Raw genomic sequence first — 60,948 nt, forward strand, 5'->3', positions numbered from 1 at the left:
CCAGGATAAATATTTATAATCTATTTAGGATGTTTGAAAGGAAATAGGGGATATGGTGGGTCTGGCCAAATAACTTATTTTTCACTTTAGTTTCCTCAGATTTTAGCAGATGATAACCATTCTACCTACACTCAAAACACAATGCTATATGAAATTGAAAATTATAAAACCACTAAAATTTAATGTTCCAAACATATTATTATCTGTTAGAATAATAATTTATTGAGTTCATGAAATAACTGCTTGGAGTTTCTTTGATTTTCAGCACATTGTTTTGCACACAGTACGTGTTCATTTAAAATATCTTTGATACTAGGATTTTCTTCATCAGAGTTCACGTTGCTCACCAGCATATAATGGTGTTTCCCTCCATGCTGCAAAAGAATAAAATAGAAAACACTTAAGTTTTTTCTTTGCATGTCTTATTTCATTGTCTTTTTTATTTATCCCTGTATTTGTTATATTTCTTCTGCTGAATCCTTTGGACTTCCTCTTTCTATCCTATATCCTCATATTCCTTTTTCAAATATGGTAATAAAAATGATCAGGTGGAGGATAAATAGAAATACAGAAAAAACAAAAGGTGGCAGGGATAAGAGCATGAAGGAAGGAGCATAAAAGGAAGGAAGGACGGAAAGAAGGAAGGAAGGAAGGAGGGAAGGAAGGAAAAGGGCGAGGAAGAATTACACGCTGCGTCATTAGTGGTTTGCACTTCAGAGAGAATTTTTTGAAAGTATTAGTATTTATAAAGATAATGCTTCCAAAGCTGCTTGCTTACACTAAACATTTTTGTTATATTTCTGCATTCTATTCCACTGGCATACGGGTAGAATCTAAGAGAAACAGAACAATGAAGTTTTATGAGAGATAAGCATTACTCACGGGGCTTGAATTGAGCCTTCTTCCTATCTGAAACAAAACACACAATCATGTATGTATATATAAACAGGTTTTCTTAACATAATAAAGAAGTTGCAAGTAATGCCATACATCTATCAATATTTGTGTCTAAAAGTTGCTAAGTAATGTTCATTTCAAAAGCAATAAAAGAAATGCCTAACGTTCATTCCATCTGAAAATTTCACTATAATTTGAAGAATATAATCTGATACAGGGACATGAGGATTTAATAATTCTTGTAGTAGGATACTAAAATTAATGGAGAATTATCTTAGAAAATAGCATAGAATTTAGAGATATATTATCAATGAAGTTTATTTGAGTGAGTGAAAAATGTATGTATCAAGACCCTAAAGGAAATTTGTTGATCTAATAATTAAGTGGACTAAAGTAAAAATGAAAGAACAGTAATAATTATTGTTGGAAAGAGAAAAAAATCATGGAAAGTCATGTAAAAATGTTTATATTCCTTAGATCACTTGAGATTATGGTCAAGCGAAGTGGATAGTTAGTATCAAGATTACACTTGACATCAGTATATACAAAGTGTTTAAAAGGTCAACAAAGGAGGAACTTATCTCACTCAGCAGCTTTGAAGTCTGAACCCGGTTCTTAAATTGGAACAATATAATATATAAAAAATAGGGACTCCATCTCAAAGCAAATGTTGGAGAACAGAAGTTAAAGGAAGCTTTCTATTGAACGGAAATAACCACATTCTTCTTAGCCTAATCCCTTTCATCTCACCAACCTTAAAATGAAGTTATGGCAATCGCCAGGAAGATAGAAGAAAAGGGAAAGAATAAAAGCTAGAGGAGAGGATGGGAAGGAGACTTAGTATGGGAGGAGTTCAAGAAGCCAAAAAGAAAATGGATAAGGTAATTTGAAATCCACAAGACGGTAAAGGAAAGACAGGAGTATGTAAGAGGTGAATGTCAGGAAATAATAGGAAAAAATATTTCTAGGAAATACATCAGTTAAAAAATATCATAAAACTTACCAATTTCTTTCTGGAGTTGTTCTGTAAAATATAATGGAAAATCTCATGTAAATGTCAAGGAAAACCAATACAGAAAATGAAAGTGAAAATAAAATTTCCACTGCACAGTAAATAGACAGATGAATGTAATTAGAAAAAAAAACCAAAGAGAGACTTCCCTGGTAGTACAGTGGCTAAGACTCCACACTCCCAATGCAGGGGGCCTGGGTTCGATCCCTGGTCAGGGAACTAGATCCCACATGCAGCAACTAGGAGTTCACATGCTGCAACTAAAGATCCCACATGCTGCAACTAAAGATTCCACATGCTGCAACTAAAAAAAAAAAAAAAAAGATCCCGCATGCCACAACTAAGACCTAGAGCAGCTAAATAAATAAATACTTTAAAAAAGGAAAAAAAACCAAAGAAGCGAAACCAAAAATTTCTGAAAAATACCAAGGAAGCACATTTTTATCTTGGAAAAATGGTGAAGATTTGGACTTGTGGACAAAAAAATGTTGCCTGCCATTTCAGTAAACAATAAATGTTGCCCACCATCAAGCCATCAGTCCCCCATGGTGAGCCCTGAGGGGATTCAGGATGGAGAAAAATAGGATACTGGCCCTAGCAACTATGATACATATCAAAGGAATAGTTTCAATGAGCCCAGACTTTTGTATCTTATCATACATAGAAAGGCATTGACATCATTAACTTGAGATGTCTGTTTTTTAATTAGCAGTAATCTTTTGATGTTCTACTACATGTGTTTTGTTTTTGTTTTTCAGTAAAAACTCTTAGATATCATGACTCCTTCCTTACTTCTTTTGGAAGAGTTCCTTAGAACTCTCTGAGAGGCTGTCTCCCAGGTTATAGTCCTGAGTAAGTTCCATGAATAAAACATAACTTGAAACTGTTAGCTTGTGCATGTTTTTTCAGTCAAAAATTTTGGTTTGGTGACCAAAAAAGGGACCAAAAATAGACTTCTCTCCTTCACCTGAACTCCACGGGGATCCCTAGCTTTGGTACTAGTAGAGATCCCCTTGTGCCCATCTGCATCCTCAGAGAGTCCAGGTGAATTTGAGTGGGTCTTGGATCTCCCATTATTGACTGATGAGCCTGAGTTTTATTTGGTGGTGTTAAATCCCTGTCTGGAGGAGTACATTTTCCTTGAAATTTAGTTTCAAGAAGAGATACATCCTTTTGTGTCTTATTGGTTTGAGTTGCTATTAAGATACTACTCATCAATGGCCAGACAATGGATCCTTTAAATTGGAGAAACTTCTAAATTGGTAAATTTTTAGAGAGCTCTCACTATAAACAGCTATTTTATTGGAACCTATGAAAAAAACACATTAGAAAGTGTAATATATATATATGGTAACCTAAAAACTCCCTTAGTTTAAAACAAACAAACAAAAAAGGTTTGGGAAACCTTATTTGTGGTCTCAGCTTCCCATCAATTACAACTGTTAATAAAACATTAGATCAATTGTTAATTAGTTTGATTAACAAGGGAATAAGAGGAAGCTGAAGGAAGTCTAGAGACTCCTTCCCAAAGAGGTGGAGATTCTAAAGTGACTCATCCCAAAAGAATAAAGAACTCTTTCCATGGTTGTTAAGAAATAGGCTAAATAAAATGGACATTAATGGGATTAAAGCAAAAGTTTGATACAACACTACCTAAGGTTGTATAGGCCAAAGGGACTGTCTGTTGGTCCTTAACATTAAAGGGCCCCAAACACATCCACTCTATTTACCCCTAGAAGAAAATTACAGAGATACTTGACCAGCAATTGATTGCTTGGGGCAACAGTTAGGTCAATTAATCAGGTTAAAAGATTGACAAAAGAGCCTGAGTCCCTTGGCTCAACCTCTCACTGGGGAGCCCGGAGTCTCTATACAAAAATTGATAATATGGCTGGTGGATAAAAAGAAAAACTTCTGGTGCTTCTTGAAGGCCAAGGCTTGTTAATGGAGTCCTAATGAAAACTAAAGTTAAAGATATAAAAATTGATATAATTGAGATAAAAGTTTATAAAAATTGCTATATTTAAATTATAATAAAAATATAAAATGGTTACATCTCTTTTGCCCAATTATATTGTGGGACAGACATTATGTCTCACTGGGGAATGCTTCCCCTGCCTGGTATTACAAGACAAGGCATATAAATCTGTCTCTCAGGCAATATTAATTAAACATACTAAAGGAAACCAATAGGGTTGCCTGAGCCCATACCATACAATATGAAATAAAAACTGAGAGCTAATATTTAGGGGTTAATAAGAACACTAATAGAGATTATTTACTCTGTGTTTGATTTGCACACTCAGAATGAGAGCCTTTGTTGAATGCCTAGTGCAAATTTTTGAGGGAATATAAATTGCACCCTAAACTTCCAGAACATAGAACTCTTCATTTGCAGTATAGTTGGAAATCTTATCACTGATATAAAAAAGAAAATTAAAGAAAATATATTTGGGTAAATCGATCTTTTAATACCATTTAGGTGACAGATGAGTTAATTGGGGAATTAAAAGAAGCAACTGTCTTTGTCTTGCAAATCCCAATGAATCAGAAAAGTAAATATAACCTACAATGACCTGAGACTGAGCCTAATTAGCTCAAAAAGATAGAACCTCAAACCAAAGTTGTGGCGAGGAAGGCAGTGAGAGGGAGGTCTTTTTAAACACAAAGTGTGAGAAATCTAATTCACCCAAAATCTAATTCACAGCTTCCTAAAGGATTTATCAAGAACAAATACAAATCTTAAAAGTCTTTTCCAGAAAAAGTAAAGCCTTAATCATCTGAGCAAATAAGTTTAATTTATTCCAACTTATTTATAAACTAGTTAAGTTTATATTGTAATACTTGATTCATGACTGAGTTTTAAAGTGAAGCTATGAGATCTATAGTTATGTCTGTTTATATGTCTGTGTGTGCATTATACATATGACATCTCTACCTTCAGATAGTATTATCAAAATTAAATTATAAAAGAGCTCTATTTAATTGACTTAAAAGTAGGTGCTTACAAATTAAATATTTCTAAACATAAAGTAACCTGGCCTGAATGAATTTCAGGTTCTTGTGATCAGTATTAATTTAATATCTGGTATTAAAGTTACTTTAGTCTTGCTTGTTTAATTGACATGGACATGTCTTTGGAGTCATCAACATTGAGTATGGTACCTTTATTGTACCTAGGCTTACTGAAAGTAATTAAATTCATGTTATTTCTGTTGCAAAGTTTGTCAGCAAGAAAAAATAACTTGGTATGATGATATTTTCATAAGTTATACAATAAAGGTAAGTGAGATTAGAATTTTCAGGTGAACTCTTTCGGAATAATTATGTTTTGGGTATGTCTAAAATAGTTTTTCCAGATAAAACTTTAGTTTTGCTAAATTAAGCTAAATGATGGAAAATCACTGAATATCCAGATGATTTCAAATAAGATAAAATAATGGAACACGGAGTGCTAAACAATTTTAGGTTTATCTACTTTGTCTTCTTATGAGAGGAAAACTAAAGATGATTGGGTTTATTAGACACATGGTTCGTACCACACTGAGGAAAGAAATTACGCTATGAGAAAATGTATGTTTCTAGAGGTTATGGAATGCTCTTAACCTTGTCATCAGGAAATGCTGGTATGGCAAACAGTTCACAGTTACTTACTTGTTGGTTTTCACTAGAAATTAAAGTTTTTAAGGGTTAAAATTATAATATATGTAATTAAAGTTACTTGGATGACAAGGGAAACATTTCAGTATGTAAGAAAAATAGGATGTGTATTTTCATCAAAAGAAGGAATGAGGAATGGAGATGCATTTTTTTTTTAAGGGGAAAAACATGATTTTGTCCTAAAGCTGGTTATTCCTAAATGGGAAAAAGGGGGATTAACCAATATAGGTACAGAAAGTTGTGGAAAGTTTGTGGAAATGGATTCCTGAGAAAAGAGGTTTGTACATGGTAAGACTGGGATTGAATTGCATTTTATTAGGCAAATGAATTTTGTTATTGAGGTTGGGGTGGATCAGAATTGGAGTTTGGCTTTCTCTCTCTGTTAAGAGAACAAAGATTTTTGGAACGTTGAGCTACATTTGATAGCAGATTGTGAATTTCTTTGTCTTCTAAATGATCTGTATTTGCCTTAAAGTATTTTATTCTCACTTTGATTGGATGAATAAATATTGCTTCACAGTGACCTATGATCCTATTTGACCAAATGTTTTAAAACCTTACTTACCCAAGGAAAAGACAGAAAAATTACTATGGTAAGAATGAAAATGAACCAAGGAAATAGTATGTGAAATATCTGTACACCTGAGAAAAGACTCTAGTAAATGGTTAAGGGCATCATAAGTGTAAGCCTAAAGCCCACACTGGACCAATCAATTACATCTGACTCTACACAGTCTTTAAAGGACAAGAGTTGGAGAAACTTCACTCAGCAAATTTGGAGTCTTCTTTTACCTCCTAAGGTTTGGGGAGTTATCTTCATGACCCCTTGAACTTTGAATACATGACAGAGGTTCCAAGTCAATGAAAGTGTTCCTGAAAATAAACATAGAATGTAAACCACGTTCCCATCAGTCTCATCCCCTTCATCTCACAAAATTCATAATGAAGCTGGCAAGACTGGATGATAGACTAGGACAGTGTTTCTAGGGAAGGAACATAGGAAATGAAAAAGGAAGCATTGCGAAAGGATCAGTTGTAGGGCAACAAAAGTGGAGAGAATTTAATATTGGTGAAGTTCATAAACAAAGACTTTGGGAAGGTAGAGTAGACAGGCAGGAAAAAGGTAAGCCAACAGACAGCCTAGGGTTAAAAAGACAGGGAATATTAAAAGTACTGAGAAAGGGTAATTTAGTGTGTGTGTGGAATATCAAGGCTGTCAGAGATATTTACCAGGTTTTTTATGAAGGTCATCTGAAAAATAAAAAGGAAACACCATTGTAAATATCATGCCACAGAAACACAAAGAATTTTAGTAGAAAATTCACATACAATGTTAAATCTAACAGGTTATAGACAAACACAGATACATACACACATGTGTGCAGGCACACACACATGTACCAGTGTGGCTGAAAGCTTACTTTTGTCTTGAGAATGTTGGTTAAAAATTAAAAAGAGGAAAAGCAGTGATCTTACTGACTTGAGGAAAAATTTCAGGAATATTACTAGTAGTGGTTATCCTTTAAATAAGTTCTTGATTTACTGGACCACACTTGGGCTGTTCTTATTTGGTTGGTTACTTTTAATAAATTCTTTGGCTGCTACTAAATATAAATCATCAAGTCTCATATTTGTTGTAGCTCTGTTGTATAAAGTATCCACAAACAATGAATTAGAGAATACTGAACTGCTTCTAGAGAAAATTCAGGGTTTGGTTCTTAGGAACCTCTATTCACATTTTGTTAAGCAATGATGACATAACTATGTTTTTGGTGAATTGCTATTTTAGCTCATGCCAAAATGAAGCTCATCTTATCTCGATCACCTTTTCAGAAAAAAATGTAAACATGCACTCATGTAAACAGAATTAGTTAAAAAAGAGATGAGGAACCAAAGAGAAAAAAAAAGTTACCCATTTGTTCAAAACAGTATCTGTAGCAGTGGCTACATGAAGCCTGCTACATGCATTAAAGAGATAAATTTGATTTCCTATGAAAATAAGAGTATACTGAAAAATGTCATTAGAAACATAGGATATTAAAATTTTAATGAATAATTTTGTGTTTTATGGAAAAAATCTTTTGGAAACATTGCAGGACAATAGTTTCTGGTGTCATTCACATAAAATATTCAGGCTTGAGATATGTATTATTTTTTAACTTTCCTAACAATATAAAATCTTTCCACAAATATTTGAAGTAATTGCAGTTGGCCAGATTGACAGTTGTGTCAATCAAAGCGAGTAAGAATGAATTAAAATTACTCTCTTTGGCTATAAAAAAAGGTTGCTATAGGCAAGAACTCAGAAACAACCCACCTTTCATTCGTTGGGTCACTTGCATTCAGTTTAATTTCTTAGGTTATAAACTAAATTCTAGGGATCATTATCTGAGTATACTAGATACATCTTATTTCCTTGGATTTGATCCCTGACCCTCATGGCTGTCAAGTCCCCACACTAACGTCAGCATCATGCATTTCTTTGGCCTTGGACTTATTCATTCCATGTTTAAGAATGTGCTACATGATTCCTGCTCTCAGATGGACAATATGGGTGACTAAATGCATCAATTTCCCAAACCTACCCCTTCCTCCCTTCAGACAGACTAGTGAAAATATGCATCCAGAACACTTTGCAGTTGAAAAATGCAGAACTGTGCTATTTGGAGTATGTATTTTGAGAATAACAGAAAGGATTAAAAACAGATTTTTAATGATCTTGTATGCACAAGGGACAGATGAGCAAGCTCCTCCAAATACTTCTCCCTTGTTTTGTAGAATTTCAAGAACTTGAAGAAAATTGTGGCCATACTTTTGCGAATGCATAGATATCAGGATAGCAAGGTGGTGGCTTTTCACATTCCTCTTAACATTTGAGCCTAATAATTGCTATTCACTCTTACTACCGGCGAAACTGCTGTTCCATATCAATGCAAAAAAAAGTCAAATAGGAAAAAATTAAGCCCCAAATAACACCCAAGTCCTACCATAAAAATTCCACTGAAAGTATCAGGAATTTCTGCCAAGTAAACGTACTTGGCTTTCTAGGCTACTCAGGTGAGAGACTTCGACCTATCACTGACTGGAAGACTGGGAGACGGTTTCTCAACAGTAAACTCACTATGAAGGCCAGATAAAAAGTTAATAACGATGAAGGCATTTCTGGGGACTCATTCAGAAATCCTTCACTTCAAATCCTAAACTTATTCGTAAAAACAACTGGTTCAGCTTCCCTAGTTTGAGACTAGGCTGTGTGTCCCTCAGGTATATCAATCCTCTGTGTAACTTCCCTTCCATTTCAGTTTTTGGCACTTCTGAGTTACAATTTTTTTTCACGTTTTTGATTTTGTGCTGTGTTGCCTTAAGTGCAAACTTCATGGCCCAATCTGTTGGTGTCAGAATGGGAATTGAGCCAAGTACACCTCTTACAGGGGCAGATGAGGAAATGCCATGATATGCACTCCCCCAAAGAAATAGATTTAGATTTAGATTTAGATTTAGATAGAAATAGATTTCTCTCAAAATATATTTTCAACAATGGAATTAAGTCACATAACAAATAAAAGGATAATCATTTATTTTTCCCTCCTAACTTTTGATATTATTTTATCACTCTATTACAACCTACATTTTTGAAGTAATTCATGTGAAATAATTCATACATCTTCTTCTTCCAAAGTTTGCTGCCTTTACCATCTCCATTTGCTCTCCATGAATTCTCTACTGAGTGTAATCAGGAGCCTGTCTCTCTGTCATTCTCTTTCTCCTCTCTCACTTGGAATGTTGTTGATCTTTGAACATAGAACTTTAGAAAATATGAGAAAGTCATACATATGTTTTTATTGCCCAGATAAGAATGACTGCAGAAATAAATCAGCCGGAACTAATGACTTAGCAAAGATATCTCTCTGGGCTATAAATATGTTCGCCTTTGTAACTTAGTCCATGAGGTTGGGGAGAGGTAGAATTGTTCTTACTGCCAGGAGAGTAACTTGGTGTAGAAACTTTTCATGTGCTTTAGTGTTGAAAACTTAGAGAATCTTCTCGGGTTCATAAAAAGATACTAAAATATTGGTACAGTTCAGAGGCAAAGGTCATGACAAAACTGGGCACAAGAGCAATTAGAAGAAAGATTTGAAAAGGACCTAACAAACAAATATACAGGTCAGAGGGACTTTCAGAAAGAGTGGAGAGAAAATATCTGCAAGGACCCCACAGAATGTTGGAAGACTATTTCTGCACGGAGATACACAACATTGGCTATAAAGGTCATTATTAACCGGTTGCTAGTAACAGGGGCATGAATATGGGCTAAGTCTGGGGTTGTGATAATTAGATGCAAACATTATGGGACATGGTAACCTGTGAGCTCCCCTCTCAAAAAAGACCAAATGGTGACAAATCCAGACCATAATTAGCTGAGAAGCAAAATTGCAACTGGAACAATTTCTATGATTTATCTGCACAAACAACCATGGTTTCTTGCACTTTCTCATCATCTCAGGCACTCAGAGATGTCCCTCTTCTCCAGAGCCTACTATTGCCTTTGTTTCTCCCAGTTTTGTAGGGTCTTGGCCTCCAGTGGCATTATCTCTCCACTGGATCCATTACTTACGCAGTTTATTTTAGTCATCTCTTAAATGCAGCCAGAGAGTATTTGGTAGCGATATTCTTCTCCCTTAAAGATCTTCTCCACCATGTGTTCTTGTATGCAGCCTTCAGTAGTGGGCTTAATACTGAGCAGGACCCTTTGGGGCTCCTGGGCACAAAAACCTTCCTGTGTACCCCATTTCTTTGATTACAGGAAATAGGCTTCTTTCAAGCCTCCACGACCTCCCCTGAATTCCAATGGGTAGGTTCAGACAGTTGTTAATTAGGGAAGGGAGGGGATGCCAGACAAAAGAGAAACAAACAGTCAAGAGAAACAATAGTGCAGCCCTGGGGCAAAATCCTGGTTCCCCATCAAGGGATACACACAATATCTTTGAGCTGTTGTGCAGAGACTGCAACCTCCACCAGGTGGGAGAAGTTAACTATATGCTGCCCACCAGCATGTAGACCCCAGACCAGTTGGAACCAGAAGGTTGATGATGCTGACTCCCACTTACCTCACCACCAACCAATCCGAAGAATGTCCATGAGCTGATCACACCCTCTTTGAACCATTACTATAAGATTTCTCACTACCCCGTCCAGGTTGGGGCACACAGTTTTGAGGTCATTAGCCCACTGTGGCCCCCTTAGCCTGGCAAAGCAATAAAGCTATTCTTTTCTACTTTACCCAAAACTCTGTCTCTGAGATTTAAATTGGTGTCAGGGTACAGAGGCTGATTCGGCTTCAGGCTCAAATATCACCACCTCTATTCTTTCCCAGGCACAATCACTTCAAGTAGTACCTTCTCTCCAATCACTTCCATTCTCTCACTCTCTGCTCTCTTTTCTACATAAACATATATTTTATCTCCCATTTAAAAGCAGAACATAATTAAGGAAAGCTATTCAAAACAAGCACAAACTAAGTTCCTTCCTTCTAACCTGCATTCTGTTATAGATTCTGCCATATCTTTCTTCCTTTTACAGCCAGTGTTTCTTTGAAAGAGTGGTCTACACTCAGCTCTTTCACTTACCTGATACCCACTCACTCTTCAAATTCCATCAATCTGCTGAAAGTGCCATAGCCAGTCCCTCGTACTCTGCTTAGACTTTTTTCAGCCTTGAACTAACTTGACCTTCCATGGCATTGGACATGAATGGTCACTAAGCTTATGACACTCAAGTTTTGTTTGATTTCTTTGAAATAGCACCCTTTATTGTTTCTATGGGTCTCTGTAGGCTAATTACAGGGTCTTTCTCTTCAACCCAGCCCTTAACCTCTTCTCTATACCCCAGTTATATATGTTAGACATTTATCTTGAGCTCCTGAGAGGTATTTAATGACCTCCAGAACATCTCCTTTTGGTCATATTACTTGTACTTCGAATTCAGCACATGCAAACATGAATTCACCATTTGCTCCTCAAATTTTGTCCTGTGGTCTGTAATCTCATTTCAAAGAATGCCAAATCATCCTCTCATATTATATTTAGCACGTTCAACATTTTCTGATCATTGTTCTTTAGAAAAAAATACACTTTTGAAAGATATAATATTTTCTTTCTATTTTTAATTTTCAGTATTTCAGTAGATTTTAATCTTTTTGCCATAATTTCAGAGGATTATTGCTGGGAGTATGGGTATCTCTGTTTGATATTTTAATGCTGTCTACCCAATCTGATATTTAAGCAGTCATATAAGTGCAAATGGTCATGTTCCTACATGTCTAAAGTCCTGCTATCTTTGAAAACATGATTCAAAACCTGGCAAACATCTGTTTGTTGAGGGAAGGAAAACTTTTTCTTCCAAGGACCTCAAAATTGCAGGAAATTTTACACTGCCCTCCTCTTTTCCGTTGCTACCCTTGTCAACCTCCAGCACTACCCCAGCACTTAATAAATGTCCCATGGGAAAAAAATAACCCTCAGTGTGGGAGCCTCTAGTTTCTAATTCATTGCTCCAGATTCACCTAACTGTCAAAGGCTCCACCAATGTCCCTTTGCTCAAGCCAAGCCTTTTCCTGAATTAGCAAATGACCCCCAGGAACTAAAATGTCCAGTGAATCAGCTCATTTGTTCAAGTCAATATTTCTTCCTCAGCTTTTGACTTCTTTAAATCTATGATTCAATTTTCAATTTACTCATTTCATTCATTCTCATTTTATTGGATTAGGAATATTATCCTGCTGTTACCCACCACATTCTACTCAGAAACACAAGTTACGCATTAGCTACATTTTAAAGTGGAATAAATTTTAATATGAATTTCCCTGCTCAACTTGATTTAATTTCACATGAAATAGGAGACAAACTCCACCTATCATGATCATTCTTTCTATATAAAATTTGAAATAAAAAGAATTAGAGAAACTTGTCTTCAAAGTTTGTAATTTTAATATATATAATATTAATTTAAATGCCAAATCGAGAAAATAGATTTCTTTATTAAAAACAAACACACAAAAACCTTCCTTGCTATAATTACTTTAAAATGAAGGAAGTCAGGATTTATGAATTGTTAAGTATTTACAGCAGACCATGTAGGTCATAGAGAAGTTAAATCCTCCAAGTACTCAGTTGTCTCTTTTAAGAATTGCTTTTTTGGCTTCCTGGTATTCATGCTCCCTACTCCCTTGGAGGTAGCTTTGCTCTTTTGCCTGGCTTTCCTTCAAGTAATCCCTGTGCAGTCCATTTTCAAACCTTAATGCTCTTTTCACCTTCCTCTACACTGATTCACATAAATTTCAAAGTGGTTAAACAAACATTCAGATAGATGATCAGTTTTGCCTTATAAAATTTTAAAATATCAGCACTGAAAAAGATAATATATCAAAGAATATTGGAAGAAAAGTCTGAAAGGAAATCTAATACCAAAATATCTATATCTATATCTATATATATATGTATAGATATAGATAGATAGACAGGGTAAGATAATAGTAATTGGATGCCAGTGGAGAGTAACAAGAAAAGATTGAAAGCCCTAAACTGCCTGATCATAGCTTGTATTAGGAGGTCTTGAAAAGTCTACATCTCAAAGGCTCCCTGTAAACAACCAACAGGGATAAGGCAAAAGATGCCTCCTCAGTCAAGAATAGCACTCCCACCACCGCCCCAGACCTGCCCTCATAGGTTCACTACACCCCACAGCATCTGGGACATGGAACACATACACATTCAAACTAGAAAATCTAGCTGTTGGCTCACCTCTTTAGAAAGTGAGGTACTGCTCTCACCTTCTTCAGGTAATTGGCAGTTCCTAGGTGCTGGCTCCACCTTTGGGAAGTAAAGCCACTGCCAAATAATTTGACTTTAGCTATTTCAAAGAATTTCTAATACCATTATTACAGCTTAAAAAACAAAAGAGGGTCTTCATAACAATTCTTATAGTACCCATTCAACAGGTTAAGCTTTAAATAGACACTGGAAGAAAAATATCCTCCACATAAATTAGAGACACAAGATTAATACATTTTGTATGCTAAAAATCTGGGAGAAAAAAATAGTGTTATGGACTCAATGTTTGTGTTCCCAGTATCACATGTTGGCAAGGATATGGAGCAACAGAAACTCTTTCATTGCTGGTAGTCTTATAATAGGATCCAAATGAGTTGAAAACTATGTCCACACAATGACCTGCATGTGAGTGTTTATAGTAGCTTTATTCATAATTGCCGAAAATGGAAAGGAACAAGTATATCCTTCACCAGGAGAATGGATAAACAAATTGTGGTACACACTTAAGATGGAATGTTACTCAGCAATTAGAAGAAATGCACTATCAAGCTACAAAAAGGCATGGAGGAAACGTAAATGCATTTCTCCAAGTGAAAAAAGCCAGTCTGAAAAAAGCTACAATACTATATGATTTTAACTATATGACATATAGGAAAAGGCAAAACTATAGACATATTAAAAAGCTCAGTGCTTGCCAGGAGGGGAGTAGGAATGAGCAGGTGGAGGACAGGACATTGGTTCATCAATAATAACAAATGAGCCACACTAATGCAAGCTGTTACCAGGTGGAACTGTGTGCAGGGAATAAGGGGCGTAGGTAAACTTTCTGTACTTTCTGCACAATTTTTCTGCAAACCTAAAGATGCTCTTAAAATAAAGTCTATTATAATGTTTATAAAATGGACTAAAGATTTGAACAGACACTTCACAGAGGACACACAAATGGTAAATAAGCATGGGAAAAGATGTTCAACATTATAACGATTAGATAGATTCAAATAAAAACACAGTGAAATACCACTACATGCTTATTATAATGGATAAAATTAAATAATAAAAGAAAAGTGAAACAAAAAACCAAAACTGACGATACCAGGTGCTGGTAGCGGTGTGGAGCAACTGGAACTCTCAATCCTTTCTAGTGGGAAGGCAGAATGGTATAGACACTCTAGAAAGAGTTTGGCAGTTTCTTATAAAGTTGTAATTGCTCTAGTCATATGACCCAGTCATTTCATTTTTAGATATTTACCATAGAAAAGTGAAAACTGATGTTCACACAAAAATGTTTACATGAATATTTATAGCATCTTAATTTATAATCACCCTAGCTGGAAACACCATAAATGTTCTTTTGTGATTGAATGGTCAAATTGCTGTACATTCATGCAATGGAATACTCCTCAGCAAATAACGGGAATAAAGTATTAATACCTCTATTACAGTGGTTGAATATCAGAAGCCTTATTCTGAGGGAAAGAAGCCAATCTCAAAATGTGAAATATAATATTATTCTATTTATATGAGCTTCTGGTAAAATACAAAAATATAGAAACACTAATCTGATCAATTGTTGCCAGGTTAGGTATTAATGAAAGGTTTGACTACAAAGTCTACTGTAAAAGAGTTTATTGGGACAATGGAACTGTCTTGTATCCTGAATGTAGTAGTGGCTACATGAGTCTATACAAGTGTTAAAACCCACAGGACTGTACTAAAAAAATCATTTTTACTGCATGTACATTAAGAAAATGTCTTCCCAAGCGATAAATAGTAGTAAGAAAAGGTAGGGATAAACCAATATCTCATAAGGGAATGAGAGGGTAAAAAGTGTAAGGATGTAATATAGATGAAGTTCACGCAGAGGAAGTGAAGAGTAAACTTGAAAACATCCGTTTCCCTCTGAATGTCACTAAGTTAGACAACTAAGAACAATTCAATGATTTCTTTATTTGAAAGTTTTATTCTTCTGCATATCACTTTACAAATGTAGTACAAAACCCAAAGGTATGCTGACTTTAAAAAAACGCACAACATGAGAGTTGCGAGTTAAGTTTTATTTGGGTCTAAATGAGGACTGCAGCCCAGGAGGCAGCGTTTCAGATAACTCTGAGAAACTGCTCCAAGGAGGCAAGGTGGGGAGCCAGGATATACAGGAGTTTTGCAACAAAGGGCAGGTAGTCGGGAAGTCAAAAGATTATTGTTAATTAAAGAAAACCAGATATCTCAAGTCAAGGAATTTAGCTCTTTTCTATGTATGGGAAGATGCATACATAGATGAGTTTGGGCTCACTGAAATCATTCCTTTGATATGCACCTCAGCTATCTGGGGCCAGTATCCTGTATTTTCACACCCTGAGTTTCCTCAGCGCTCACCGCAGGGAGTGGCTGCAGTCTGACAGCTGCTAGATGGCAGGTATTCTTTTCCACCCTGAGTTTCCTCAGGGCTCACCGGCTCACGTTGGAGGGCTGCAATCGTTGACGACTGTGACATCCTTTGTTTATTGATATGGCAAGAAATATTCCATTTATAAATATTCCATTCCATTTATAAATTTTCCCTTTATCAGATACAAAACAGTATAAAATAAAAAGTTATTCTTCCCTTATTTCTACCTTTGTCATTTTAAATTTGTAATCTTAAAGAAATTACAACACTGTATGGGCAATCACATGCACTAGTTTCTTATGTATATTTATAGTGATAATATGATTATATTATATGAGCATATATATATATATATATAATATTGTTTTCATTACACATACCATAAGCAACACAGTTTTTTACCCTGCACCATGCTTTGGGGGAGCTGTTTATGAAGAAGATAAAAGGATAGGGACAACCATAAAAATGGATAAGAAAAAATAATTTGCTTCTGGTCTAGAAGTCACGTCATGATCAGATGCTTCAATTCACACTGACCTGCAGCTTATATGATGCTCCTAGTACAGGGGATTCTGTGCTGCTTCAGGCACTGGACAGATGGTCAAATGCCCTGAATCACTGGACCAAAGCCTGAAAAAAGGCTTTAAGGGCCCATCAAAGGAGCCTTGAGACAAGGTGTGAATATGGGATTTATCTATCATATTATAAAATGAGATACGCCCCTCCTCATATTCTAGGAAAATACACACTCTGGCAGGGTGCTCCTTTAGAGTAAGTTGCGTTTCTGGAGAGGTGAGTGCCCAGTACTCATCCTTATAAAACCTGATGGCCCAGAAACCATCCTCAGGTTTGATGCAAATCCTCCCCTTCCTCATTACATGAGGCCTACAAATTCCCAGGTCCCAGGCTCCATGGTCTCCGACTTCTACTTCCCAGTAGCACCTCCTGGAGGTGATGACCTGATGACCCAGCACACAGGGAAGGGAATAAAATCTCTGTGGGTCCTCAGGTAGATCTTGAGACTTCGCTCCCCAGGTTACACATTTGTTCCCTTCTGACAAGGTGAGGGAAGGATGTGCTGTGGCTGGATCCAGAGTAACATTCACTGCAAAGACAATAACCCTTTTAATCTCTGAAAAAGAGGGATCCTGGAAGCCGAGAAACTATATGTATTAGCCTGAGATATCTTTGAGCTTGTGGGACATGCATATACTCCCACGTGGACTCTTTCATCCACAAATCCTGAGACTGATCCTGAGAGTAAGGAGTAGAGTCCCTCTTCGGCCATCAGGGAATGGACTCACCAGCCTGGAAAAATTCTTTCCTCCAGTCTGAAAAGAAAATAAATATGTATTATCAGATCTAGTGCCTGAATTTCCTGGTACAAGAGGTAATTTCTTTCTTTCTTTTTTTAAAAATTTATTTATTATTTTATTTATTTATTTTTGGCTGTGTTGGGTCTCCGTTGTTGCATGCGGGCTTTCTCTAGTTGTGGTGAGCAGGGGATTCTCTTGTTGCGGAGCATGGGCTGTAGGCGCACGGGCTTCAGTAGTTGTGGCTCGCGGGCTCTAGAGCGCAGGCTCAGTAGCTGTGGCACACGGGCTTAGTTGCTCTGCGGCATGTGAGATCTTCCTGGACCAGGGCTCGAACCCGTGTCCCCTGCATTGGCAGGCGGATTCCCAACCACTGTGCCACCAGGGAAGCCCCAAGAGGTAATTTCTTCTATTTGATACTTCTTTTGCTAAGGATCCAAATTTATTCTATAACTTTTGCTTGAACTAAAGTTTCCACTGCTTTTCTGATTAAATATTCTTATAAGAATTAATTCCTCTAACTTATACTTTATGTGGTGCAGACTATAGGCATTCCCAACTCACAGTTACCCTCTTCTTAAACAAATACCAAAATTACATGTCTGCCCCTCACCACCTTCACTGCATTTAGGTGAGACTATGTGACTGAGTTGTGACCGATAAAATGTGCTCAGCAGGGAACCATATCATTTCTAGGCTTGACAATAAAATTGTTCATGTGATTTTTTTTGTTCTCCTTCTCACTGTAACACTTTCCCACCCAATTCCAGAGCTAAAAGGCCCTTAAAATGGAGAGGACAGAAGACTGGGGAAAAAAACTTGTTCTCAGAGTTACTATTTTGAAGAGAATTGCCCAGGAGAGCCACTGACCCAGGTATATTCATAAAATTTGTATGAGTGTGGTTAAACCACAGAGATATGGGAATTGCTTTTGGTAAAAATCAAAGTTAATTACACTGCTCAATGCAGAAAGTGCTGTTGTTCTTGCAGCAAAAATAGAAATGAAGTTTTCCCTCCCCTGAGAACAAGGAAAATAAAGGGAACAGCGAACAGGCTAAAGAAACGTAACCTGGTCTGAAAAAGTTAATCACTCCTTGGTTTACTTTAACTGTCACTAATTTGTACTAACTAGATTTGTACTTTACAAAGCTAACCTCACTCCCTGACACTATGTAATTTACATTCTGTACCTATCACCCCTAGCTCTGTGTGAGTTACATCCTGTGCCCCTTACTCCTAAACTTATTAGGTCCCAGCACTTACATTCCATACACCCCTCATAACAAATCACCCCCTATAGCTTTTGCATTTCAGAAACAAGGTCACGGGCCGATAAACCAGAGGCAAACGGACACAATTACCAGACTGCCGGACCCCAATTACCGAGCGGCCTGACACCAGCTATGACTGTTTTGAAATAATGCAAAGGAAAGGAAGAAGGCAAGACCTTCACTACTTTGATCCTTATCATATACCCTGGACTTCGAGCCCCACATATAAAATCTTCCCTGATTCCCAAGGCGGGGGGTGGGGGGGGGCGCGCAGTTCTTGAGGCGCTAGCCTGCTGGGTCTTTCCTGCTGCCTGGCAGAAAAATAAAACCATCTCTCTCTTCCTCCAAAATCCCTGTTTCCGTATTTCTGTTCAGCCTCGGTGCACAGGGAAGCTGGTATTTCGGCAACATTGTAAAATGAAAGCAAAATATCATAACCAACACTTAAAAAGCATGTGGTCTTGGTTTAATGCTTAGGCAATAGGAGTCACAAAACAGATAAAACTGACAGCATGTAGAGACATCCATGATAAGAAGAGACAAAACAGTTGCTAAAACTGTTTCCTATGATCATTTAGGAAACATATCTTGTGCCCTAAACAGGACTAAACGAGTTAATTTGAAAGAGAGTGTTCTTGGATCTGTTATTGACATCCTATTAAAAAAAAACTATTCATTTAAAAAATAATTATTCACCTTTTTTTTCAAACATAAATCAGAATAAATGAAAAACTCCCCAAATGGGTAAATTTTCAAGTTTAAAAGGTGATTTTTTTCTAGACCAAGAGTCAACAAACTATGGTCCAGGAGCCAAATCCAGCCCACCCCATGTTTGTGTAAATACAGTTTTATTGTTACACAGTGATGCTAACTCTTTATGTATTACCTGTGGCTGCTTTTGTGCTAAAAGGGCACAGTTGAGTAATTGTGACAGAGACCATATAGCTCACAAACCTTAAAGTATTTACAATCTTGGCCTTTACAGAACAAGTATGGCAATCACTTTTGTAGGCCACCTAAAATAAGAGATGAAATTAAAAGTGCACTCAGCTCAAGGGAATAGTGCACTGAACAGAGTGTCTTAGGAAAATCAAGAATGAGCAAAAATCAAGATGATGGACTCTTTTCAGTTTTACCGGGTAGCTTCAAGTGAGCAACCATAAAGGGAGACATATAAGAAAAAAAATGAGATTGACAAATATGTCTAAAGTTGTATTTTGGATATGATTATTAACACATGAAAGTAACTGTCAGGAAATGTATGAGAAGCCTACTAAATTTGGAGAAAAATGTTGTCAAAAATAACATGAAGGGTACTCCTGGAATGGCTGAGTAAATAGCTCAGCAAAGCCTCTCACCAAAAGCAACAATTAAGACTGGAAAAATTGTCAGAAATGATCACTTTACATGGAAAGTAACAAAGGCACACATCAAATTGGGACACACTCATTCATGAAAAAATATTTCAAATGATTAATAAAAGAATGCCCATAAAAGGATGATCTCTTGTTACAATAAAATTAAATTAGGAATAAAAAACAGAAGCAAATTTTAGATATAAACCACATTTGGATATTAGTCAATATATTTATAAATAATCTGTGGATCAAAAAGAAAATCAAAAGAAAATTTTGAAAATATTTTGAATTGAATAAAAATGAAAACACTACCTACCAAACTTTATTGGATGCAGCTAAAAGTAGTTCCTAGAGGGAAATTTAGAGCTTTAAATGTCTGAAGTAGAAAAGGAGTATTCTCCCTGAAAGGACTAAAAAAGAGAAGAGTAAACTAAATTAGAGCAACAGAACAGAATTTTGAGTCCAGAAGTCAGTTTATGATCAATTGATTTTTTTCAAAAGGGGCCAATGCAATTCAATGAGGAAAAGTATACTCTTTTCAAGAGTTGGTGCTAACACAATTGGATATCCACATACAAAAAGACATATTTAGATCTTTCCCTCAACCCACACAAAACAATTAACTCAAAATGTGTTATAGACCTAAAGGTAACAGCTAAAACTATAAAATTTTCAGTAGAAAAATTAGAGAAAAAAATTCATAACCTTGAGTTATGCAAGGAGTACTGACGTTGTAATATAGTAAGAATAAATAAAAATCACAGAAGAGAAAATTATACTCTGCTTTCATTTCTTGGTATCTGCTTTAATTAACTTGTGTCTTGTGAGATGGAGGTGAGAAAGAGATGAGAAGAAAAATACTTTAAAAATTATCATTTTTGCTATGTTTGCTATGGACCACAAGTTGTGCTCTATATATTTTTCTCTGTCATGTGGTAGTTAGCATGATGTTTCATAGAATTTAGGAGCTTAATTATATATCTTAGAATCATCTTCAGGCCAATGTACTCACCGGGGTACAATGATGTCTTCTGCCAGCCTGCAAGTGAACAAAATGAGAAAATGTTATTACCCTTCCCTGGTCCTTCTCGTATCTTTTCCTCTCTCATCACTGGCATTCTCTAAGTATTCAGTTACTTATTTATCTCTCTGTCCCTTTCCTTCCTCACCATGGTGTGACCATCCCTTTAACTTGAAAATGGTTGGGTTTGTGTATATGTACAGAAAAAAGGTAAAGTTAGAAGAAAAATCAAGCTACAAGCAAGAGAAGGAAGAAAAGGGAAAAAGAGAACATAGAAAATAAAGAAATGATGGAAAGAAAGGTGGATAGTTTGAGAAATGAAGACAGAAAGAAAGAATAATGGACTAAATGGAAGGAATGCAAGGCAGAAAGGAGAAAGGTAAGGAATTAGGAAAAACAGAGGTGAAAGAATAAAGAATTGAAAAGAGTGAGACAAAGACTAAAGATGTGAAAGAATAAAGAATTGAAAAGAGTGAGGCAAAGACTGAAACAGGAAAGAAAAGAGTGGTGAGGGAAGTGAAGAGAAAGGAAGGAAAGCTTGGGAAATATCCATCAAAACAATTACATTTTTTTTCTTTTCTATCTCAGTAAAAAAGATACTCTAAGAATGAAAATGAGTTAACTCACTTTTACAGATTCTCTTCCATTTATGCTTCTACACAATGAGCACATGCAATGATATATTATGCCTGACTCTTTCTGGGAAGGAGGTTTAGAAAAGGGTTAGGTGTCTTACTATTTGTGGAATTTGATCCCATGAAAGAACTTCTGAGTTACTTACCATTCCTAAATTGAGCTTTCCTCTCATCTGAAAGGAGATGCACATGTAAGATGGGGACTCTCAAAGAGATGAAGATACAGAAAAAAAGACATGCATTCTTCTGAGGAGTTTATCATAATCATTGCTATCATTAGTCAAGCCATTGCTCCCTTCCGAAATTATTTTCATGGATAAAATAAAGTTGAATCACATGATTTTAAGGACTTAATCAAGGTAAGCAGGTAAATTATTCCTAACATGATAGTTGCAATATACAGAGGCAAAAGGGGAATGCAAAAGATACCTAAAATAAGGAGTTAAGGGGAAAGAATGAAGTGAAGCAAGGGAACACCAGAGGAGGACATAATCTTGCAAATATTTAACTATTAGAATACAATTACCAATTTCCTTTTGCAATTTTTCTGAAAAACAAAAGTAAAAACTTCATTTTAATGTTACAGAGAAAAGAAAAATTAAACTCACTTGGAAGGATGATATACTGTTTTCTCCAACACATTTCAAAAAAAAAGAAAGAAAATATATTATGTGTTAATATAGATAATTTTACAGTTAAAATTCAAGAGGGAAATTATCAAATTCCTCCATGAATTATTCTTTTTAATCTAGTTTAGAATACTGAGAGTCATGATTATCATCACCTGCAATGTTGTCATGCAATACAAGCTATTCAATTTTCCAGTGACTTAAATATTTGCTAAAGGCTTTATGTAATTAATTAATACTAGCAAAATAATTGTGAAGTAGTGCTCCTCTGTTCAAAAAAGAAAGATCTGAGGATCAAAGGGGTGAATAATATGAAGAAGTTTCTGTTGGTAAATGGACAGATCAATGATTTGAACCCAGGTCTGTTTAAATGCAAAATGAAGACTCCGTAACACTATGCCATAAATCTCCACCCCTGGTCCAGCCAGTTGAGGTTTCAATCACAAGGTAGAAAACAGTAGTGTTCTCTACAAGGAACAATCTACTGTACTTTTTAAAAAGTGTCCTGCATAGAAGAGCTTTTGTATTTTTCTTAGAATCAGACTGTGGGTACAGTAAGCACCACAAGAGCTCTTTCAGATATATTCTCATTAACATTTTGCTCATCTCAGAGCCATGAGAAGGAGTTATTGTTGGCATGGAGAAAATCAAAAAATAATACATTAGATAAAGAGAAGAATGGGAAAAGTAAGTTAACTGACGAGGGAAGAACAAAGAGAGAAACAGGTAACGGAAGTTGTAATACAGTAAGAATGAATAAAAATCACAAAAGAGAAAATTATACAGAGGAAGTAGGAGGAATGGAAAAGGGAGGAAGCAAAAAAAATCACTATAGAAAGATCACATCTTATAAATTGTCATTAAAGTTTACCATTTTCTGAGCTTCCCTGGTGGTTCAGTGGTTAAGAATTTGCCTGCCAATGCAGGGGACACGGGTTCAAGCCCTGGTCGGGGAAGATCCCACATGCCGCGGAGCAACTAAGCCCATGCGCCACAACTACTGAGCCCGCGTGCCACAGCTACTGAAGCTCACGCACCTAGAGCCCATGCTCTGCAACAAAAGAAGCCACTGCAATGATAAGTCCGTGCACCACAGTGAAGAGTAGCCCCCCTCGCCACAACTAGAGAAAGCCCACGCACAGCAATGAAGACCTAACACAGCCAAAAATAAATAAATTAAAAAAAAAAGTTTACCGTTTTCTTTCCTAAGTTGATCTGAAAAAAAAAAAGAGAGTAATATAAGAATTCTTATGAAACAGCTAATAGGAAGATCGTATTTTGTAAAGAATCATTAAAGTTTACAATGTTCTTTCCTAAGTTGATCTGAAAAAATAAAAACAGTAATATAAGAATTCTTATGAAACAGCTAATATGAAGATCATATTTTGTAAAAAATCATTAAAGTTTACCGTTTTCTTTCTTAATTTGATCTGAAAAATAAAAAAGAGTAATGTAAAAATCACTATGAAACAGAAACAAAACAAACACAAAAATCTTCCCCAAAATCTCTTCACCTATTCTATATATAATAGGTTAGCCACTTTAGAGAGAAAAAACATATTTATTTTCTGGGTGTTTTACTGTAAAATATATAGGGGTCAACATTGCTCTTTGCCAAGTGGTAAAGTAGATAAAGAATTTTTAATTTATCATGACTGAACTTAAAATCCCACAAAATGATTTCCTAAAGTCCTTATTAAGACTTAATAACATCATTGCTATCATCACCATCATCACCACCATCATGACAATTACCATTGACATTCATTGAGTGCTTTCCCCATACTAGACTCTGTGATACATGCTTTAGAAGTAGCATTACATTTGATCATCAAAAGTGCTCCGGGTAAGTTATTACACTTACGCAGAAGTGTAAACTGAGGTTACAGCAAGGATACATTACTTGCTGAGTTCCCCACAGTTGCTTATTTCAGAGTCAGAACTTTATCCAAAGTCTGTCTGACATCAAAATTAACTATTTTATCCAATAAAATAATCTGTTCTGTTCTCTGTATTATCTCTAGGCAGCTCAGCATCATTTTTAAATAATTTATTTATTTACATTTTATTTTTGGCTGCGTTGGGTCTTCGTTGCTGCATGCGGGCTTTCTCTAGTTGCGGCAAGCGAGGGCTACTCTTCGTTGCGGTGTGCGGGCTTCTCATTGCAGTGGCTTCTCTTATTGGGGAGCATGGGCTCTAGGTGCGCAGGCTTCAGTAGTTGTGGCTCGTGGGCTCTAGAGCACAGGCTCAGTAGTTGTGGCGCAGTGCTTAGTTGCTCCATGGCATGTGGGATATTCCCAGACCAGGGCTCGAACCCATGTCCCCTGCATTGGCAGGTGGATTCCCAACCACTGCACCACCAGGGGAGTCCTCAGCATCATTTTTAAATATAGCTTTTCATCTTCTTTGTTGAACAACATGTCAAATGATGGGTGAGGCTTAGTAATGAATTCATATTTAAAAGTAAGGCCATTTAAAAGCAAACTGGACATCCTTTGTCTCTGGAAATAGCTCGATAAAAGGTGAATTCCTCCTTAGGATCATAAGAGGTAGAGCCAGCCATATTTTGGAGCCCTTCTAAGTAACAGATAGTTTAAGAAATTTTTTTCTTTAGAGAAATTCAATTTTTATAAAGATGAAGTATTAGTTGTCTTTTGTTTGTGTGATGAGCAAGTTCCTAGATTATTGAGTATATGGCAGTAAAATTCATACTGGGAAAATTCATAAAAGTTGTTTCCATGTACACCCTATTTTCAACTCCATGATGCATTCTAATTCTTCATTGCCTTTGACATTGATACGTCTGGAAATCGTTAAAGGTTAATACAGGAGGGTAGGCCTCCTCTTCTGTTTTATGATCACTGTTGCTCTGTTATGTACTAATAATACACATTTTCTATTTTCTATATATAAAATGTAAAACTGTTCCGTCTGCATATGGCGCCTCTCTCATTCTCTTTGTTGTTACTTGCTTTGACTTTCATTATAATATAATTCTCCCATTACCAGGTCTCTCCAGTAGAAAGTTTTAAGCATATAATTGCTAGTTATTTTTAACCAACCTACTCCAATGATTCATAAATAATTTATTTTCTTTTAATTTAACTTAATATGTGATAAAAGAGAAAAAATGGGGCATGCATTTGCCTGTGTATTTTGTTTTTAGAGAAAGAAATTTTCAGTAGAACGAAGCATTAGAGTACAGCAGCACTCTCAAATCCTGATACTATGTTGTGCTATGTAATACTGTGTAATACGTAGCAAGACTATGGAAAGAGTTTGGCTGACCCTCAAAAAGTTAAACAGAGTATACTACATATATATATATTTTTTTTCAACCACATTATTTGAAAATCCAATTAGTCATTTAACATCATGAAAAACCTCTGACTATTAATTCATGTAATTAATTCACTCTCTTATTCACTGTTTTATGTTCTACTACATTCATAATATGTACTCAAAATGAATCAGACTTAAATGCAAGAGCTTAAAACTGTAAAACTCTAAAAAGAAAACATGAAGTTACATTTTCATGACCTTGGGTTTGAGAACGGATTCTTAGAAATGACACCAGTGCACAAGCAACAAAAGAAAAAACAACAGAGAAATTGGACTTAATAAAAAACTTGAAAACTTCTGTGCATCAAAAGATGAAAAAGTGAAGAGACAAGGTACAGAATGGGAGAAAATATCTGCAAATTATATATTTTAAGGGCCCAGTATCAGAAATATACGTAGAAAAAAGCTCTTACTGCTCAACGACAAAAAGAAAAAGAACCCAGTTTAAAAATGGCAGAGGACTTGAATAGATACTTCTCCAAGGAATGCCAACTAGCATATGAAAAGATGCTCAACTTCTTTTGTCTTTAGGGAGATGCAAATCAAAACCACGATGAGATACCACTTTACGGGCACTAGTATGGCTATAATTTTAAATATTGAAAAATAACAAGTGTTATTGAGATTGGAGAGAAACTGGAACTCTAATACATTGCTGATTATAATGTAAAATGGTGTCATCTCTATGGGAAACAGTTTAGCAGATCCTCAAAAAGTAAAAAAAATGTATACCATATAACCCAGCAGTTGATAAGTATATAAACCCCCAATTCTTGAAAACAGGCATTCAAGCAAATACATGTATAGAAATATCCAAAGCAACACCATTCACAATAATCAAAAGGTATAAAAAGCCCAAATGCCCATCAACAACTTATGGATAAGCAAAATGTGGTATACCCATACAACGAACTGTTACTCAGCCTTAAAAAGAGATGAAGTACAGATACACGTTACAACATGACTGAACCTCAAAAACTTTATGCAAGTGAAAGAAGGCAGACAGAAAAGGTGGCATATTGTATAATCTCATGCATATGAGATCACAGAGACAGAAAGCAGACCAGTGGTTGCCAGAGACTAAGGAGTAAGGGAATGAGAAGTGACTTCTTAACGAGTACGGAATTTACTTTTAGGGTGATAAAATTATTTTGGAACTAGATGGAAGTGATAGTTACTCAATATTGTGAATGTACCAAATGCCACTGAATTGTACACTTCAAAATTGTTAATTTAATGTTATATAAATTTTACCTCAATAGAAGTAAAAAATAAATCAGTAGAAGAAATCTACAAATGAAATAACAGAGGGTCTAATCAATTCATTTACTCATGAACAAAGCCCTTGGTTCTAACAAAATGCCAAAATACCCATAGAGTTACTCTCATAGAGTCAAGGGCTGACATTGCTTTAGTTACATAATTTATATTTATGTGAAGATAAAAGGCCTACCTTGCTCTGGCTTATTTTCTTCCTTCATTGTCTCTGAAAAAAAATATTAGATAAAAATGTTGACAATTTGGAAAAACAAATAGGAACAAACTTATTACAGATTAAATTGAAGCAAATTGCAAATAGAACAGAGTTTCAAATAGATTGGTATACCGGGGGAAGTTTTTTCTTATACAGTGTGAAGATACTGGAACCTTTTCCTTACTATTGTCTAAAACTGGGTTTGCTGCAATGATATCTTTGTAAGTGGATCAAAATTTGAAACTCACCATTTTCTTTTATTTTCTCTGCAAAACAAGTAAGATAAATATTGATTAAAATAACTGAAGTAATTCACAAATAAAATTACAGAGGATCAAATATTAATTCTTTTGTGGGCAAAACTCTATTTTACATAATGCCAAGGTACTAAACATTGCTTTTATACAATCCAGGTTTGATTTTTCTTCAGTTATATATTTTCCACTTGGGTGGAGATAAATTCTCCTTTTCCTTCCTTCCTTTCTCTGAATAAACAGATTAGATAAATTCATTTGTTTCCAATAAATTGATACAATTTACAAATGAATTAAGAAGTTTAAATTGATTAGGTTATTAATTAATCAAATCCTTTGTACATAGATGAAGATAAAATACCTTTCTCTTTCTTCATGTCTTCTAAAAAAAATAGAAGAAATTTTTTATTTTCAGAATGAAAACTGAAATAGACAAACTCTTCATCTTATTTCTATCCACCATGTCCTTCCTTTCCTCTCTATTACTCCCTCTGGTGTCATTTCCCTTAAGCTTGCAGAAATTCCTTTACAGTTTCTTATTAAACAAATATTCTGATAAATTCCTTGACTTTCCTTCCTTCCATACATGATTGTCTTAATTTTGTCTTTATCACTGAAGTCTATTTTCACTGGATATATAGACTACTGGGTTGACAGTCTTCTCATTCAGCATTTGAATGCTATTGATGCACTGTATTCTTACTCCTATGATTTCTGATGTGAAACCACCTGATCTTAAGTAATTTCTTCTCTGCTGTTTTCCTTTAGAAACTTTCAGGAGTTATTTCTTTATCTTTGGTTTTCAAGAATTATGATTGTGATATATCTAGGCATGTAGCTATTCTTGAAGTTTATTCTTCTTGTATATTGCCAAGCATTTTGCAACCTTAAGTGTAAATCATCACCAAGTTTGAGAAATTTTTGACATTCTTTTTCAGGTACATTTTATGCCTCAATCTTGCTCTCTCCTCTGGGAATCTCATGATTTTTGTGTTAGAACTTTTGGTATTACCTTATAGTTTCTCCACAGCTCTCTTCATTGTTTATTTTCCTTTTTATTCTTCAGATAAAAAAAAAATTCTATAGATTTGTCTTCCAGTTTCTGATCTTTTACTTTGTCACCTACATTCTGCTATTGTGTCAATTCAGTAATATTTACATTTCAGATATATTTTTCAGCTCTAAAATTTTGATTTGGTTGGGTTTTTTAGTTCGTTTTTCTCTGTTGTGAATTTCTTTTTCTTTCATTTCTAGTTTCTTCTACTTTATCTGATATAGCATGGCAATCATAGTCTTCTTTTCCTTCCTTTTTTTTTACATATAAAGCCCTGTGTGTCCTTTATCCATATTCCACTAATGATAGATAACATCTTTATAGCAAAATATCAAAGCCAATAAATTAACATGGGTACAATATTATTAACTATACAACATGTATCATTCAGCTTTCACCGTTTTGCCATGCATTGATGTGTATGTGTGTCTGGGTGTGTATGTATGTCTGTGTTTATATAATGTTTCACCCTATACAGTGTCAAGTAACTACCACCACAGTAAAGATACAGAAATATTCCATAACACAAAGAAAATATCTCATACAATCTCTTTATATTCCTACTCCACAACCCTGTTCAGCTCTTGTACCCTGTCAACCACTAATCTATACTCCATCTTTATAGTTATGTAATTTTTCAGATGTTATACAAATAGAATGATATAATATATAATCTTTTGAAATAGACTTTTTTTTCACAAAGAACAGTGTAAGTCCAAAAGGTTTGCTGTATGAATCAATAGTCTGCTCCACTTTACTGCTGAATACTATTCCATTGTATGGATGTACAACAGTTTATTTAACCTTTCAAGTGTTGAAAGGTATTTGCTTCGTGTACAATTTTCTGCTAATATAAATAAAGTTACTATGAATATTTGTTTCTCTTCCAACACTCAGAACAGAGAGTTAATATTTATGCAGATGTCACAGGAATAGGCTCTGGGGACAGATGGGCAAGCTGGTCTCCATTGCAGGCCCTCTCACTGCACACATGAGAACCTCCTCCTCTTTCCCACAGCTACAGCCACTGATGTCACTTCTGTTGCTGTTGCCACTGCTGCTGTCACAAATCTGGACCCAGGTCAAAACCCCATTGGAGGATTTTAGGGGTTCCATATCCATCTCTTTTATCAGCCTAAGAGAGTAGAACAGTAGCTTTCCTGTTGCCTGTTCTATAATAGTCCTCAGTGAAATATTTGCAATTAGCCCTTACATAGCTATGATGTTTGAATTCCTTCAGTTGGATTGTGTGGCTCTATCCTTTGAAGTAGATTCTAATACTGTATTGATTGCTTTAATCTATTATTAGGAATTTTAAAAGATATTTGTTCAAATTTTGCTTCCTGTATTGTGCCAATATCCATTTTTCTGTTGTGTTGACTATGTTCATTTAAATTGAGCTTTTAAAAATTTTGTCTTGATTTTATTTAAGAACATTTATTTAAATCCAGTGTGTTTGTTTTTAGAATAAAATATTTTTGTGGGATTTCATTCATTAATACTCATTGATTCCTAATGCCATCTAAGAATCTATACTGAAAACATTCCCAGTGTGTTTCTTTGAATATTTCTGCATATTCAGCATTTTTGAATTTGTAAAATATTGCACATTTTATTTTTCTAAGGAGATAATTTTTTTCTTACAGCAACTTTAAAAATTGTGAAAACTCTGTGGTAAAAGTTTTCTTAACATCACCCTACAAACCGTGCTTGAGAATATAGGATTTCTTCTTTACACTTGCACATTCTTTATGATAAAATATAATTCAATCCTCCATCTGATTTAGAAATCTACTCTTTAATATAAGAAAAACAATTCTGTGTATGACCATTAAGATTTCAATTAAATGGTATCAGTGGTTAGTCAACTCATGACCTTTTTTTCAGGTATATTAAATAATGAAAAAGGTCTCACCATTAAAATATTTCCTTATATATAGAGCTCAAATATGACTCTTTACAACTTCAAGCAGTTATTTCTTATGCTAACAGTTGAAATAACTCTGAAGAGAGAGAGAGAGAGAGAAACTGAGAGACTGAAAGAATCTACTCTCAATGAAGGGTTATCAAAATAGTTGAGAAATTTCAACTATTTATTTATTTACTCTGTTAATTTAAAAGAAGTGTTTTTAGAAGCTTTGCAATTTGGGGGAATGGTACACTTGATGACTTGCAGTTTGTCAGACTCTTAAACTGTGTTGTCCAGAACAAAATGAATGAGCTCCCATCAAAAGCAAAAAGTAAACAATGGAATGAGACTGCCACATCTCTTGGCTCCAATTCTGCTTTTATAATGGGAAGTTCATACTCTGCTCCTCTCTGTTATCATCACCACTCAGGAACCACGTCAAAGTCTGTCAGAGTAGTGGACAGTTCTCTTAAGATGTCATGACTTTAATTATTTAAATATTTAGTAACTTACCATTTTTGCGATATTCCTCCCAGGATACATTAATAATAAAGAACATCACTAAGAGGTAGAGAAGGCAAGTTGCAGGGAAAGTGTCTACGTCATCTACTTTGGGGTGAGATTCTGAAAAAGGTATGCCAGAGAATTTTCTTATTACCATTCAGCCCAATCTTATTGCTGTTTCTACAATAGAAGTTTTATTCTATACTTCAAGTAACCTGTAGGTCTATGACCAAGTTTCAATCTTCATAGATAGACTTGAGGGATCTCATTACTTCTAAGTATCACAGGGGTGGATTGCAGCAGCCACTCAGAAAACAGTGTGGGATTGAATATCTCAGGGTAGACCAGGGGTTAGAGAAGTGCTTCTCCCATGGGTTGTGAAGGATTGCTGAGTGTGGACACTTCACAATAAATGAGGGGATCTCTGCCAAATTCCAGATATGCCCTCATCACTTTGCTGTATCCTATGAAGCTAAACGTGATCTACGGCAGGGATTGGCCAACTCAAGTCTGACATACATTTTTGGAAGGCTTGTGATTTCAGAATGGATCTCACATTTTTATATCATTGGAAAAATGAAAAGAATAGTACTTGTGACACAAAAATAAAAAATTCAAATTTTGCTGTCCACTGAACTCAGCTGTGCTTATTCATATACATATGGTCTATAGCTGCTTTTTCACTACAGTAACAGAGATGAGTAGTTGCATCAAGACGAAGTGCAGTGACACAGTTATAACTCCACATCATTTTGAGTGGCTGGACTGTCACAGCACTACAACACTTTATTTTATATCTTTGTTTTATTACCAGGGAACCATAATCATGTCAAAACAAGCAAAGGAGAAAAAAAGTAGACTTTGAATAAAACATTTTAAGGTACATTAGAGTGTGGATTATTTTATTATTGAATTATATATATTTATTATGCAAAGATACTGTAGCTTTGCTAAAAGATAACAATATACACTGGCATTACCAGACTAGCACTCATTATAATATTTTCAAATTATCATAAAGCAACTGTGGGAAAAATTATAAAATTTAAAAATAAATATCTCCTTATAGAAAATATTTTTTCATGAAAATATGAAAGGAAAAATGATGCTGCAACCAAAGAAAGTTTTTAATAACTCAGTTTTTAGTCAAGTAAGAGACACCATCAACCAAAGGTGAGTGAGATAAATTGTGTTTGATTGAAGAAGCCAAAGAAATGTGTCCAGAGAAAATAAACTCAAGTCTATTAGTTGTTTGGTGAGAACGTTTGTTCAAATGGTTGAAGACATTAGAAACAATATCATCAGTCAATTAAGAAACCAAGGGATTACCTAGTTCTGGGACAAAATGGAATAGACACACTTTTCCCTATACCTCATAATAACTGAAGCCTGAAACTGTACATATATATACATATATATAAAACAAATACAAGAAGACTCTGAAAGGTGTCAAAAATGACACGTAGTGAGTTCTCCGGTTTTTTTTTTTTGCCCCTAATATATCCCTGGCTGGGTGCTGGAGAAGCCAACAACCCAGAAATGCCAATGGGCGAAGATAAACTAATCCCCAGGGAAAGCCTGCTCTTTGTGATCACAGGACCAGGAATAGGCAATCTAACAAAATGAAAACTTTTAGACAATAACTCCCCTACTCCAACCAAACACCACAGAGAAAACTGTAGCCCCACTTCCGCTATTCAGCAAAGACTGAGGAGCCTAGAGGTTCACCTTCACTCAGCTAACAATGTACCCCTTCTCGTCCTGGCTGTTGTCAGTGAAGGCAAAGTGGAGAGCTGGAACTTTCATTCCCATCCAGCAGCCGTGAGGCCAGTCCCGCTGCCTTGCCACCAAGTCAATGGAGATCACACAGAGAACAATAATGAGGTGGCCCTCACTCTACCAGGTGAGGTCGTGTCAGCAGAGGACCAGAGGGGAGCCTGAGCCTTCAGCCCTACACAGCAGTAACAAAGTGCCTCTCTCCTTCCACAGTGTTAATGCTGAGTGGGGAATCTGTAGTTCCACCTTCACTTAGCAATATGAGATATCTTCTTTTTCTCATACATTTGGTGCCATTTGAGCCTTGATAAAATAGATGATGTAAATAAAATCCATAGTCTCGTAATGTAAGACCCAAAATGTCCAGGATACAATAGAAAATTACAATTCATACCTGGGAGAACCAAGAAAATATCATCTCAAATTAAAAAAAGACAATCAATACACATCAACATCAAAATGACAAAGACATTTGAATGATCTGTCAAGGATTTCATGGTGGTCATCGTAAAAATAAGCAATTATGAACACACTTTTAACAAATCAAAAAACATAGAAAGTCTCAGTAAATAAATAGAAAGGAGAACAAAATAGAAATTTAAGAAAATACAATGTCCAAAATAAAATACTCACTGGATAGGCTTAGCAGAGAATAGAGATGGCAGAAGAATTAGTCGGTGAACTTGAAGATAGTACTATACTAATTATCCAATCTGAACAACAAAGAGACTGAAATAAATGAATAAAGACTCAGGGTCCTGTGGAGCTATAACAAAAGATCTAATGTATACGTCATTGGGGTCCCAGGAGAGGAGAAAGACTGTGGAGCTGAAAAAGTATTTGAAGAAATGATGGCTGAAAATTTCCCAAATTTGACAAAGGACATTAACTTATATATCCAATAAGCTGAAAAAACCACAAATAGGATAAACCTGAATAAATCCATGCTGAGACACGTCATAATCCAACTTCTGAAAATTAATGAGAAAAAAATCTTGAAGGTAGAGGAATGATTCTTTAACTTTATGGGAAAAATTATTTGAATTACAGTAGATTTCTAATCAGAAACCACGGAAATCAGAGGAAGTGGCAGAATATTTTTAAAGTGCTGAAAAAAAAATAACTCAATCAGAATTCTCTACTCAGTGAAAACACCCTTTAGGAATGAAAGGGAAATAAAGACATTTTCAGATTAAGGTTAACTAAGAGAATTTCTTGCCAGCAGACCTGTCCTAAAGGAATGGCTAAATAAAGTCTTGAAATTGAAAGGGAATGATAAAACAAGGAATCTTGGAACATCAGTAAGGAAGACAGAACAAGGAAGGAGAACAAATATGGACAAATATGATAGATTTTCCTTTTCCTTTTGAGTTTTCTGGAATACATTTGATGGTTGAAGCAAAAGTTATAACATTATGTGATGTGCTTCTCAATGTATATAGAGGCTATATTTAATATAATTATGAATGAGGGAAAGTAAATGGATCTAAAAGGAGCTCAAGTTTCAAAAATGTATTCAAGCTAGTGAAATGTCAACAGCAGTAGTCTGTGGTAAAGTATTCATGCAGCATACTACCAGATTAGTCTCCTATTTGTCTACTCGGAGAACCCTTAGTTTTTGCTTTCATTGTCAGATTAGCTACATACTCAGCCTCCTAATATTGTTTCAGAATCTTATGACACATTTGGACCTTCTTTTTGCTTTTTCACAACCATCTCTCTTTTTTCTTTTTACTCTTTGGCTCTCACTTTGACTCTTAACCATTCATCCTACCATGAAGCTACCTTCCCATATAAGACTCCATATCACATTCCAGCTCAGCCAGAACCAGACATCTTTCAGGCCTTGCTCCCTGCTTTGTGAGGGGCCTCAGACACACCCAGGAGTCCTAAGCCTTGAATGTGGTAAAGAGGGTCATATTCTTGGTGCTGCAAAGGAAGGAGTATGATTATATTAAAGAGTTATCATTTGTTATCATTCTCCTCCCCTTTTGAAATTAAACAAATAAATTTGTACATTAGGCACTGAATCAACCAGAAGAGCAAAATAAAATGTTAATGTGTTTTCTAGGCAGTTGTGTAAGAAATTCCATCTTCTACATATTTTTTTATTTTGAAATTTTTTTCATATATCTATGGAATATATATATGGAATATTACTCAACCATAAAAAAGGAATGAAATTTTGCCATTTGCAATAACATGGATGGACCTGGGTGGTATTATGCTCAGTGAAATAAGTCAGACAGAGAAATAAAAATACTGTATATTTTCCCTTATATGTTGAATCTAAAAAAACAAAACAATTCAACAAAAGAGAAACCGCCACAGATACAGAGAACAAACTAGTGGTCACAAGTGGGAAGAAATTTGGGGAAGGAGGTAGATAAGAGAAGGGGATTAAAAGTATAAACTACTAGATATAAATACATACGATATCAGAATGTAACATGCAGCACAGGGTATATAGCCAATATTATATAATAATTTAAATGGAGTATAATATATAAAAACATCAAATCAATAAGTTGTACACTTGAAACTAATATATTGTAAATCAACTATACTTCAATAAAAAGAGACACAGTAAAAAATGATACACTTAAATATTTCAATTATGTGTGTTTCAATTCTATATTTAAAACATCTAACTGCAAACTAATAGAGGTAAGGAGATGAGTTACCTGAAGATTTAAATTTGACTAAAAATCCAACACAATTTTGAATAAAGAGTAATAAAAGAACTCACCTAGCTTTTCCAATTGATTTCCTGGAAATTAAAATTTGAGTACATGTCAGTACTTTAAAATAATATATAAAAGATGAAATCTGAAATTTTATTTGGTGAGGTAAATGCATCACTACGTGGAGACAATCACATCGAAGAGAATCAAATTTTATGACAAAAAGCAAGAATCTGAGAAATGAGCAATAAACAGGGAAAATCCTTTTTCATCTTTGAATCTGATCTTTACTTTGAAAGCCTGTATGAAAAAACTCATTCATTCTTTTTTTATAAACAATTTTAAAGGAGGGAGGGGCAATATAGGGGTGGGGGAGTGGGAGGTCCAAACTACTGAGTGCAAGACAGGCTGCTAGGATGCATTATACAACACAGGAAATATATTTTTCCTGTGCCAATGTTTTGTAATAACTGTAAATTGAGTGTAGCCTTTAAAAATTATAGAAAAAACTCATTCATTCTGAATGTAAATTCTACATGTTTAAATTTTTTTCAGAAAATGCATTTGAAGATAATATGGTCTCATGTCATTCAGATTATTTAATTGTTGTTTTTTAAAAATATTTAAGTAATTGAGACAAATTCCAAGAATTCCAAGAATTTAAGTAATCAAGATGTAGCCATCTTTAATTTATTAAACTGGCTGAAACATGACTCAGTTATATTCTCACTTCCTGTCCATATTATCATTTTTCTTCTTGCTAGAGGCCAACAATTTTCTACTTATTTCTCAGCCAAATGCCTGAGAAATGCCTGAGAGAATTGGATTTATTTACATAATTACTATTGGTACTGTTTGACCAGGAAGTTTGGTCCAGATCTCCTAGATAAATGGTCATATCATCTGTTGGTATCTTTGTTCTTGCATCCAATCTTCTTCCTCAAAAAATTGCCAGATCACCTGCCTTTGTCTTATCTGTCATGTATAATTCCACTTTTTCTCCTAATATTACATTGTAAATTTGCTGGCAATGGTCAACAGCAGTGACATCGCTAAATCAGCTGCTCACTTTTCAATGTTCTTCAATTTTCTATAATCTGAATATCTACCACTCCATTCAAATTGATTTGTCCTTTTATAACAACATTGTTTCCTGCATCTACTCCTGCCCATATGACTCTCATTTTCTGTCGCTTTTTTGGTCCTCATATTTTTCCACTATTGAATATTGCTTTGAAATTAAGCATATTATTATGTATATGACATATATATAAAATCATAATAAGGCAATGAGAAAAATTGTGTTAAATTTCAAAAGTGATAAATAAACATCATTGAGGAAGAGAACATAAACTGCATTTCCTTTCCTGTTATATTTGTATAATTTTAGATTCTAAATAGATAGTCAATAATAGCAAAAAAAAATGCTTGTGTAATAATATGGTCTTGTACATAAGAAAACATAGGGGAAATTTACCTGTACAATCCAACCATTCTACTGAAAAAATAACAGTGACAAAAAGGAGTTCATTAAATATTGCAAAACACTTAAATGTTTAAAGTTAACATCAAAGTAGTCCAATACCACATTCTTGCATACAAAATTTTTAGAGCATTATATAAATCTTATGTTAGGATAATTTGAATAATACCCCACTGGTGGCCAGAAATAACATTTCCCACTCTCTATCTGTCCATGAGTTGTCCTTGATTGTTTATTTTTCCAAACAGAGAAGGTTAATTACTTACCCACAGTCTCATTATACATCAGTTTTTTTCAGGATTTACTATGAATCAGAATATTAGCCACTATAGGTTGGATCTCTACTCCTAAAATGCCCAATTACTGCACATTAAAATGTATTTACCATGAATATTAAAAGCATCTTGGAATTCCACAGCAACACGTTCCTTAAAAGAAGCTTTTATTTCATTATTACGAAGAGTGGCCAGTATAAGAGTATTGGTTTTCAATCCTATAAGGTAATTTTCCATTACTTTAGAATGCAAATAGCACACTTATTAATTGCTAATTTCTGCTTATATTTTTGAAATAAGTAATGTTCTAATGACATATAGAAAAGGATGTGTGGCAGTCAGGTTGATCAGACTTGAGAGAGTAAAAGATCCAAGTCTTATGTCTTGTACCCTGAGGTCTGCTCTATCTTTGTGACTCAAATACTTTTCTTAGAAGCACTAGACCTAGTCTCTCTCTCTCTCTCTCCTACACATACACACACACACACACACACACACACAGACAAGCACAAACAATAACAGCAATATCTAAAAATAAAACTCACCCTCATGATTTTCATTTGTCATAGGTAATCTTCTGTAGTGATCTATTGGATAAGTAACCATCTTTGGCAGGAAATTGTTTCACGACTGTCACTTGTGGCCCACAGAAAATTCTCAACTTGGTTCTGAGTTGTGTTGGCAGGATTTTGAAATGTCTTTATGTGTCCCCTCTACAAACACAGGGGGAAGAGATTATACCACCCAAGGCAATATCCTTGGGTCAGAAAGAATTTTCAGTCATGCAAATCAGGTTTCTGGCTCCTGAGCTCTGAAGGTAGGTGCAGTATGGAATTAATCAGAAGCAGGAGGAGACTCTGGACTCTGGACCTTATAGGATTATAAAGCAATACTTTAGCTGCAGTTGTTCATTTGCTCATTTGAATAAATGCACAAATAATTGCTTATACACAGAAAATCAATTGATAAATGGGAGATTAGATTTCTTTTTTTTATATTTCTCTTCATGCAAATCAACCTGAGCTAGAGTATCTATTGCTGAAAGAGGAAGAAATTTTATGTTCACTTGATAATTTATACAGACCAATAAAACTAAGCCAGGATTGTTACAGAATAGGTTCCTCTTCTTTTTTTCTCAAAACTTCATCCACTGATACCAGTCTCCTTGCCTCAAGCGTTTTCTTCAGTTGCCCAAATTCAGTCCTAGACGCAATGCTCCTCAGATTCTGTGACCTTCTGAACCCTTTCTGCTATGTTGGACCTAGACTCTGCCATGGGTTCTCCTTGCATCTCTAATCCTTACGTCGGTCCACTGGGCTCTTCAGTGGAGTCCCTGGGACTCCATCTCTGACCTCATCTCACACCCATTTGATCACCTGCTCTAACCAGACCAGTCTCCTTGCTGCTCCATGAATACTCCAAGCTGCTTTTGTTTTCTGCTTACTCTTTCCTCCGCCTGGAATACTCTTCCTCCAGATATTCCCACGACTCTCTCAGGTCTTTATTCTCCTTTCCAGTGAGACTCTCCCTGGACAAACAGTCTAATGTTGCCACCCTCATGCAACCCTTATCTACCTTTGCTACTTTATCTTCTCCTCAGTATTTATCACCATTTAATGCACTCCGTATTTAACTTATTTAATGTTTATTATCTCCCTTCACAAGAATGTAAACTCCTTAAAGGTGGGAATTTGTATCTACTTTCTTCCCTGCTCTATACCTATAGAACATGAATTAATCCAGTTTTTAAATTAATTATTTAATTTACAATATTACTATTTTTCTCAGTTTACTGCTCTAGTGAGAACCTCCAATAAACTGTACAATAGACGATCTGGTATTTTACATCCTTACTCTGTTTGTTTTCACATCTGGCTAACTCCATTGCCTTTTGAGACTTCTACTTGCATCAGGTAAGGACTTGAAGCTCCAGAATTCAAGTCCTTACTTTTCTTTCAGGTCAATCACAATCCTGTTTGGGGGACAGATTAGTATAAAGGGCACCAAAACACATAGTGATGTCACATAGTAATATCTCACAAAATATTTGTATTTTTAATAGAATTATATGTTTATCGTATCAGGTATAATCGTTTATTAGTATTGATATTTTCCCTAGTGTTCTTGTCACTACAGGCATACCTCAGAGATACTGTGGGTTCAATTCCAGACACCTCAATAAAGTGAATATTGCAATAAAGCTAGTCATACTAAATTTTTGGTTTCCCACTGCATTAAAAGTTGCACTATACTGTAGCCTATTAAGTATGAAATAGGATTATATCTCAAAAAGTACATACCTTAATTTTAAAATATTTTATTGCTAAAATATGCTAACCATCATCTGAGCCTTCAGCAAATCTTAGTCTTTTTTCAATAGTAACATCAAAGATCACTGATCACAGATCACCATAACAAATATAGTTAAGTTTGAAATATTGCAAGAATTATCAAAATGTGTCACAGAGACACTAAATAAGCAAATGCTGTTGGGAAAACGGCGCTGATAGACTTACTGTATGCAGGATTGCCACAAACCTTTAATTTGTAGAAAAAAGCATTGTCTGAGAAACACAATAAAGCAAAGCACAATAAAACCAGATATGCCAGTATTTTAACCTCAGTGAATTTTATTTTTGTGTATCAGAAATACATTTTTATTTTTATTTGAAAACAACCTAAATTTTTAGACAAATGATTTTAGTATATAAATTTGATTTTGTTTTTATATAGAATATAAAGATTTTCCTCACTGATCTTCCATGTGAAGGGGATTACAAGCCTGAAGGGAGATACGTTCTGCACACAAGTGTGTATCTTACGTGTAGGGTACTGGAAACCAATGTGTAGTGCTTCCACACATAAATTAGGTCGTGACACCACCTATTAAAAAGGGGATAAGAGAAAAATTCTATTAATCAGACTCAAGAAGCAAACATGACACAAAAACTGCAGGTAAGACCAAATGAGTAATTTTAGTTAGAACACCGCAGGTTATACTGGAGTAACAGGTTTGTGAAGCTACAGTGTGTACCACATTAAAACAGCAAGAAAGGGCTATTTATATAGAAAGGCTGGAATGAGGGATTTTTTTCACTAAAGCAAATTAACTTCTTGTCAACTGCCAAAACAAAACAAAACTGAGCATTATGAGTTTAGTATACTGAAGGCATATTACACCAGTTTTTATGCAGCATACTAAAGTTAGAACTTCTTCACTGGTGCATATGAATCATTAATAGTCAAGGGAAGTTTTTTTTGCCCCTTCTTGCCAAATTTCAGGCATGTCTTATTTTTGATGGAGCATTACTTGTATCTATAGTTTCATCCTGTAAAAACATATGAAGACAACGTTCATTCTGTGCCAAAGGATGACCAGCGACCTTGTTCATAAACTGCTCCAGCCCTTGCTTCCTTTCTTCAATAAAACTGTTAACAAATATTCCATCATCTCTTCTAAAAGAAAGTTGACGCAAAAATGCTTTCCCAGGGACTGGGGGAACTACAACCTTGATCTCTCTTTCTAATTCACTTCGCAGCTACTCAGTCACTGTATCTTCTAACGGCAGATTCCTTCAGCTTGAAAATAGGCAGATTTGTCTTGACCCTGATTTCGTAGGTGGTGAACCGACCCCGGCCTACCCGCACTGTCTGCGGGTTGCTCACATCGATCTCGAGGAAGTTGCTGCGAGGCCCGCAGGCGTCGTTCAGGTTCTGCGGCTTGGTGATCAGCCGCCGGGTACCCGCCACGGTCTCCGCCATTTCACGGCTGTAGCCGACGCCGCCGCGGGCTCCCTCCTCCCCTTCCGCGTTCTGCCAACCCCGCCGCGGGGACGCCGAGCTCGCGCGCAACTTCAGTGAATTTTACAGTGCATTTTTTAATACAGTCATTTGAAAATAATCGTTTTCAGTAAAGACTTTCTAATTAATGAAGGATGAATAAAAAATGATTCATCTACTGTTGCTATTCTGTTTCTCTCTTTTCTGTTTTCCTGTGATCCATGCTTGCTTCCCTCTGTTTTCAAGGAAGTTAAAAATGAGCAGTTGTGATCATATTTAATGATCTTTTTTTAAAATTAATTAATTTATTTTTATGGCTGTGTTGGGTCTTCGTTTCTGTGCGAGGGCTTTCTCTAGTTGCGGCAAGCGGGGGCCACTCTTCATCGCGGTGCGCGGGCCTCTCACTATCGCGGCCTCTCTTGTTGCGGAGCACGGGCTCCAGACGCGCAGGCTCAGTAACTGTGGCTCACGGGCCCAGCCGCTCCGCGGCATTTGGGATCTTCCCAGACCAGGGCTCGAACCCGTGTGCCCTGCATTGGCAGGCAGATTCTCAACCACTGCGCCACGAGGGAAGCCCTTTAATAATCTTTTTTACACTTTCACAGTGTCATGTTGAGTGGACTGTGTCTAATTAGAAGTTACAACCTCTCTTCTCTCTCTCTTTCACTGTATTTCTCTTGCTTTTTCCTGCTCTCTTCCTGGAATCCATGAATGCTACTTCATATTTACAAAATAAAACATATCAAGGTCATATAATGGATTTCTGGGGGAGAGGAGATTTTTCTTTAGAAATGTTCTTTTCTTTATATAATTCTGTTGGATATAAATAGTTGGCTGGTTGGATAAGAGGGTCCTTGAACAATGCATTTTCTTCCACCTCACCCTGTCTTGAGGGCTCAGCAGGAGCTGATAGACAAGGGGTAGGAGGCATGGAGATGGCAGCCTAGGCCTGTGCTTCTTAATCCTGGGTGCACAGTATAATCACTTGAGACTAATTTTTTTTAAAGTTTTATTGGAGTATAGTTGATTTACAATGTTTTTTAGTTTCTGCTGTACAGCAAAGTGAATCAGTTATACATATACATATATCCACTCTTTTTTAGATTCTTTTCCCATACAGGTCATTATAGAGTATTGAGTAGAGTTCCCTGTGCTATACATTAGGTCCTTATTAGTTATTTTATATACAGTAGTGTGTATATGTCAATCCCAATCTCCCAATGAAATTATTTTTAAATTACTGATTCATAGCCCTGTTCTTTTCCTCCCTTCCCCCTCCCCTCTCCCAAGAAATTTCTATCTGATTAGTCTATGATGGTACTTTTTACAAACACTTAGGGTAATTTTGGACAGGACAATCCTGTGCTCTGTTTCACAAATTTTACATGTAAATGAATACTGCAAAGAATGGAAAGTGTTTTAAGTCTTTTGACAACACTGGAAAAAGAAAGGGAATTTCTCCTCTGTTCCCTGAAGGTCTTACATAATCTGTTGATGGGGAGGAAAAATTTGACCAGAAAGAATGTCATCAGTGCTAATTTCCAAGAATGTTCACCCAGAGACTAAAGCATAACTTATCTAGGCTACCTGCCTCAATCTTTCTTAGCTTGAAGTGACTTACTGGAGAATAACCCTCTTCAAAAATTCTTACCTTTCTAGCTTTATGAAAGGAGGTTGTGTATTCTCCTTATTTTCCCAACTTTATAGAAAGATGAGAGGTAATCCTAAGAGAGGCAGTCCCTATTGTTTCCACTGTTGTTCTCCTTTTTTTTAAATTGAAGTACAGTTAATTTACAATATTATATTAGTTTCAGGTGTACAATATAGTGATTCAATATTTGTATAGATTATACTCCATTTAAAGTTATTACAAAACAATGGCTATCATAGCAATCAGAGAAGAAAAAGAAATAAAAGGAATCCAAATTGGAAAAGAAGAGGCAAAACTGTCACTGTTTGCAGATGACATGATATTATACATAGAGAATCCTAAAGATGCTACCAGAAAACTATTAGAGCTAATCAATGAATTTGGTAAAGTAGCAGGATACAAAATTAATGCACATAAATCTCTTGCATTCCTATACACTAATGATGAAAAATCTAAAAGAGAAATTAAGGAAACACTCCCATTTACCATTGCAACAAAAAGAATAAAATACCTAGGAATAAACCTACCTAAGGAGACAAAAGACTTGTATGCAGAAAACTATAAGACACTGATGAAAGAAAATAAGATGATACAAACAGATGGAGAGATATACTATGTTCTTGGATTGGAAGAATCAACACTGTGAAAATGACTATACTAGCCAAAGCAATGTACAGATTCAGTGCAATCCCTATCAAACTACCAATAGCATTTTTCACAGAACAGAACAAAAAATTTCACAATTTGTATGGAAACACAAAAGACCCCAAATAGCCAAAGCAATCTTGAGAAAGAAAAAAGGAGCTGGAAGAATTAGGCTCCCTGACTTCAGACTATACTACAAAGCTACAGTAATCAAGACAGTATGGTACTGGCACAAAAACAGAAACGTAGCTCAATGGAACAAGATAGAAAGCCCAGAGATAAACCCACGCACCTATGGTCACCTTATCTTTGATAAAGGAGGCAAGAATATATAGTGGAGAAAAGACAACCTCTTCAATAAGTGGTGCTGGGAAAACTGGACAGCTACATGTAAAAGAATGAAATTAGAACACTCCCTAACACCATACACAAAAATAAACTCAAAATGAATTAAAGACCTAAATGTAAGACCAGGCACTATAAAATTCTTAGAGGAAAACATAGGCAGAACACTCTATGACATAAATCACAGCAAGATCCTTTATGACCCACCTCCTAGAAAAATGGAAATAAAAACAAAAATAAACAAATGGGACCTAATGAAACTTCAAAGCTTTGGCACAGCAAAGGAAACCATAAACAAGATGAAAAGACAACCCTCAGAATGGGAGAAAATATTTGCAAATGAAGCAACTGACAAAGGATTAATCTCCAAGATTTACAAGCAGCTCAATAACAAAAAAACAAACAACCCAATCCAAAAATGGGCAGAAGACCTAAATAGACATTTCTCCAAAGAAGATATACAGATTGCCAACAAACACATGAAAGAATGCTCAACATCATTAATCATTAGAGAAATGCAAATCAAAACTACAATGAGATATCATCTCACACTGGTCAGAATGGCCATCATCAAAAAATCTACAAACAATAAATGCTGGAGAGGGTGTGGAGAAAAGGGAACACTCTTGCACTGTTGGTGGGAATGTAAATTGATACAGTCACTATGGAGAATGGTATGGAGGTTCCTTAAAAAACTAAAAATAGAACTACCATAAGACCCAGCAATCCCACTACTGGGCATATACCCTGAGAAAACATTAATTCAAAAAGAGTCATGTACCACAATGTTCATTGCAGCTCTATTTACAATAGCCAGGACATGGAAGCAACCTAAGTGTCCATCGACAGATGAATGGATAAAGAAAGTGTGGCACATATATACAATGGAATATTACTCAGCCATAAAAAGAAACGAAATTGAGTTATTTGTAGTGAGGTGGATAGACCTAGAGTCTGTCATACAGAGTGAAGTAAGTCAGAAAGAGAAAAACAAATACCGTATGCTAACACATATATATGGAATCTAAGAAAAAAAAAAAAGGTCATGAAGAACCTAGGGGTAAGATGGGAATAAAGACACAGACCTACTAGAGAATGGACTTGAGGATATGGGGAGGGGGAAGGGTAAGCTGTGACAAAGTGAGAGAGTGGCATGGACATATATATACTACCAAACGTAAAATAGATAGCTAGTGGGAAGCAGCCGCATAGCACAGGGAGATCAGCTCGGTGGTTTGTGACCACCTAGAGGGGTGGGATAGGGAGGGTGGGAGGGAGGGAGACACAAGAGGGAAGAGATATGGGAACATATGTATATGTATAACTGATTCACTTTGTTATAAAGTAGAAACTAACACACGATTGTAAAGCAATTATACTCCAATAAAGATGTTAAAAAAATAAAAATAAAAAAATACTGAAAAATTCACAATTATGTAGAAATTAAACAACACACTCTTAAACACCAATGAGTCAAAGAAGAAATAACAAAAGAAAATTTTGCAAATATCTTGAGACCAATGAAAACAAAAATGCAACACATCCAACGTCTGAGATACAGTGAAAGCAGGGAAATTTATGGCTGTAAACTATTAAAAGAAGAAGTAACATATCAAATCACAATTAAACTTTACAATTTAAGGGGCTTAAAAAAAAAGAACAGATTTATCCCACAGCTAGCAGAAGAAAGAAAATAATAAAGATGAGAGTGAAGACAAACAAAATAGTAGAAAAACAATAGTGAAAAGCAATGAAACAAAAAGTTGGTTCTTTAAAAAAAAAGCTATTCACCATTTGATCTAAGATGGCCATTTTAACATTTTCAGTACTTATTCTGATTGCTGAATGTTAAGGACTTCCAATATTTGAAAACAGCTTTTACCTTCTCCACAATTTTCTCCATTCAAAGCTAAATGTCATTAGTCCCTTTAAATTTTCATCTTATCCCAAGTGTTCAGACCCTTCACAATTCTGTATATTATACCTTTGACATACTCCTTATTAAATTTTTTTCAAATTCAATTTCCCAGCACTAAGCAAAGAACTCTAGCTAAAAATATGACCGTAGAAAAGTACATTGACATCTCTTGCTTGGAGATTACTTCTGCACTGAGAAGCTCAGAATATGTTCATCTCTGTTCTCAACTCAAGGGTAAATTATTTTAAGAGGGGGGTGGTATTCCCTTTAGATCACAAGATGATTCTGACTTACCGTTTTCATGTGGCTTCTAATACATGAAATAACATGTGATTGCTATCAGGATTTATATACATATGGCCAGACTGATATTGCATAAATTATTCCAAGATGGATATCTAAAAAATCCACTCCAGATGTGTTTATGGTGGACTCACTGATCAAACAATGTTACTTCTTAGTTCCTTCCTTTCAAGGACACTCTAGATACACAGCCGAGCTTGGGCCTCCCCCAGAGTTCAGGCAACCCCCATCTCTCTCCAGAAAGGAGACATTGAATTGATACTGGGGAGAGCTTGGGTAAATTGATTTATGAATTTGTGTGGCTATGAAGGATCCTCTTGCCTTGGTGGGCAATGAGTGTGTTACTTCATGTGGACCAGAGTAAGTGAAGATAACATGTCTACTCTCAGAGGAAGCTTCAAGCAGTTCACAGTGATAATCATATCCATAGAGGCAGAAAAAGTGTATAAATCTTATGTGAAGGTAACTTGAATGCCACCCCATTAATGGCAAGAAATAACTTTTCTTATTTGGGTAAACCTTTCCTCATTCACCAGTTGTACATGAACAGACATTGGTAACCTGTAAACTTTGTCAAATCGTTGTTTATCTTTCAAGACAGAAAAGGTTAATCATTTGTTCAAAGTCTCATTTTATATACTTTTTCACTACTTAATATGAATTGGAACTATAATCACTAGAGACTGGATTTCTACTCCACCCTTAGAACCTCCAAATAGTGCACATTAAAATGTTTTGATCATGCATATTAATATCCACTTATAATTCCATATCAATATATTATTTTAAAGGTTTGATTTCGTTATTTTGCAAGGTGCCCAGTATGAGAGTATTGGTTTTCAATTTTACAAGGTGATTTTTCCCTACTTTTGGAATATAAAAATGGATGGATTAAAGTGAGATTACTCAAGGAGTTTGAATTGTGAGTTTGGAGTAGAGAGAAGATTCAGAATATGCAGGAAGCATATTACCAGAAGCATCACAGATATGAAGAGGAGAAATATAGGAAGAGTGATAGTATCCACAAATTAAAGTGTACTGAAAGAAGTGAGGTAGAAGAAAGAGGTGGAAGAAAAATCAGTATATAATGAGAGATAGATTGGTGAGGTAAGAACTATTTAAAGATGGCTAATTAGGGAATGAGAAGACAGGTTGACCAGACCTCAAAGTAACAGCGCCAACCCCTAGGCCTTGTACCCTGCGGTCTGCTCTATCTTTGTGGCCCAAATACTTTTACAGAGACTCTAGATGCATAGATTCATACATACATATACATATAAAAACAAGCAATAACAGTAACAAAAAAATCAAACTTAACTTCTCAACTCTCAGAGTTTGTAAACAGTTTTCTAAACAAACTCATTGTCTGAGTCAGAAGGGCGTTTGTTTCAAGTCTGTCACTCTTGGTCCACAGGAAATTCCCGGCTTTATTCTGATCTGGGTTGCCAGAGTTTGAAATGTCTTTGTGCTTCCTATACCAGTACAGAAGAGAGGGACTGTACCACCCAGGGCAGTATCCTTGGGGCAGAGAGCTTCAGTGACGTGAACCACGTTTCTTGCTCCTGAGCTCTGTAGCCAGGTAGAGTATGGAGTATCTCAGAAGCAGGGAAGGAGACTCTGGACTTTTGTCCTTGTAGGGTGATAAAACAATATTTTAGTTGCAGGTATCCATTTGCTCACTTGAATGCACACACAAATTATCACATATACACACAAAGTTCAGTTGATAAGTGGCTTTTTTTTTTTCCCTTCATGCAGATAAAGCCCAAAGAGACTGTCTAGTGCTGGAAAAGGAAGAAATTTTATGTTCACTTGACAATCTATGAGAACCAATAAAACTTAAGCCAGGGTTGTTACAGAGTAGGCAGTGATTCTGGGTTCCTTTCCTTTTCCCCCAAACTTTATCTGTTGATTCCAGTCCTTGCTCCAGGATTATACTTCTGCAGTCCAAATTTAGGACTAACATCTATCCTTCTCAAATTCTGCCTGTCAATGTAAACCTAGACTCTGCTTTGTATATTTCTAATCCTTACATGGGTCCACATTAATTTTATGGTGGAAAAATGTGCCATGTGTGGCTGTACCACATTTTGTGTATGCATTGATAGACATTTGGGTTCTTTCCACTTTTTTGGCCATTGAGAAAAATGCTGCCATGAACATTTTTGTACACATTTTTTGTGAATGTATACTTTAATTTCTCTTGGGTATATAACTTGGAGTGGAATTACAGAGTGATGGTAGTTCTATGTATAACTTTTTGAGAAACTTCCAAACTGTTTTCCACAGTGATTGTGCCATTTTACATGCAACAGGCAGTGTATAAAAATTTTTTTAAAATTCTATTGGGGTATAGTTGACTTATAATGTTGTGTTAGTTTCAGGTGTACAGTGAAGTGAATCTGTTATATGTATACATATATCCACTCTTTTTTAGATTCTTTTCCTATATAAACCATTACAGAGTACTGAGTAGAGTTCCCTGTGCTATACAGTAGGTCCTTATTAGTTATCTATTTTATATATAAAAGTGTGTATATGTCAATCCCAATCTCCCAATTTATCCCTCCTCTCCTTACCCCCTGGTAACCGTAAGTTTATTTTCTATATCTGTAACTCTATTTCTGTTTTGTAGATAAGTTCATTTTTACCCTTTTTTTAGATTCCACATATAAGCGATATCATATGATATTTGTCTTTGTCTGACTTAACTTCACTCAGTATGACAATCTCTAGGTCCATCCATGTTGCTGCAAATGGTATTATTTCATTTCTTTTTTATGGCTGAGTAATATTCCATTGTATATATGTACCATATCTTCTTTATCCATTCCTCTGTTGATGGACATTTAGGTTGCTTCCATGTCCTGGCTATTGTAAATAGTGCTGCAATTAACATTGGGGTGCATGTATCTTTTCAAATTATGGCTTTTTCCAGATACATGCCCAGGAGGATCATACGGTAGCTCTATTTCAGTTTTTTAAGGAACCTCCATGCTGTTCTCCATAGTGGCTGTACCAGTTTACATTCCCACCAACAGTGCAGAGGGCTCCCTTTTCCTCACACCCTCTCCAGAATTTGTTTGTAGAATTTTTGATGATGGCCATTCTGACCAATGTGAGGTGATACATCATTGTAGTTTTGATTTGCATAGCTGTATGAGATTTCTAATTTCTCCACATCCTTTCCAATACTTGTTATTTTCATTTTTTGGGGGGGGGGTGTAGGGAAGGCATAGGATAGACATTCTAGAGGGTATGTGTGATATTACATTGTGGTTTACATTTCCCAAATGACTAATTGTGTTGTACATTTTTTCACATGCTTATTGATCATTTGCACATCTTCTTCAGATGAATGTCTATTCAAATCATTTGTTCATTTAAAAAATTGAATTGCTTTTCTTTTTATTGTTTAGCATTAAGAATCTTTATATATTCTTCATACTAAACTCTGATAAATAATTTGTAAATATTTTTTCCCTTTCTATGAATTACCTCTTCACTTTTTTGATAGTGTCTTTTTCAAAAATTTATTTATTTTATTTATTTTTGTCTGTGCTGGGTCTTCATTGCTGCACACAGGCTTTCTCTAGCTGCAGCCAGCGGGGGCTACTCTTCGTTGTGGTGTGCAGGCTTCTCATTGTGGTGGCTTATCTTGTTGCAGAGCACGGGATCTAGGCGCACGGGCTTCAGTAGTTGTAGCACGTGGGCTCAGTAGTTGTGGCGCACGGGCTTAATTGCGCCTCAGCATGTGGGATCTTCTTGGACCAGGGCTTGAACCCGTGTCCCCGGTGTTGGCAGGTGGATTCTTAACCACTGTGCCACCAGGGAAACCCCTGATAGTGTCTTTTCAGACACAAAGCTTTTAATAAAGTCAAATTTACTTATTTTTCCTCTGTTTGGTTGTGCTCTTGGTATAATATCTAAGAGGCCAGTGTCTAAGTCAAGATTTATACATATGCTTACATTTAGATTTTTAATCCATTTTGAGTTGATGTTCTATATATGATGTGAGATAGAGGGCAACTTCATTCTTTTGCCTGTGGATGTTTATTGTTTCTTCACCATTTATTGAAAAGGGTATTCTTTTCCTATCAAATGGATGAAGTGGTTTTTTTGATGCTTGTCAAAAATCAATTGACCATAAAAATGTGAGCTTATCCTGGATTCTCAATAAATTCCATTGACTTATATGTTTATCCTTATGCCAGAACCACACTGTATTGATCACTGCAGCTTTGTAGTAAGTTTTGAAATTGAGAGATGTGAGTTTTCCAACTTTATTCTTCATCAAACCATCTTGAGATGGTTTTGGCTTTTCTGGGTCCCTTGAATTTTCATCTGAACTTTATAATCAGATTGTCTATTTCTTCAAAAAATGTGTTTGGCATTTTGACAAAGATTGCATTGAATCTGTAGGTCACTTTGGATAGTATTATCATCTTAAAAATATTAAGTTTTCCAATCCATGTACACAGAATATCTTTCCGTTTATCTATGTCTTTGTTAATTTCTTCCAACAATATTTTGTAATTTTCAATTTGTAATCTTGCACTTCCTTGATTATATTTATTCCTAAGTATTTTATTATTTTGATGCTGCTATAAATAAAACTTTTTCTTAATTTTATCTTTGGATTGTTCATTGCTAGTGCGTAGAAATGCAACTGAATTTTGTGTGTTGATCTTAAACTTTGCAGCTTTGTTGAATTTCTTTATTACCTCTAATAGTGTGTGTGAGTGGGGATGTGTGTGTGTGTACTGTATGTATTTTCTGTATAAGAGGCTTTTGAGTCTATAAATGATGTAGACTTCAGGAAGTTTTTTCATGTGCCAGGAGCTGCTCTGTAGTCCTTCCAGGTGCGTAAGGTACAGGTAACATCTGTCACTGTAAAAGGATACTTCTGAATATATTCAGCTTAACAAGATGCATGTTCAACTTCAACTTAAGGAATTTAAAGAATTCTTATATTTAATAAATACATTATCTAGGCTCTGCAGTTTTTATGAGGTCTCAATTGATGACCATAGATATTTTCCATATATTTTAAAATGTAACAATGTTTCAACGTGTGGTTGTGAGATTGTAAAACTTTAATTCTTGTTCACCTTAATGGGATGGCTTCCTAGCCTCTAGAACTGTGAGAAATAAATTTACACTGTTTACAAGCCACTGAGTCTATGGTGTTTTTTGTTATAGCAGTCTGAACAGACTAAGAGTGATTTCTTTTTTTTTTTTTTTTTTTGCTGTGTGGCTTGTGGGATCTTATTCCCCCAACCAGGAGTCGAACCTGGGCACCCTGCAGTGAGAGCATGGAGTCCTAACCAGTGGACCACCAGGGAATTCCCCTAAGAGTGATATTTGGATCTTGAGTTTATAATGATCAAATTTAGAATATATTTTAGACTCTCATTTTCTCAAATCTTTTTTCTGTCCACACACCTCTCTCTTCAAGGTCTCTAATTACTTTTGTTTTAGGCCCTTTAAAGTTTTCCATCAAATCACTGATACTCTTCATTTTTTAAATTATTTTTTCTGTACATTTCATTTTAGATAGTTTGAATTTCTGTCTTCAAGTTCACTAACCATTTATTTCTGCAATGACTAATCTACCGTTAATCATATCCAGTGAAATTTTCATCTCACACATTGTACTTTTCATGTCTAGAAGTTCAATTTGGGTCTTTCTTTTAAATGTATATCTCTAGCGAATTGTTTGAACATATTTTAAACTATTTGGAATACCGTTATAACGTCTGTTTTAACATCCATGTCTATAAATTTGAATACCTGTACCAGTTCCATGTCAATTTTAACTTATTGATTTTCTGTTCATTATATGTTGTATTTTCTTGCTTCTTTCCTTGCCTGGTAATTTTTGATTGAATGTCAGTGTGAATTTTTTATCCTGTTGAGCTTTGCTCTGGAATGAATTTAAGATACTTGTAAACGATTTGGTCCATTTGAATCTTGCTTTTAAATTTGTTCATCAATATTGGATCAATATTTAGTCTAGTGCTAATTATTCCCTGTTACTAGGGAAAGACTTTTGTGGGTACTCTATACAGTGTCCACTGCATTTACAAGGTTTTCTAGTCTGGGTGGTAGGATCACACTCTCTTCTCACCCTTGTTTAAGTATTAGTTACTGTTTCCTCTAATCATTTCATTTTAACCTAATAGATAGTTTTGATTGGAGGGAGAAGAAGGGCCTTTCCTTACCTTTGTTGGTGGACATACTTAGAATTCCCCAGAATACAAAGTAGTCATTCTCCTTATTAACATCTTAAGCAAAGCAATAACATTTCTCTCTCATCATTCAATAGGATAAATACTTCAATGTGCTCTCAGTTGATTCTAGTTTTCCCAGACCTCCATCATGTTCACATCATCACATTTGTTAGAATTGGATTGTTATTGATATTTATTTTTTTCTTTCTCAAATTATCCTTGCATTTAAGATATAGTTTAGCTTGTTATCAAATTGCAGTTTAACTTTTCTCCTTCAACATTTGACAATAGAACTCTTTTGTCATTTTTATTCAGTGTTGCTGTTGAGAAATGTGAGGAAGTGTATCTAATTTTTATTCCTTGAGCAGTGCTACTAAAGTATGATCCTCAGACCAGTGCATATTTATAAAACGTTTCTTACTAGTTCTTTATGAAACAAATACAGAAATATAGTATTACAAAACTTTAGAGCAAATTGACAGAAAATATTAGTTATATTTTATCTAATAATGAAATTACCACTTGTATGTCTGTTTTTAACTCACTTCATTATTTCCAGTAATTTATTCAGAAAAGTATGTCTGTGATATATAATATATAATGCAAGAAACATTTACAACAATAACCAAAAGAAAAAAAAAGATTCTTCTCTGCAGATTGTTTGAGAAACACTGCTTGATGTGGTTAGAAACTTTGGTCATGCAGATTCATGGAGCCTTAAGCCAAGAGGCCTCATAATCAGTGGTCCTAGGGTTTACAGAGAATGGGCTACTATCTTCATGGTTTATAGGTTCTTCTTCTAAGTCACTTAATATTGTACAGATGGGGAGAGCTCCATGGATTTAAGTTTGAAGTAAGGATAGAGTGACCCAGAGAATTTGGCCTGAGTGAAAGAGAAGATGTGGGTTCCATCAGTCATGTTATAGAAAGAAATGTCCCTATCCTCATAATCCAAGAAAATCACAATCTTTCGTGGACACTTTTCTATCAGGAGAGGCTCTTCCAGGAAAATGTTTTGGGGAGAACAGGTGAGAGCCCTGTATTCACGTCCCTTCTTCTCTAAGACGCTGAACTTCCTCTTTGGTAGATGGCTGAGTAACCCACTTCTCTCCGTGGGCTTCTCATAAATGCCTAGAGTCCATTCATCAGTGTCCTCAACGTCCACCTCCCAGTAATGTCTCCCTGAAGTGAATTCTTTCTGACCAAGTTTGATAAGGTTGCAGTCTCCTTGCTTATTACATAATAATACCCGTGTTTCCTCTCTGACATCCTCTTCTCTCTCTGGGTCAGAATTGTTCTGATGAAAGCTTTCGTGATTTAGAGTCACAAGAGCTGGAAGAAAAAAAAAGGAAAGGAAAAGGCCAACATTGTATATTTCAGAAAACTGTTTCCCCTGTAACTGTTTTGTTACAGGGGAAACCTTAACAAAACAGAGCAAATGGGTAAGGAGTAGGGATAGAATGCATCTCCTCTGAACATGTGTGTTGGGGGAGGTGGTGCTGGGAGGCGGCTGATGTGCTCCCATCTTGAGTTCTAGGCTACTTATCTTATCCTATCTATGCAGTTATATAGGTCAGTGTCTTGGCAGAATGCCAGAGTGATCAGGAGACTTAAAGTGTTTTTTGGAGAATGGTGTTCTTTCCATGTTCTCTGCAAATCAGACCTATGTTCCTCAATTAGTAACAGGCTCCAAGTGAGCTGACCTCTCTACAAAGAACAGCTGAATTGCTATTTTGAGCACTTCTTACTTAGTTTGGGGTCTCCTCAGCTGAGGGGCTATCTTAATTTCTGTTTTAGAACCAAGTGGACCCCATAGACGAGGAAGCTGTGCCAATATTTGAAAGTGGAATCACGACCAGAGTAGCTAAGCCTAGCAGCAATTTTCAGTTCAGGCTAATATTTAATGATTTTCATGTTCTTCCCTCTCTTTACCAGAACAATAGTGCCTCTGTCTTTTCAGCGAGGAGATGATGTTAGGAAAGAAAAGCGGGGTCTCAGAGGGCAGGTTGGAAGGGAGCCCAAAAGATAAATAAAGAACAACTTACCAGGTTGGAACTGTTCCTTCCTCCAGTCTGAAAAAGAGCAATACAAGTTGAAACTGGGACGGAAGCATACCCAGGGAATGAAAAGGAGGTAAGATGCTTCCTTCCCTGACTCATCACCTTCTCCTGTCAACATTCTCTTCCTCCTCTAAACCCCTCAAACTCTGGTAGTATCCAGAAACTACAGGACAAATAGTATGCTTTCTGAGCTCTGTCTCAGACTAGAAACTATCACATATTTCAGCCCGAAGCTGGGGCGTATTCTCCAGTCTAAGCCAGGTTTGGAGACCCCTGGAGCAGGGTCTAATGCTCTACATGCCCCTCTACTACGCTCTCAAGACCTTTATGGACCTCCTCACTGACGATGAGAGCTATAAAGTGTATTTTTAAATTAAATTAAATTTTATTTTATTCTATTCCATTTTATTTATAGTTTTTCTAGCCTGTGATCTCCTCAGAGTAGAGTTTAAGCTTATGACTAAGGCATTTAAATGGGCCCTTATTACTTTGACCCAGATTGTAATCAGATTACTTATATTTTTCTCCAGAGACAGATTCCTCATGAGAAATAGAATTGCATCTGCTTCTGCCTGTGGCCACTTCTCTTATGACAGGACTTGTGATTTTATTTAAAGATTGGGTATTCTCATAAAGTCTTGGGACAATAGGCAGATAAGGACATATCCATAATTCTTGATGGGAGCAGCACTGTGGTCTCTCACTAAACTGCCCTCCTGTCAGAAGTGTAGCACTCAGATGCATAGACTCTATGAATATATGAGTCAAGGAGGACATCTGAGATCACGTATTCCAGTCTTTTTGTCTTAGAGATAAGGACACTGAGCTCAAAAAAGAGAAAAGAACCTGATTTCTCAGCTGTAATCGGTAGAGTTGGAACTAAAAGTCAAAAGTCATTCTTAGTACTTTGCTCACTCCTTTAGAAACACGGGAACATTTTTCAGTATCTCATGAAAGAAAACTCAACAGAGGCTGCTTAATAAACCTTAATCCTTGGGAGGACCTCCTCTTATCAAAGCACTTATCAGGCTGTGTGTAGTTGCCTGGTTCCTGGCTTACTTCTCCCAATGGACTTTAAGTTTCACAGGGTCAGACTATAATAGTTTGTACCACCAACATCTAGCACAATGTCTGGCATATAAAAATTGCACAGATATATATTCAAGAAATGACCTGGTGTGCTTTTGAGGTCCAACTCTATATTACACACACACACACACACACACACACAAGTTATAAACTCACAGAATACATGGACAAATTTTAGAAAGTATAAATATAGCCAATTCCCCCACCGCCAGATAAACATATTTTTGCAAATGATATTCAAATATTTTTAAAAGTTGTTTTTCAACTTTTTCACACATAAACCTTCTCCCTATATATTGAATTTTACTTTTTTTATTTCAAATAGGTAAAATAAGTGAAATCATAGTTAATATATTTTTCCAAATATAAAATATAATACATTTTCTGCTCTTTTAAACTTTATTTGTAGAATAGAAATGCTGATATAATATATTCTTTATTGTTCCCAAATCACTCTTTATTCATCAAAATCACTCTGTGTTCTGTCCCTTCCTTCTTCATAGTGGATGAGCTAACAATTCTTGCTGAGTCCTACCCTAGCCTTGTGGTGGAACTGACCAGGCAGCAGTTACTTCTCCTTCATCATTAGTTCTGGAAGACAACTGATTATTTGAGCCTCCAAATACAAAATACTACAGACTGATACCAAATAAATTTTCACAACGTTCAAGTGTGTGTGTGTGTGTGTGTGTGTGTGTTTATGACTCTGCTTATTATGCTCAGAATACCAGAGGCACTTGGCAAGACTAGGTCCATGGAGTTACGTACCAGGATATAGCAAGGCCTTCTTCCAATCTAAAACAGAACAAATAGAGGTAAGACAAGATGAGACATTAATCTGGGGCCTTGAATTTTTCTTCCTTCCCCTTATTTCTCTTCCACTAATCATCATTCAATCCTTTAGTCTTTTCCTCTAAGGATAGGGAGCTGAGAACTTGTTGGTCATCAGGACATCAATTGACATGACAGAGTCTCTTACCTTCATTGTATAACGCCTTTCGCCTTTCTGAAAGAAACAACATTCAATGAGAGACCCAGAACAGGTGTGAAAAGGGGAACAACTTCTACACAGGGCATGAGAAGAAGCAAGACTCACCAAGCTCTGCCTTGAGGTTCACTGGAAGAGGAGGAGATATAAAATCCATCAAATTGGGTTTTAGCTGCTCCTAAGTTCGGTGAGTAGCTAAGTGAATTCAATTTGACCTTCTCTTAAGGGTCCCATAGTTAAGTAGGTGAGGAAGATTAGCAAACATATTAGTCAAATGTAAAAGGACAGGTGCTAAGAAAAGTTACATGGGAAGTATCATGGGGTCACACAGGAAGGAGAGCCCATGCTTCATAAGAGTTTAAGATTTCTTAGGTGTTTCTAAAGCCTATTCTTGAAGGACAAAAAGGAAGAGAAGATAAGGGAAGACATTTCCACAAAGAGAAACAGGTTGAGGCACAGTGGTGTGAAAAGGCATGGTGTGGGTTGAGCCGCAATTTGGAGGCTTCGTGACCACTGCCCACAGACCTCCTAACTTCCCAAATGATTTTCTCCTTTCCATAGGACTCCCAGCTCTGTGGAATTCTTGGTACCCTGCGTTTCCCTTGGGGTTCTTCAGCAATCTTTTATTTCCCCATCCACCCTACACAACCTGTATCTGCAGCTTTTCCATGAACCTCTGATTTGACCTGCTGCCCTGATTTACTTTTGACTCTAAGTGCCGCTTCCTTTTCTCTCTTCATCTTCTCTGTTTCGTGAGATTCTTCCTGCCCTTTCTTTACTTCTCTCTCTTTGGCTTTATGTTCTCTCCAGCCAGTGTAGCTGATCCCGATGAGGAGAAGCACCAGCAAAGGAAGTGTCCCAGCCAGGGCTGTCTTCCACGGAGACGTCCTGGGGAAGAAGGGCTCTGACACAGGCATGTGGAGACACAGTGAGAGACTGACCTGGAGGAAGCCCTGCCCTCTCTCCAAGTCTCCCTTCAGCCTTCCTTCACTCCTCCTTGCCCTTAACGCACCCAACTCTGCCTTGGAGTTTGTGCCTTACTGACCTGGGAGGAAGATGGCTGACACTTTCTCCTGGCCAGAGAAGGGGTTCTGGATGGAGCAGGTCACATTGTCCAGAGAGCTGTCCGTGACCACAAGCGATGCCTCCACATGGAACAGCCCATCTCCATCTTGGGTCTGAGACTCAGAGAGGGATGGTAGCTTCACTCCCACCATGTCGCTCCACTGCACCCTGGGTTTTGGGAACCAGCCACTTGAGGAGCACAGAACTCGGATCCCGCGATCCTCAGGCCCCATCATGTACACGTGAGGGGCAGAGCCCAAGCCTGATGAGAGAAGACATGTGCCTGAGGGCTGTGGTCCTTGGGGTTCAGGAGTCCCTGAGGCTGAAGGTCTAACTGCCTTTCACTAGGCTGGTGAGCAAACTGAAGCTCAGAATTCAAAACTGCTCACAGCCAAAGTTAGGCTTACCTGTGATTCAGTTTTTGTTTTTTTTTTTCACACACACTGTATTTTATTTTTACAAGAGATAAATAGACTGACACCAAGCATTGTACATGGATGACCACAACAAAAGCAACAATGATTGCAATTACCAAACATGAAACACACTCATACTATGTCATAATATTGACATTCAGTCCAGTAATCCTCCACTGTAACAGCTCCTTTACTTTGCAGTGAAAATTGATTTGTATATTCTTTGCCTCTGAGTCCTTGTGGGATTTTTTCTTTTTTTAAATTCAAACAGAAAGTCACAAAAATTATACTCATCCTCATCAGTTCACTCAGTCCCGTGTAATTAATTTTTTTTTTTCATCTTGATCTTTTGTTAGCACTTTTATGAGCTCATCAGTTTTTCATTAGAGTTCTGAAAATGCTTATTCATTCAGTTCAGCAGTACAGTCAGGTACCAGAAACCTGTACTTGTCAGAGTCTTTTCCATGAATTTCCTGAAGATGAAACCCTTTTATAGGAACATATTTACAAAAGCATCAGAGTACACCCAGAACTGTCTGTAAATGACAAAAGACTTAAAAATGACCACGGTTAAAGATTTGATGAAAGTTCATAATAATGCAGTTGACAAGAAAATTAGTTATTTCTGAGATATACATTTTAAAGTAATAACTAGGATTATGACTTATAACATTATACCAGAACATATAAGATTTTTAGAAATTTCATGTAATGTCTGAAACTGTGATTCAGTTTTTAAATCAACTTAATGCTTTTGCACTTTACTTGGACTGAGAGAGCTTTGGGGTCATTCCAAGAAGAAAAAAGAACAGGGACAATGAAAGTTAGAAAAAAGCAGTTTAATTCTACAAGTTGTCTCTCTCTCCTGATTGGGTCAAAAATATTTGAAGGCCTCAGTACCTATCTGAATTAATACTAGTTGATTAATTTTTGTGATCTTTTGGATACCAAAATATCTTCAGAAGGATTGCCTCCTTTACTGTTTAAAAGCAGAGTATGTAGTCTTAGCCTCACTGTACAGTTTAGGAAATTGACATTCTGCAAGGCAAAATATTATATCAACATATGGAAGATCACGAGAAATGCCAAGTTAGGAATCCATATGTTCTCACCCTTCCCTTTGCTCTACACCATGACACATACATTGTGTGCTAAGTTAACTTACCTATCACACGCAGCTCCACAATGGCTTCTTGGGAGATGTGACCATCCTTAAAATGACACCGATATTGGCCATCATCAGAGGCACGGATGTGTTGGATCAGCAGGGCCACAGCGCCTTTGCCAATGGAGTCGCCCACCAACTCTGTCCTGCCCCGGTACTCCAGCATTTGCTCCCCTCCTTGTTCCTGTCCATTCTGGTACACAAGCACCGTGGAGGAGAGCTGGGCTCGGTACCACCGGATCTGCATGTGGGCTGCACTCTGCTCAGGAGACAGCTGGCAGGGCAGACTGGCATCTGCCCCTAGCAGGACCATGATGGGCTGAGCTGGTCCCTTCACGGAAAACCCAGACACTGCATGAACATTAGAGACAAATTGGGGGAATGAATGGGGGTGGGGGGCAGGATGAGACGGTAGGCCCACCTGCATTCTTTATGTAGGGACCCAAACGTATTTCTCTCTTATTTGTGTTATTTTTTGACCTCAAATTAAAGAGACAGTAGCAGAAAATGTCATTATTGTGACTTCATAGCTGGTTCTCTTCAAACCTGGAGTCTGAAAACTTCATCTTGAGGGGGCCCTTTTATTTTATGAAGAAAGGACTTATGTCCCAGAAAGAATAAATGAGTTGTCCAAGGTCATAACCAGATAGAGCTCAGGGATCCTGAGTCCAAATTCTTTGTACTCAGACTTGGGTTTTCTTGGCAGTGAAAACATTACAAAGTATGTTTTAACAAACAGTTAGGGCTTCCCTGGTGGCGCAGTGGTTGAGAATCTGCCTGCCAATGCAGGGGACACGGGTTCGAGCCCTGGTCTGGGAAGATCCCAAATGCCGCGGAGCAACTAGGCCCGTGAGCCACAACTACTGAGCCTGCACGTCTGGAGCTGGTGCTCCGCAACAAGAGAGGCCGCGACAGTGAGAGGCCCGCGCACCGCGATGAACAGTGGCCCCCACTCGCCGCAACTAGAGAAAGCCCTCGCACAGAAACGAAGACCCAACACAGCCGAAAGTAAATAAATAAATAAATTAATTAAATTAAAAACAAACAGTTACATCAAATTTAAACAGGCTAAAATCAGTCATACGCAATAAAGACTTAGATAAATATTATAGCTATGAGTTTTATGAGGTCTGCTCAAAGGAGTAAGGTGTGTTGATGTGAAGGAGATCACTCCCACCCTTCGCCCGACCCTTCAAGCCTTCTGTTAGCAGCAGGCACAGCCACAGTTTCCCCAGAAATAACTGCTTTGAGAAGATGCAGAGTTGGGACTGATGGACCATTATATGAGACGAGCCACTGAAAACACACCTGCAGATAAAAAGCATGAGGGAGGACACTGACCTGGGGAGCACCACGTGGACCCCTGGAGAAGGAGAAGAGTGGGGAGAAAGCCAGCAGGAAGGAAGCTGGGAAAACCTGCCATCTTCTTCGGAGCAGAAATTGCAGCAGGTGGAAGCACAAGATGTTCACTCGGACAATGAGGTGATCTGTCGGAGAAGGTGCTGAGAAGCTAGCCGAGTGAAAGTGCTTAGAAAACAAAAATCCCATGTTCAAAGACGTACTTTTACACACAGGTTTTTGGCTATTTTCCCTCACAGACCTTGAGACAAACACCACCAACGCCCACCCCTTCCCAACGGGTTTTTTTTTTTTCTTCCCTCCCTCTTTTTTTTTTTCTGAAAACCGTTTCCCCAGCAGGTGTAGAAAACTGTAAACTGTTCTCTTGTGTCCTGTGGGCTCACTTGCTTATCTCCAGATTCACCTTCTCACCGGGGCTCTCTTGAAACTGAAAACCCTGAGTTCAATGTTGAGAGATGAAGTCAGACACAAAATTTGTCCACTCCACTCAGCCAAACTATTTTCCCCCTTCATTCATTCATTCATGCATACATTTATTTATTTATTTTGACTGCAAATACTCTTGTGGCTTAACTCTTGAAAGGGAAGGGAGTTTTGTCACCACATGACCCAGAGCTCAAGCCCTTCTTTTTTCAGGACCCACATGTCCCACAGACACACCTGCGCATCACCATATGTTTCTCTCTCACCATCCAGATTGAGCCAAGGGGGCTTGCTGGAAGCTCCTGGAACCTACAAGACCTGGCATCTACAAGACCCAGCTCTAGAGACAATTTGCACCTGGTTGTTCTTGAGGTCAGCCTCCAACGGTGTGGCTTCAGGGGCTGGAAACGGCAGGTTTCTAACCCATCCCTGGATTAGGAAAATATTCTTAGGAAGGAGGACAAACAGGGCTGCCAGTAGGCACTGGCATTTGAATGCCTCTCCTGGAATGGGTTTAACGAGAAAGTCACAGCCTGCCTGCAGCTCTTTTACTTACTTTGAAAGTGGAAGTAATAAAGGTCACCCCAGGGGACTTTGGACTGGGCTGAGCTATAGAATGATAGGAACTCTAAAGTTGCTTTGGTCAAAAATGCTCAGTGTAGCTCCCCCCTCCCACCTGCAAAGGACTGAAATGACATTATTTGGGGAGAGGGAATCATGTTCCTGTATAATACTCAGTTCG

General features: G+C 36.5%; 2 protein-coding genes across 2 annotated transcripts; both read right to left on the reverse strand.

Annotated features, from left to right (window-relative positions):
* Positions 1-40,044: 40,044 nt before the first annotated feature.
* Positions 40,045-40,557, reverse strand: LOC133094404 (sorting nexin-3-like). Its single transcript, XM_061194959.1, has 2 exons — positions 40,373-40,557; positions 40,045-40,281 (listed from the first exon to the last, which is right to left on the reverse strand). Exons 1-2 carry the CDS (start codon positions 40,526-40,528, stop codon positions 40,045-40,047), a joined length of 393 nt encoding a protein of 130 aa, XP_061050942.1. The 5' UTR covers positions 40,529-40,557.
* Positions 40,558-52,449: 11,892 nt separating this feature from the next.
* On the reverse strand, positions 52,450-59,847 carry LOC133095678 (butyrophilin-like protein 1). Its single transcript, XM_061197424.1, has 9 exons — positions 59,766-59,847; positions 58,425-58,775; positions 56,824-57,105; positions 56,482-56,682; positions 55,887-55,907; positions 55,770-55,796; positions 55,559-55,585; positions 53,687-53,713; positions 52,450-52,973 (listed from the first exon to the last, which is right to left on the reverse strand). The coding sequence occupies exons 1-9, from the start codon at positions 59,845-59,847 to the stop codon at positions 52,450-52,452; spliced, it is 1,542 nt and encodes a 513-aa protein (XP_061053407.1).
* Between the last annotated feature and the right edge of the window lie 1,101 nt (positions 59,848-60,948).

Source organism: Eubalaena glacialis, chromosome 7 (genome assembly GCF_028564815.1).
Source record: "Eubalaena glacialis isolate mEubGla1 chromosome 7, mEubGla1.1.hap2.+ XY, whole genome shotgun sequence".
NCBI classification, from domain to species: domain Eukaryota; kingdom Metazoa; phylum Chordata; class Mammalia; order Artiodactyla; family Balaenidae; genus Eubalaena; species Eubalaena glacialis.

Coding starts and splice junctions, on each gene's coding strand:
- LOC133095678 (XM_061197424.1), bottom strand. CDS start 59,847: ATGGCAGGTTTTCCCAGCTTCCTTCCTGCTGGCTTTCTCCCCACTCTT. Junction 58,776..59,765: donor GTCCACGTGGTGCTCCCCAG/GTCAGTGTCCTC, acceptor ATGTTCATGCAG/TGTCTGGGTTTTCCGTGAAG. Junction 53,714..55,558: donor GAAGGCCTTGCTATATCCTG/GTACGTAACTCC, acceptor GCTCTTTTTCAG/ACTGGAGGAAGGAACAGTTC.
- LOC133094404 (XM_061194959.1), bottom strand. CDS start 40,528: ATGGCGGAGACCGTGGCGGGTACCCGGCGGCTGATCACCAAGCCGCAG. Junction 40,282..40,372: donor TCACCACCTACGAAATCAGG/GTCAAGACAAAT, acceptor TTAGAAAGAGAG/ATCAAGGTTGTAGTTCCCCC.